We start from the raw sequence: 72,089 nt of genomic DNA, 5'->3' as shown, positions 1-72,089 counted from the left end.
GATATATTTTGCAAAACATTTTTCTGACCATAATAAATTATAATAATTGTGATTTTTGTAATCAGAAATGTGTCTTAGTATCACTGAAATAGACTCTATATTTATAAATGGTTTTAATGTCTTTATCCAATTGAATTAAGCATACTATTTAAGCATGTGGGAAAAAAAAACCCTATGATTCCATGATTTTCAGAGAAGTGCTTTTCTCCACTTTAATGAAATGAGCCAAACTAAAAATTATATGGGCAAAAAATAATCAAATCACATTTCCTTACAGAAACAAGACTAGGCAAAACAAAACATATTACACTGAGCTTTCACAGCCATAATAGCCAGAAGAGATATGTACTCCTTCTCCCTAAGAACTGGATCCTCCCCTGGAAAGTATAATGTTCACTGAATGGGAGCAAGCTCTGTCAGGTCCATCTAAAGCACAGTTGAGGGGAGAAGGTGGAAGGGAGAGAACGTAGCCTCAGTACAGGAGCAGCTACATGAGTGTTTTAACTTGGACAGGAATGCGCTTTTGCAGTGCCCTCCTCCTCCTCCCCACTACTGTGCCTTGGTTTGCAGTCCCAAGGGGTCTCAGGGTGAGCAAACTGCTCCTTTGGGTGAACCTAAAACGGAGGATGCACTGCAGGAGAACATGGAATGCACTTTAGCAGCTGACAAGTATTTAAGCTGCGCAGCCAGACTAGAACTAGCCCAAAGTAAAAGCCCCAAAATACTTTCAGTGCCGGTATAAGGTCCTCGGTTTTGTTTGGCTCCACAAACATACATCTCTTGGGTTTGGTCATGACACTTGCTCAGTGTAGGCATATTCTGTGCCTCTGGCAAATTCATGGGGAAATGTTATCACTGTGTAGCATAAAAATTATGCTGAGGAAGAAACTACAATCCACATGCAAATGTTTTTGAGATGGGAATCACACACAAAAAGATGAAAACCTGTGGGCAAGGTTAGAGGGAAAAGATGCAAGAAGATGGGAGACAGTTCAGACAACAGGAAATGACTGGGAGAAATTAAGAAAAAAAAAGTAAGAAGCACTAATTAAACAGGTGGGAAATACAATAGGTAAAAGGATTGCAAGTGGAAATATTAATAATGTATTTTCTTTTGCCTTGTTACAAAAAGGATGAGGAACATATTGCAACTTGTTCTATTTCTTGCTCTTCCATAAAAAAGCACTTTTTTTTTTTTTTTTCAAATGAGGCAGCTATTAGGAAAGCCTAGGCATCTTCATTCTCCCTTGCATAAAGTGGGATTTGAAAAGCCTGAACTGAATCTAGTGATATCTAGTTCTTCTTCCAGTCTCCCTGCACGTACACAGAGTCTTGCTCCTCTGGAGTAACATATCCTGTTCATAGAGCAGTTTTAGGGGAAAGGTTTTCCTTTCTCTATGCGCAAGTTCAGACAAGAGGATCAAAAAATTATCCACCTCCAAGTGAGTAGTCAGCTGCTGCAAGTGACAGTTGTGGACAGCATCAAAGAGCCACAGACATGAAGAAGCAAGATCTTGTATGCCATTAGCTTCTAAAATGGTAATTAGACACTTAATAAGAGAAGAATTCAATGCAAGTCAACTGGAAAACAGCAATAGAAAGATGTAGACCTGTATGCTTTAGGGGATGGTAGAAGACAGAAGGGGAGAAAGACATCAGTTATTTTTCACATCCTAGGCTTTCAGATAACGTCACAAATAACTGTCCAAATGTTTATAATTCCTCCCAGTAGGTATTTGAGCAAGTATGTATAAGAAGTTATGGCCCTTATCCCTGTTCCACCCCAATGAGAGGAATAGTGGCTTCAAGTTGGTGAAGACTACTGGTGTGACTACTGGTTCCAATAATAGGCCAATGAGATAACTATGAACAATTACTTTTTGCATTTCCATTCTCTTTTTGTAATAAACTCAAGGAAATTCTATGACAAAAAGCTGCTAACAGGGAGTTAATAACAGTTGGTAATTACTTTTAGAACATCTAGTTTAATAAAAGCTCAGTTTCTAAATCCAGGAGACAGATGGTTAAGACATTTCACCCTCTTGAAGTGAAATATAATGCCTCAGTACAGCCATAATATATATATTTTACTCTGTCTTTGATCTCCTGGGAGATGTGGAGATGTGTTCAGCTTCCCTCTAGTCAAAAGCTTTGCTTATTTCACAGAAGTTCAGTGTGCTCAGGAAGTTCAAGAAACGCCTTTATTAGGTATGCAATTAAGTTCACAAACTAGTCCTTAAACCCATAGGCATAAACATCTCCATCTTAGAGCTGCTGACAGCTGCCAGAGCAAGAATTCCCCAGTAATCTGCCAGAGAACCTACACAATGGCTGGGTGATGTGCTCCAAAGTGTTCAGGTGACTTGTGCCTCTCCTTTAACCATGTGGTACCTGCAGGTCACCCAGATTAAAGAAATCACCTCACTTCACCTCCCCTCCCCTGGCTCACCTCAGCTGGCTCATACCTGAGCCACAGCTCCCCTTCCATGCACAGAAGCCTTGAAGAGGGTGCAGCCAGTGCCCCTTGACAAGTCCCAGTAGCTCTTGACAGCTGAAGGAAGACAAAGAATTAAGAGAAATGTGGATGCTGTGAAGAAAGAGGACTAAAAGCTTTCCAGTAAGTGACATCCAAGCAACTCTGGTAACAATAAGATTCTAAAGTTGTTCACATCTCAGTTTGTTAGAAGTGTGAGTTTTACTATCAAGTAATTCCGGAAGAACAATTTGTACTATAAATGGTTTGTAACCGAGTTAGAATAAAGAAAAAAGAACCATAATTTGCTTTTCAGTCATCTTCTGAGTTGCTGAGAATTGCAAGCTACAGTACACTTCATAGGTTTTTAAAGTGAAATTAAATATTATTTCAAATTACTACATGAAAACATACTGAGGTATTGGCAGACAAGATCAATAGTTCCTCCTGTCTTTCTCATCTCCTTTATATTTTGTTATTTTCTATTTCTGAGAAAGGAAAAAATATATCTACTAGATACTAAATATTTTTGGTGAAATTAAAAGGGAATCAGCTCAGTGTCAATATTGTTATTCTGTAGAATAACTACATTCACATAAATGTTAAACAATTCAATAATGTGCCAGGCAGTGTTTACAAATGTGTACCAAAATAATAATCCAGATGAGAGCTGTTTGCATTACAAGATGATTATGCTTTTTTTACATACTTTATAATTAAATAGACCCTTTTCCTTTCAGTTTAATAGCCAGGAATAGTATCTCATTAGCTGTGCTTTCAATTTAACCCTTGTAACTTGGAAAATATTGTCCTATAATTAGCTCAGGGTATTTAAACCCTCCCAGCAAAACAGTAAATGCATATGGGTATCTAGATGTGAAATGAAATTAAAGTAATGCACAATGTGAGCCACTTATTGTACAGGGTTGGGTTTTTTCCTAGCTTTCTTTTTTTTTCTTTTTCCCTTAATCAACCAGGGTTATTATGAGAGAAATAAATAACTTTTATAACTTCCCTGCCTGTAGCAGCTATTATTTCATGCACTCTTTCTTGAGATAGATTATCCAGCTCATTTCCAGGGAGTATTGAGGGCAGTCAGTTGAACTTGAGGAGTAAAGATTGCTCTTATTTCTCCATGCAGTGCTACTATGTAGCACAGAAAAGTGCTTTTTGAAAATGAGCCAGGGGCTGCATTGATGTCATTATTTGGAAGAAGTTTAATTCTTCTCTCAATCTTAATCCCTCAACTCTTGTTAAAGTTAGTCAGAGGTATAGAATGACAAATGCTCACACAAAAAGCGTAGCAAAAAAAAATCTTATTTCACCTAAGATAATGCTTAAGAGTTGCATGCTGCCCATATTAATAGCCCATGTGAACCAAACAAGGCTTCAGTGCACAAGTGAGGCTAAAGGTTGTGGATAGGACATTCCTGATAAGAATGAAGCTGTGGGCTTTCAACTCTGCTGAGATCTTTTTCCTCTATTTGCAGGCTTGTAGAAGCTCCCACCATGGAGCTTTCAGCCCCACCATTCAGAGTGGCTCATATGCAGGAGAAAAGGCAAACACAACACTTACCGATCACCTGCTCTGTAGGGGAGCAGGAGGTGCAATTCAAAATGCTTCAGGCTGGGGAGGGAAATGTTTAAACCAGCAGGTTAGTTTGCAAAGAGCAGGATGAACTGATTGCAGGTTTTGAAAGAAAGTGAGCCAGTCATTTCTTTGGAAATGTATGAAGCTGTTACCTGGAATCTGGAAATAGCTTTTGGCACTGAATCCTTGTTTAACATAAGTACCTACCACAGAACTGCCAGCGGGCAAGGTGGGGAGATGAGATGAATAAACAGAACTTATTCCTCTCAGACATTTTATGTTTGCTAGCTGAAACTCTGAGCGCTAGACATGACGAATCCTATTTTTAGGCATCCAGATCTCCCTCTTGAATATCTTGGGAACTTAGATGCTTTATGCAGTAATTTCAACACCACTGGACAAGAGGTTTCCCAAGTTTTAGCAACACAGTGCTTCTTGTTACAATGACTAAGCCAAGCCTGACTCATTCATTAGTTATTGCACAGAGAGGTAGTTTTGTAAAGGTTACAGCATACATATCAGCACTCCTTCCCTGGGAATGTAGCCATACTGAAGTCAGCCTCACTCCACATTGCAGTGGCAATGATTTACAAGAACTGTGTGTTGTCTTTTTATTGGTGTCCTTCACACCAGCGTGCAAAGTCTGGTCTGGCTGCTGCTGTCACAGGTGGCTGATCCGTCCTCTGGGGAGCCAAAGCATACTCTACAGCTCACCGAAGAAACTGTCAGGTGTTATTCTGCCACAAGAAGATCAAGGCCAACAAAACTGCTTTCTGAGTGATTTGGGAGCTCTGATGTACAGTGTACATGTGCATGAATGGAAGTTGGGCTTCTGGGACACAGTGCCTGGTTTAGCCACATTGTAGTCAGGTCAAGATTGGACGACTCCTTGGCCAACATTTTGCAACTCCTCATTTACTGATATCTTTGCTCTTCTAAAATCCCCGTGGCATGAAAGGAAGAAGTTGTAAAATGAGGCTCTCTTCTATGTAAGCCTGGAACAAACAGCTCTTGCCTAATTTTCAGCAAAATCATGGAGCCCTTTTCAACACTGATTTAGTAAGAAGGAATGCCAAATACAGACTTCAGAAGCTGTCCTTAAAGTGAAGCCTCCTGAAATGGAGATTTTTCTAAAACCATGCTATGTACCTATTGCACTTCCTTTTTATTTTACTCCGTTTACTTTTCTCTGGCTACTACATATGTTTTGTGAAACTTCCAAGCTACAAATTAAATCCATCTGTACAAAGCAATAAATAATAATTTTCTAGACCAGCTCTATTTCATATTAACCTTGACACCGAATGCCAGCAGCACCAATTAGCCTTGCAATCCTGTCTACTGTATAAGGCCTAAAGATTTGAACACAGTCTTTCATCTGTTAGCATTCTAGAGACTGATAAAAATTTACTCCGCTTTTAAACAAGCTGTACGTGACTGAAATTTACCTCATACTGGGGTGTGCTATAAATAACGTCAATCTGAAGAGACTGTGAATTTTTCACAGCTTTGTTTCAGAGCTATTCAAAACCACAGTTATCAATGACTGCACCACAAAATTTCTGTCAGCTTAAGATTTCAGTCGCAGCCAGGGACTTTGATGGATGGTTGCCCACTCTTCCCTAGTGAAATATAATTATCAGGGCATAAAAATCATTTAATCGCAATGCTGGAATGTTTAAGCATAACAGTAATTAGTTCTTCAGTAATGCTTTCAATTCACAGATGTATTTTACAACAGAAATTATCACTTCCATTTTATAGTTGAAGTAAACTGAGGCATAGAAAGAACAGAACAGAGTATTTTTTACACTGTGGGTTAGAAAGAAAGTTTTGAAGAAAAAGCTACCCTTCTCACTGCCAATCCAGAGCTGCCCTTGCTCATGCTAGATAGAATAAGGTCAGTCAGAGAAAAAGAAAACACAGTTTGCCAAACTGCCCTTTCTGCTGGAATAACCTCCACTTTCTCCTGGAATAACCTCCATTAAATCTCTACTACTACTACTACTACTACTACTACTACTACTACTACTACTACTACTACTACTACTATTACTACAAAGGAAACTAACTGTAGAGCGCACTCATTGAGAAGTTTGATACAATTTTCTGAAGAAACTGAAGTGTTCAAAGCTGGCTGGCCAATGGGACACTCTGGCCAGAAATAACAGAATCAGACCCTGAGCCTTTTATAATTGTTTTTTGGAAGCAGGGCCATAACTAAGAGCAATGGCTGGGGGCATTTATATTGTGCCACTTGAATTTGAATTCTTGGACTGGTGCAAGGTGACCTAAAGCAAAAGTGTTTGCCAAGAATGCTTTCATTAGCTGAGAGCAAAAGCTTGAGGCTTGTGGCCAGGTCACTATTGGGTGACTTTACTCCCACCAGCCTCCATGTGGCTCACAGGACACCCAGGTCTTTGGGTTCTGGGAGGAAGTTGCTTATAAGGGCACTGCTGGGAGTGGAGTCTGAGGCTGTGTCTGATTCAAGATAGGAAAACTTGTCTGTTCAGACATGGACAGGATTGAATGAACATCAGCTTTTTCTTGATTTCTTAGCTGATGGAGCAACTAAGGCTAGTTTTCCTGTTATGTGTGATGTGTACGTTTAGCTCCCAATAGAGAGCATAAAGATGGCCACCTGGAGGAAAGGCAGTTTAGTAACACATTAGTGACCAGACACATGGGCTGAAGAGCAGCCATGGTACGGGATGGCTAACTCACAATTGCTTTGTCAAATATGCGATAAAAATTATCTTTCCTAGTAAAATCTTTCCTTTTGCCTTAGACAATTGATAAAATTCTTCTGCACCTAACTATTAAACAATATCTTGCTCCATTTTTCCCAACTTCATATTCAAACAGTGTACTGACTAATTTCTAATGAGTCAGTAGCACTTCACAAGAGTGGTCCTATCATTCTGGACAGGAAAAGAAATGAGAAGAAATCATGATAGTGTGAAATGTTATTCTCCCACACAGAACAGACTGAGAGACAGTACCAAGAGCTCTTTCTCATGATGGAAAAAAGGATAACATGTTAATAATTTTCTGGCACTGGTGAATTCAAAATTCCTTCATCTGTTGTAGCATGAAAGTCAAGTTTAGGAAAAGCATTTTTTTATTTGTTTTAAAATATCCATTAATATTGTTTTGCCAGGAAAAAAAACTAAAAGAGCTTCAGAGTCTTCTGCCACCACAGGATGTGATAGAGTTTTTTATTTATTCCCTTTGGGATCTGAGCCACAATTCCTTTATATTTCAAGTGATAACTGGGTAAAACTTAAAAAAATTAAATTAAAAAGCTCTTTCCAGTAAATAAAGCCCAAATGATTGGACAGCCAGACTACTACTTTCTCTGTAGGAAATTATAACTGAATGCTCATTTGAAGAATATGATGCTGCTGGTCTAAGAAGAAAAATGTCCATATTACTCCCATCACATATTGGCCTTCACTCATTCTCCTTTCCATGGGTAAAAGTTGGTGGTAACTGAATGAGTGCAGACTACAAGAATGACACTTGAAGAACATGTAAGAGATTTGGGTATACAGGGTGAGTAAATAACATTTGAGGAACATTAAAGCTGATGCCTTAAGTTTTAGCTTTTATATTTTTCAGATCCTGTTTTGCATTAGAGTACAACTCTGAACTCCATATAGACTGTTAGTAAGCTCTCTTCGCAATTTGGTCAGACAAAACCAGGTCCTTCCAGGCCTGAGAACCAAGGTCACCATCACAGCCTCAGGCCCCGAAAAGTATAAGCAAAAGTGAATTGAGGGAGCAAACTGGGGGAATATGAACTTCATTACCTGAAGCTGTAATTGGACAATTAACCCCTGATAGGCAAATAGACCAAACTTATACCTGTCTGAAAAACTCACGACCATTGTCCATCTTGGGTGTAGCCTCTGTGAGGCTCTTGCACTGCCCAGGGTGTATCTGTTAAAGGCCTTTAATAAATACCTACTTTATTCTCTAACTCTGTCTAGCCTCTGTTCTAGGTAGCCATTCCAGGCATCAAAGTCTAGAAGAGAGTTCATAATTTTCACAAAAAGGCCTTGGTTTCTCAACCAATACAGTGCCATATTTGGTCCCAGAATTGTATTAAAATAAGGTACAGAATGGAGGACCTTTGTTTTCAAAGGCAGCAACAAAAAAGAACAAGCAGAAATTTTGCTAAGCCTAAAATAAAACCAGAGCAATCTGCCCACTGGGGAATACAGACTTGGCCCTTTCTATCTGCTGGTGGTGTAATAAATTCTTCATCTCCAAACATTGTGAACAGTCAAAAGTTCACATTACATATTGGTTAGTGTGTTTCTTTAGTAAGTGGGCTGCATATCCGAGATAACAAAGTACCATGTGTTGCAGCAGATACTACAGTAGGGACTATTCTTACTGAACAGCATAGAAGATAATCACGTAGATCTTATGTAAATAAGCAGAACACACATTACAGCTACAGTAAATCTAAGCAGCTTTCAATTTGCTCTTTCCTTCACTGCCTGAATTTTCAAGTCAATTGCTTAAACATGTATTCTTTCCCTCTCCTGCTGGAATACTTTCTGCCTTCTTTGGTTTAACTCTGCAGTTCTCCATAGGAAACTGGTCTTATATAGACTTGATATATGCATCTTTATCTCATTTAGAAAATAGTATTTAATCTCATTTAGAAAATAGTTCTGTAGTACTGCACAAATTATGATCAAATTAATCAAGTCCTTAAGGCAAGCACAGTACGTGCTCATCTAAAAAGTCTCCCCATGGTGTATTTATTTTTATCTGCCACCAGTTGTATATGTGCATGCATATCTGTGTGAGAGAGGAAATGTTTTTATGTGCCTATGCCTGCACATTTGTGTGTGCTAAAATACATGGCTGCATCTCTTTTACATATATTCATCTTGGGATATGCAGAGCTAATCACATCTAGAAATGTCATTTGCTTAGAATTGCTCATGAATACTAGAAAACACACTGAAGAATTTGCATCTATGTATCCTAAATCAGATTGCATTCACTAATGTCGACCCAAATTACAACAACTGAAAACTGGCTGATGATTGCAAAAGACAATGTGATTGAGAAAAGAGACAGGAGGCCTGAGTCTCCTGCTTTGCTCATCTACTAACATCCTTGGGTTATTAGCAAATGGCCTCACAGTATCTCCACTTCCATAAAATACCCTCATTTACAAACTGAATTTAAACATGTGAATAGCAACACAAAAGCAGAATATTTGTTATAATTACCCAGGCAACCAAATATCCCATGTGGACATCCTGGTAGTCAGGCCATATCCGAAAACCTATAAGTCTCCAGATAATGATTAGCTTCCTGAAGCATCTATTGAATTCCGACCACACTCTGTGAGAGCTACATGGTACATCTCTATGTTGAGAATTAGATCCTGATTTTACCCAAGTCCAGAAGGTAAAAAAAAAGCTGTTGGTGGAAGAGAACAGTCACAGTTTGGCCACGTTCCTGCTTCACAACCACTGATCTCAGCTGACTCCAGCTGACCTCAGCATTGCCTTCTGTGCAATGCTCACAAAGGCAATATTTGTGATGTTGACATTCGCTCCTTGGGTGCCATCTTTTTCTTTTGGGAGCTAGATAAAGGCAAGAGATTTCCACAGAGCAGATCACTTTACAAACATTTCCAGCATTCAAATTTAAAGCTGTAATTTTGATTTGATTTGAAGCAATTATTTACCATAGTTACTATTACTTTTCAGTGTATTAAGGAGATGAGAATTAGACCTCTGGGGTCTGTAATCCTATTTATGACACTGGGCTCATTAAATCAGCAGTAAGGGTGATGTCAAAATCAGCAGATTAGAAGAAAAAACCCTCACTATTGCAAATCTGCACAGCTCCAGCAACTTTGAGGCAGATAGACACCCGCTGAGGTACTGGGTTGGGAACTTCAGAGGAAGTGTGCTTTACTGGAGCAAGAAAAAAAAGATATTTTTCATCCTGATGCTCACACAGAAAGCCTGTTTTTTAATACCCTTTCTCTCATATCTGTCTCAGGCAGAACACTCCTGTGACTTGGGGCGAGGATTTTTCCTGTATATGGAACACTAAACAGAGCCTTTTTTTAAACAGTGAAACTGAGGTAATATGTGAGATATGAGGAGTAATATCATTGAACGAGACATATTTCAGTGTTGCCTATGAGGCCTAAGTGGATCAATACAACCCTGAGATATTCTTGTTCTTTCTTGCTTCGGTGAGAGCTACATTTTTATTTGTATATGGAAAATACAATTTGTGTGACTACAGTGAAAATACATGATGCATTTATATGAAAAAAATTATAGAATATAGAAAAAAAATTCTGTGCCAATAAAGTTTCTGTCATAAATCCTAGAAATCAACAGATACATAAAAAACCAGCACAAACTAGGGTATCAACTTTAATATGACAAATACAAAGAACCATTCAAAATATGATAGTCATTTAAGCATTTGTCCAAGAAACTATTTTTCTCTCCTCACTTGGCTCTCCAGTCTTTTGCAGTTACTTAGTGATGGATATCTTGTTTCCCTGCATTTATGAGGGAGGATGAGTGAAATGAAATGCAGTGTTTCAGCACAGAAAGAGGAAAAAACAGTATTTAACTGCAGAGCTGAGAATGTCACCAAAGATGTGTGCATAGCACCACAAGGTTGGACAACTCTGTATTAAAATGTAGATGTTAGCAACAGGGAGGTGTATGCACTGGCAAAATATGCATATGAACACAGAAAAACAGTCCTGGTGTGGGTGTTTTGTCACCACTGACATCCACAGAATGTGTCTCTGCTAAGGCTGGGCTCAGAGTTTGTGCAAAACTACTTATTGCCACAGAAGTAGGGTCACTTTAGGAGATAGTCTTTGTACTGGCTGCTTCTGCACCTTCTGCTGGGAACAACCTGCCTGGTTTTCTTCCTTTCTTTCTCCATCCTAGAATCATACTCAAGCATTACCCTGGCCTGGAAGAGATGATCATATTCAGTTTTACCTTTACCACTTTAAACTGCTTCTGAGGAGACTGAATTCCACTCTTACTACATTTTTATCTCTTTGAGGCACAAAAGCAAAAATCACTTTCTTTGTGTGGATATTCTTCCAGGCACAAGTATAAGCTAGACCAAGCCTTTGAAGACTAACCAATCTGTAGTGGGGTAACTCTAAAGCAGCAGAATGAAGAAAAAGGGACACAAGCTTGTGTGCCTTCTGCAGGTTCCTTGGGTGATGCACACTGAAGGCTGCCACAGCCTCTTTTTCCAGGGTGCTTGGCATCCCACACCAGGATTTACTGGCTTTTAGCTCAGCCAGCAGGAAAAAGAGCAGTGGAAAGACTCCTTCTTTCCCTCTCACAGTCTCAGTATGCAGAGGCAACACTATCCTTAATGCTCCTTCTCTGCTGTTTCAGCACAGGGTTTGCAGTAGAAACAAAAATTTGGGAAGGCCGTGTAGAGGCTTGGGAATTCCCATCCAAATCTTCCTTTTCAGGAAAATTTGTGCTCTCCTACCTGAGCACAAGATGACCCAAACTAGCACCTGAGCTTTCACACATTGCCAAGAAACCTAACACAATGTATGTGCACAAATGTCTCTCTATAACCATTCTTGTGTGATAATACTGAAGAGGGAATCTTTAAAATATTGTCCCTTTAATTCAAATTAGCCTTTAGAATCTGATTATTCCAAATCAATCACAATACCATTTGGCCACACAAGGGGCACCCAAGGAGAGGTGACAAATACTACAACGAAGATAAAAGATAATTTAACAAGAAGCAAGTTGTAAGGGGTGACAAAGTGTTATTTCCATAATAAGCTTATCTGAGCCTGGGTAAGTTCCTGAACAGGGTGTGGATTTGGCAGTAGCAAAGAAACAGGCCACACAAAGAATGTCTGTTTAACTAATGAATGCCACTGAAGTGGTTGACTCTCATTTCTCTGGTTTGGATCCTTGCCACCTTTACTCTAATGTCAGACTTTGTTTAATTGGCAAATATACCTTCAAAGGATTGCAGAGCCCTCCATGCTGCTCCACAGGCTGTTAATATTTAATTGTGATTTGTTAAAGGCATACTAACAGTTGATAAAATTATGTGTCTGGGTCCTTTATTATAATGCAAACCAGCAGCAGGAATTTCTGTGTTCTTTTAGGACTTTCTGTGTTCTTTTTAGGGGAGAAGGAGAATATTGTCTTAGAGAGGGGAGAGAGAAAACATAAATTTATTAGACTTTTCCATAAAAAAAAAAAAAAAAGTATTGGAAAGAATCACAGGCTTTGTTGCAAATCTGTTTTGGAGATATGAAATTCATGAAGTGATTTTCTTATCTATCCTTACTTCACTACAAAGGAAAGCAATTAATTTGATGGGAAATTACTGGTATTTGAAACAAGACAGAATTAGCTTTTGCCTTTTGCACTTTCAAATGTGTTAACAAATTTTGAATTTGGAAGAAAAGTTATTTAAATTGAGCCTTTTTGATGATCACTTTGAGAATATAAAAGGAAGAATCTTCTTGGATTTGTCCATGTGTATTACATTTGATTGAAGTTTCATTTCCATTGAACTTGCAGAAAGTAAGAAATAGGATCTAGGATACAACTCAAATCAGTACATCTGAAGGACTGTGTTACATGAAGGATTTAAAATCACAAGCAAATGCCTAAACAATTCCTAAATATCACTATTGTGTTAACTGAACGGCAAAAATAAATCTGTGTGATAGTCTTTATTCAAACCAAAGTTACATTCAAGCACACAATAGAAATAGCAATGTGAAAATGAAAGGTAGAGAGAAAACTTGGTAAAAATTTTCAGTCTTGGCCCAAAAACAAATAAAAAACCAAAACAATCACCCATCCGCACCCATTTCTTTGCTATGAAAATCCTTAGTTCTTTTTAATTAAATAAGTACTCTTTTACAGTAGCTTTTTATCTTCCTACGAAATCTGAGTCAGCCAATAAAAAAAACCATCAAAGAGGTTACTTAGCACCTGTAAGCAATAATTTACACTGATGCCAGCCCTTTGAAAGTGAAGGGGCACATTACATACTTGACATATGTGAGTAATTTCCCTTGAGTTCATTTCTGTTACTGCCATGTAGAAAATAAAGTTTATTCTCAGAGAATAAATATGCAAAAGTTTTTTTGAACTTGTTTTAAAATGCATCTGGTCAAAATGTGGGACAACATTCCTTCAGCTACTTTAGCCTATTCCTTTCCACAACATCTGAAACATTGATAACCTTGGAAATGTTAAAAATTCCTTTGTGAATAAAGACCAAGCCATGATTTTAAGTTATAACACTGAAACCTCAGAGAAGTCACATGTTTTGATTTATTGAACTATTTTTTATCTTGCATATTTTTGGGGATGAGGGAAGCTAATCATCCCATATTATCTCCAGCGTACCTGATGTAAAGCCAGTCACTTTTGAAAAGTTTGGCAATTTCTCCCCAAGAAAAGGCAGAGAAGGATTTCTCTTCAGGAGCCATATGCAGCTGCACCAAGAGCCTTACCTGGACAGGCAGAGCTGCTGGGGCTGCCCAGCACAAACAGCCAGTCAGCAGAGCCAGGAGATACCAGCCCTACTTGCAAGGACATAACAAAACCAGGATCCAGAGCCCGAGGCTCAGGCAATTGGCTTATCCTAAAGCATGAAAACCAATTTGGTTCTATTTTTCCTTTTTTTTTTTTTTTTTTACACTTGGGGTAAAATGAGGCATTTATGAGTTTATTATTAATTTTCATCATGGTGCTTATTGGGGGAACTTTGAAGCAGAATTGTCATACCAGATCTGAAGCAAAGTTCATCTAAAACAGAGCTACATTTTGAAAGCTCTCTAGTCAGCAGTAGTCTGCTCTTTCTTAAATTCTTAGACTAATATTTTTTCCAAATCTTGGGACATTAAATGAAATAGTTTTTTCAAAACTGCTATGTATCACCATTGATATTAAGTTTGTCTCCCTATTACTTATCTGTGAGTCAGATAGCCCACAACAACCTTGGTCATTGTGAACTATGGCAGCAGTTTCCACAGAATCATCTCACATTTTACAGAAGGCTTGTCTTCTGCATCAGATGCACATTTGACACTTCCTCTCACTGAATTTACCTTTCCTTTGGCTCTTGGACAGGGAATGACATAGGAGTGAGACAACATTTAGGAGACATTTAAATCAGAAGTAAACACAATATACCACATGAAATATAAACATGTCACACAATAATGCAAAGATCAAAAGCAAATATTCCTAAATATCAAGAAACATTTGTTTTACATAGTGGCTTTGTTTCCTAGTCTGCTTTCCCTTTAAACACTCTCACAGCCACACTTCTCTGGGCAATTGCAGAAGTTACTTACTCATGATTTTTTGCATTACAGTTTGCTCAAGGCTTTTGAAAAACTTGCCAAGGTCCCCATCTCCCTGAAGTCCGCAAGACCATTCGCAGTACAGTGCAACCCACTGAATTGTGAGAGGAGGAAGAGAAACAGGCAGATGACATAAATGAGAAAAAAAAGAAACAAAATGGAGAGCCAATTCAAGGTATAAAATACTGTTTTACCTGCTTTCCCTCTGGAAGGGTCTGCTGGATATGCTGAAAGCAGTAACCTCTTCCAGTTGGGTCTGGTAAGTTTTTTTTGACATGGTGTTGCATGATATTCTCCTCAGCCAAAGAAGGAAATACTATCTTGAACAAATGAATCTATGATAAATGCACAAGTGATTGAAAAAAAAATACTCAAAGAGAGGTTGTCAACATTTCCCTCACAAATTGGCAACACATTTCTGCAGCACCTTCTTCTATTCCTTACTTTCATTAAATACATGAATGACAGTACAGAGACTTGTGCCATTTGTAAGTCACACAGAGCTTGGAAGCACATGGGAGGCTGTGGTTGCTGCTCAAGCTGATCCTGACAAATTGGAGAAATGATCCAAAAGCAACACGATGAAATGGAAATTAAAAAAAAAAAAAGGCAACAGTTGAGAGAGGAAATTGAACACACAAACAGAAAATCAGGAATAACTAGCTAGGCAACATGCTAGAAAAAAGAAAAGGTTGAGGCAGGGAGATTAGAGTGGATCACAAACTAAGTCCAGGTGAAAAATGTGATGCTGTTAACAAGCAACAGGCTGTGGAGTAACACAGAGGAGGTAGTTATTTTTTTATACTGCACACATAAGGCCTCAGCTTGAGTCCAGTTTTGACTACACTGCTATAAAAACAAGGTACCCAACTGGATAGAGTCAAAACCAGCTGAAGACAGATAAAAAGATACTTAGATTGAAATGGTATTGGGGAAAATATACCAAATATATTCAGCCTAGAAAGGAGGAAACTGGGGAAAGATAAACCTTACTGTAGTCTCCTCATCCCAGATCTTGCAGGAACCATCTATCAAAGTGCTTGCATTCTGTGTCTGAGTAAGAATACATGACCAAGACTGCTTTATAAGTCTACATCCAACTGTTGGTGAAGTTATAAAGAATCTCTGTAAACAGAAGGCAGGCAAAAAACTGACTCAATAAGGTGCCACCTATAGACTTCATACCTGGGTCATTTAAAGCCCGCTATCCAAAAGAGATGTGGTTGCCCCTCATGTTTAGGTTCAGTTCACAACCATCTCATTCTTGATACTAGAGAGGCACTTCTATCCCCTTCCATTTCAAGAGACTGCATCTCTTTTTCTGATTCTTTTATCTGTTTCACGTATTTCTTCAGATTCAGCAGGACAGTCACCACTTCACCTCAGAAGTTTTACTCAAAGCTGCCTGAATTAACAGGAAACACATCAAAAAACATTAACACGACAGGGATTGTTTTTTAAATTTAAAATTCAGTCTATGTTTGAGAAACAAAGCACGCTCAAACATTTTGCAGGAGTTATAACAAAGGCACAGCCCTCTCTGGACTGATTGAATGTTGTTTCTAGCCATCATTATATATTGCTTAAGTTTTAGAAGGACAAGATTATACATTGCATATCTCACTCTGAACTTCCTGTAACTAAATACAGACAGGCAATCTCTAGCCCCAAAATACCCTGCAACCAGTGAGGTAACACTATGCCGAAATTAAGAATGTTTTAACTGCACGCTAATTAATTTTCCAATAATTTTGGCAGTGTTTGATTTCTCAATGTCACTAATGCCATGTCTAGAGAGGATCTCTACTAACTAAGCTGAGACTGAGCCTGGTCTGTCTGCTCTGAAAAGGAATGATTCTTTCTAAGCTGGGCTCATCTCCCAGCTCATGTCTTTTGTATCACTAACATTCATACTTTTGTTTTGGTTTTGTGTCAAGGTTAACCATCCTGTGCATGATGCTTTCCACAGGAAAAATCCACCTTCACTCCTTTGTCCTACAACCACAAAACGAAAATTTCTAAATATTTCTCAGTCCATAATACCAGTTGCAAAAGGTGTCAGTTGTGAAAGTCCAGTGAAGTACAGAAAGGTGATAAGAAGATTATTAGTGATTTTGCATTCTCATTGCAAAATGGAGAGATGCCAACATAAACTGAAGCACTTTGGCTTTTACCCATGCCCATTAGCCATGAAAACAAATATGAATTCCACAGAGCATGGGGAGATTGTGTGGGAAACAAGGAAGTTGGGGTTAAAACAGGTGTAGCATTGGTATGATGGCATGGTCCTAAAACTGTGCAGTCACTGTCTCTGAGCTGCTGGCAGCTTTGATCATGTCTTTGTTCAGTCTTGGGCTTAAATAGATTTTTTTGCAGTGCTCAGTCTTTCAATCTTCTTTGCTGGAAATAGGAACTCTCTCTTCCATTCCTCCCCATGTCAGGATATGTACCCTGCAGTAATTCTTCCTGTCTCCACATGAGATTGGTATTTCTGGCAAACCCTACATAATTCCTATATGTTGCTGTAACTGTCTGCTTTGTACTTAATTCCTGTTTACTTCTTCTCTGCTTCTGTTGCTCTCAGATTTAATTTAAAGGCATTGGCCTGAATTAACCCAGTAATTTCCCTGAAAACTGGGAGTGTAGAAGAGATTGTAGTGAATGTGCTATTTAAGACTGACAAGGTAATTATACTTTAAGTAGCAAAAAGAGATTAATTTTTTTAAATACTGCTTTTCTGGTATATGTTTTATCTGAGACTGCATAATACATAAAATGAATTTACATTAGAAAAGTTTAACAAGCATCTGAAAAAAAGATGGTGCAAGTCCATTTCAATCTCATAATTGATTTCATCATTTATTTCATCAGGTCCAGACCATGGTCTCTGATAATGTGGCCTATTCACAGCTGATTCACAGAATAATATAATGTTCAGATTGCAAGAATGAGGACAGAGCAAAAAAAAAAAAAAAGCACGATAGACCATAGTACATTTGAAAGGTTAACTTTTCTACTAGTTCATAAAAATTAGAGGAGCAAATAAAAAAAAATTCCTCAATTTTTTCGCTACCTGACCTTATATTGTTATCTTGCCTTTAAAAGGTTTTAACACAGTTCATTATCCAAGTTTAACATTGTCCTCAGATAAACATGAAAACATGCTCACACTGTGCAATAAGGATGATTTTGTAAAAGATAGTTTTTTATTTTGACTTCAATTTTTTCTTTGCTTGCTTATTTTATGATCAGGAAGGATGAGGCTTATATAACTTTTTTCATTCAAGTATAGCATGTTAAGGGCCTCTGCTTTTCAAACAATGTAGGAAGTGTACAAATACTCTTTGTGTGGTACAGCTATTCCAGATTTCTGTAACCTGAAACCCTGGAGTCTGTTCTCTCAGTGTCTCTGGAAGGAGTTGGTCCACCAAAAAAACCAAAAAAAAGGCTGCCCAAGTGATTCTGTCAGCATTAAACATTAGACAATGAAAAATGTCATAGGTTTTTTTTCTACAGGAACCCAAATCTGCCTAGCACTTCAGCAAAAACACACATGACACAATTTGAATATGTATTTAGTATAATATAAATGTGAAGAGAATCAAACCAATCAAAAATAGAACATAAATGTACCAAATTATTTTTTGCTGTGAGAATTTAGATGCAATTTTTTGTTCCCATAGAATCATTGTATCATGAAGGTCAGAAAACTACACTGAGACCATTGTATCCAACCCTTGACCTAACACTTCCAGGTCCACCAAGTAATAGCTCTTGGTGGGAAGGGAAAGATATATTCCCTTACTCAGTTTTGAGCTGTCAGTAAACATTTCACTGCCTTGGAAAGTGAAGGGAAAGAAGAGGATAAAAGCTCCAGAGAAAGGAGGAAGGCTCAGTGGTGGAGATCAGCATGGCCATGCAAAATGGCTAATGGTTTTTGTTACCTGCAGGTCACACGAAGCCAACTGCTACTCAGGTCTGGGGCAGCTGACAAGCCCAGGAACATCAGGTGATTCAGCACCCTGCTTAGGAAAGCAAAAAAAGCCTCAGGGATTTGGTAGGAACTGTGTCCCTGGAAAACTTTCTATTCCTTATTGCAGAGGGGTTGTTGCCCTGTTTCCATTTGTGGTCAGCCTGGTGACTCACGTGCTCTGAGCAGTGAGCAAGGGCACAGGAACCAGCTGGCTTAGCTGAGAACTCTGCTGGTCGGCAGCACATCTTGCTGGAGGTCTCTTGGTGGACTTGGGCCTCTCAAAATGGGGAATATCCAGTCTGCTTGGAGACGTGCATCAGAGGAAAGACTAAAAGTCATAGGATCACATAATTATAGAATCATTTAGGTTGCAAAAGACCTCTAAAACCATTAAGTCCTGCCATTAACCCAGCACTGCCATGTCCACCACTAAACCACGTCTATAAGTGCCACATCTAGAGGTCTTTTAAATACCTCTAGGGATGGTGACTCAACCACTTCCTTGGGCAGCCTGTTTTGATACTTGACAACCCTTTTGGTGAAGAAATTTTTCTTAATTTCCAATCTAAACCTTTCTGGCACAACTGAAGGCTAGCAGGAGCTTCCCCATCAGAGTATGGAGAAGTTGTCAGCCACAATGACAATCCTCAAGAGAGCACCAGTGACAGACAGAGTGCACAGCTTGGGACTGGCCTCATGGATTTTACCATGGGCACAGTAAAAGGACAGAACAAATCACAGACTCAACGTCTCATCCCTGCTGCCACCTCTCACAAGCCTGGGAATGCTTGAATGTCACTTAGGGTGTGTGAAAGAGGGGAATCCTTCAAATAAATGAAGTCACAGCACTGTAAAAATCCATACAGCAGCAAAATTACTTTGACAGTCCCTTACACTGCTTCAGTGCAACTCATTAAGCTTGTGTTTCAATGTAGTGTTTGCTTAACTATAATTATTCTCAGATGCAGACCTTCTTATACTTAAGCTCTAAGAACACAGGCACTTACTATTTGGGAGGTTATTGAACTAATTCTCCAACAGTCAAAACAAGGAACAACTGTGACTTGCAGCTAAGGGACTCAAAAACCTCTTCTTTCTGCAAAATCAGCAGCCTGTCAGCTGCAAAGAATTACAAGCATTTTCAAGGATTTCTCCAGAAAAGAAAACATTAATAAAACGATTAACAGATTTTTCCCCTGCTCTTAATATGTTTAACACTCAACACCTTTGCTTACCTTTCAGCTTAATGTCACTAGTTCATTTATTTTTATAAAGACTGCTACAGGATATCTTGGTATAAAAATAGTTTACAGGGAGGCCTGTTTGGGAAGATCTCAATAGACTGAGTAGCTGACTGATATGGAAGTTAACTACAAGCAAAACATTGTTCTTTACCTGGTGGAGAAGAGGCCAAGCTTTTAGCCCACCGCAGGCTGTGTTGGGAGTTCATCAGAAACCGAAGGCACATATTTAATTTTCACCCAGCTGAACAGCTTGTATCTCCCTTGCAGCAGTGGGGATGGGATGCTCTCTTCTTGGCAGCTCTCCCCCATCGTGGCCCAAGGGGCCAGGGCTGCTGCTGAGCCCAGAATTTCATATTCTGGTCAGGTGCCCATTGAGATCAAAACAGAGCATCAAACACTTCAGTGGCAAGATTTCCTTCTTCACAATTTCCAACTTCAGGCTGCACTTTGCTATTACCAAGCCCTCCTCTCACAGCTGAGATAAGTCTCTGATCCAGGTAAAGCATTTACAGTTTAAATTACTCTCAGTCCATGAAATCCTATAAACTGTATATGAAGTTACAAAACAATTGAAAAATTTAGATACACGCGTAACTTCTTAGGGCTACCTATGCATTTAAGGATTAGAAATTATGTAGATGACTGATGAATTTGCTGAAGTGTCTGACTGTAACACAGTTTAAAAGACCTTACTGCTATGGTGACATATTGCTATTTGGTCTCATCATTTTTTACATGAAACATAGGAAAAAAAATTAGCACATCTCTAATTATATTTTGAACCCTAAGGGATGGAAACAGCATTAGTGTTCAATTAATGCAGTAGTCAAAACAATGAATTATATTTTATTGGATTTTAATGCTATTATGAAGCACAGGAAAGAATATGAATCTTAGTAATTTACCAGCATCTGCTATAAAAATGCCAAAATCCTAAAAATTTAAGAGAGCTTTCTGAAAACATTCATCCCACTGTACAGAGAAATCACTGCAGTGATGTAGCAGAGTTACTGCAAGAAAAACACATGTGGCACATTAGCAAAGCATTGGAATGTACCTTTGCTATGTGAATAACCCACTGACTTCAATAAGACTATTTATCTGCTTAAAATTAGGATTCTGTTAAAGTACATTGCTGGTTTGAACCCACAGAAATCAACTCAGGCTTAGAGGCATGACATCAGCACTTAAATGTCACATGTTAAAGCAATTCAGAGTAGAATTAACCTAAATAAATGTAAACATTTACACTGCGAGCATTGACATCTCAGCTAATTGTTTAGAGTATCAAAATTACATATTTCCTCTTTTATGATAAAAGGAGTTCAAGGAGGTTATTACCTTAGAAGTAGACATCTCCCACTACAGATAACCAAATTTACATGAGATTAATGTCTTCTTGTCTCTTTTCTTTGTTATCCTGATTTCTTTATGATCTGATATAAACTAAGCATTTGTCTCTTTTGAGCTAAAAAGACACATGGATGTGCCTCCCTGTCTGAAGTTAGATCAAAATCTATTCCCAAAGAGCAAGATCCTCAATATTTTGCTAACAAGAATCCACAGAAACCCATGTGTTTGTTTTCAAAGTGTTAATGATCTTCAATTGTCAGGAAGCACCTGATTTCCCATGAGCTGGATGATATAAACCAGTATGGAAAGACCTGTAGAACCAAGACTGATACATCAAGAGCTGATATTTTACTGTATCATCTTGGTTTCTGTGGTCTTTATTTGTTATGAACTTATGCTCTACCCCTTACTTAGGTATTCAACTTTTCATTTTAGTGATTATACCTAGGTCCAACTTGAAACTTGATTCAGTGCTATGACCCAGCTTTAGTGGAATTGAAAGCAAGCTTCTGTGCTTTGGCTGTTGAGTGTTTCCATAGAGAAATCCAGTGCTTACCGTAATGCCTGAAAGAATTTGGAAAATCATGATTTCCTAGCAAAGAGCTCAATCTGTATGATGAAAGTCTTTTGATATCTCAGGACAATTTCTCATTTTCTGTATAAGTAAATCCTGCCATCATCTGCCTATAGGCACTGAAGAAAATGCCCCCAGTGCTGAAAGAACTATTTAAATCCACCAGATTTAAACCTGTGCATGCCAGAATGCAACATTCTTCAGCTAATACATCCAACATCATCTGTGAAACTAGAGCTATGCATCCAAATGAGCTCACAGACAGTCAGTAAAGGACTATGGAGAAAAACCTCTTCAAAGTAATTACTCTTTCTTCAACCTCTTAAAACATCTGCAAAAGATGGCTTTGGCATTAGTTTTTGTGCTGTCTCTAAAAAGCATGGACTGAAAAAGAGTTGTTATTTTCATGGCATATACAAACATTTTTATGTTCCCTGATTATAGTTCTGCAGGAGCTAACTTTCATGTCACCATCTGTAACTCGTAGAGCTGACAGCCTTTATCACTTTCCTTCTGCTAATATTCCACTCCTATAATAACTGCCCTTTTCTCTTCAACTGGCTAATTGATTATCACAGTCAAGCCTAGAATAGAGTTATTATTCTCAGCATGTGTTTAACTTGCTTTAACTTAAGCTCTAAAAAAGGCTTGCTCAACACCCTAATTTTTCCTCTCTCTATCAAGAGTTCAATTTCCTCTGCAAATATTTTTTCTCTTACACCCCAATATGGATGTATATTGGGTGTAGATGTAAAAACACAACTTTTGCCCTTGATCCATTTAGTGTACAGGACTGTCTAAGACTTAATCTGTTTGCCAATCAAGAACGTTCAGAGGAAATTATCTTAGAAGTGTGCTGTATTTTTTGAGGCTGAGTAATCAAGTTGCAAGTGCCTGACCCCTTTGTTTCTCATCCATATGGACTTGCATGTCCTCTAATCCTTAGCAATAGCAATAAATTAACTCAACATAGTCAATGAAAACAAAATTTGGTCCAACCTTTACCTGACTTTAAGTAAAATGCTAGTAATATTTCTAAATTTTTCCAGAATTTTGTAACAGTTCAAGGAACAACACTGAGATGGAGTTAGTTGGAATTAAGGGATGAACTAATAAATGATTATAATGAATCACCAAAACTTAATGATGGGATTTGTTTTTTCATGTCTTGCCAGTCCTTCCTTGTGTGGAAGCTATGGGCACTGACAGAGCTGACAAAGCCTCTCTTCCTGAATAGCTGTTTCTGATTCAAATTATGATTATGAAGTTCAAATGTAACTGAAATAACACTATATTTGAATACTGTTAAAATGCAAAATTAGATTAACTTTATTCATGGTCTATAATGTTTCAAATATTTCCAGGACTTCTGATAGCATTGCTATAATATTGATTCAAATCTAAAACACCCTAATTTGTAGGCTTTAGATTCATCATTGAGGGCTTTATAATTCATTACTCCAGGAGTTCCCACAAAGTTTGGTTCCAGATCTAGATGCAAGTAAAACATAAGTTTTCAGGACATAATCCTTCGGATCATGGTTTTGTATTCAGTAAACATCTTTCCCTCAGACTTCTATGTCCACCTTTCTTAAATTTAAAGTTTCTCAGAAAAAAAAAATCTCAAAAAATTCTCAGAAATACAAAGTGTCAGGAATGGTGAAAGACCTGTTTATTGTAAGAAGATATAAGCTAATGAACTAAGGGAATTTAGAGACATCTTGAACACAGTAATGACTTCACTTATGCTATTAGTAATTGGTAATAATGATGACTATTTGATTAATTAGGGTACCTCCCTGTCTTTATGAAGCAGGGGAGAGAAAGTTACTGTTCTGGCCTTCTTGGAGCTGGGAAATGCTTCTCAGCCTCTTGTATTTCTGGTGAATGTCACACCATCAGACTATTTAGCACCAGCTGTGTAATTGAGCTTGTAATAATAACAAAATTGTTTCAAAAAGAAAAAAAAAACAACATTAAATATGTACCCTTTCATTAAGACATTTACCTCGAATACAGCAAATCTGTGCTCATGTTTCATGTCATACATGTTTTACATTGGAAGCCTGTTATACTGTGCCTCAGGGCAATGAGACATTGGCCAGACTCTTGATCTCTGCAGTTTTTGTCTAATTATAACAAACTCTGAAATCCATTTCTGACATCATGAAGCTTTCCAAAAGTAATTCCATTGAAACTTATTGAAACTTTTGAATTTCTATAAAAGGTTAAGTTTTGAACATTTAACTTTTCCTACGAAAAAGCATGCAGTCAAAAATTTCTGATCAGTTCTGCTGCAGTTAATTTTCCCCTCTTCAATTCTCATAAAAAGCTCTTCCTGGAGAATTATAAAATACAACTAGCCAGTTTTGAATCTAATCTGGCTTGGCTTTCACTATCTAAATTGTACAAAGTTTGCCATTGTGTGTTTCTGAAAGAATTATGAACTGTGGTTTTCCTTAACTAAGTGAAAGGATGTCTTCCTTAATTTAGATTTCCCTGGCATGTCCAGCAAACAATGATTCATGAAAACCTTATTTTAAATTCTCCTTTACAGAAAGCTTTTTTTTGCTTATACGTGGTGAGAGAATTGACCACAAGCTTGTCTTCTGCAGAAGTGGTTTCCTCATCATATCACTCTTCCAGCAGAGGACAATGCCTTTTTCATCCTAGTAAGAAGTAGGTTAACCAAAGAGGAAAATGTGTCCAAAACTGATTAAAAAATAAAAAATTAAAATTAAAAAAGAAAGCTTTTGTAATGATCAGGAAGCAACCTTGCACGTAAAGCATTTAGTAATTTGATGAGAACGGTTATAGATTTTGCATATTCTTAATTTGGGCCAGCTTCTTGTCTACCACAAACTAGGTATCAGGATGGCTATCAGAAGAGTTACTTAACAATCTTAATGCTTGATAATCTTGCCCATCTTTTTAAAAGTAAACTCTCTTTACAGAAAAAAAAAAAAGTGGGGAGAAGGGTCTAAATAATAAAAAATAATAACAATTCATTGTAGGTCCCACCATTCATGCCAATAAACATAATTTTAAAATCTGAGGCAGGTAGACTGCATCAACATAGTCATTATTTTAACAGGAGGAAAAAAAAAAAAGCAGCTTTTCAGAACTAAACAAATATTTCAATGTTTTATTCAAACAGATATAGTTCATGTGACCCAAAACTAAATATTTCATTTTCTTTTGGCGTTGTTTATCTCAGTTGTTTAATATGAGTTTTTGTTAATATAGGTCACTTTTTCTAAGGAGTAACCCTTAATATTATTTTTTAACCTCTTTTGTTTCCATGATTATTCTCTGAATTTCACTCTGATTCTTAAGTAGGTTTGGTACTCCTTATCAGTTTTGGGGTGAAATTGGTGTTTTCCTGAAGCTGGACTGATCCTGTGAGTAGTTTCCCTGAGAAAGTCTAACAGCCTGTTATCTTTCACTAGTGCCAGCTTTCACTAAAGAAACAGCAGGGCCTCTCAATTACATACATAAAGTGTCCAATTTTCTTCTTGTTTACAAGAGCTTTTTATTAAATTTTGTGGAATTCTGCATTCCACACAGAAAAATCATGTTGTTTATTGTCACAGGTACTGAGCATGGATACTAATTTTCCTACTAATTTTGGTATTGCTGTCATACAGATTCAGATTTAGTTCTAGAAAACACATTATAACATATTCACTATTTGCAATTTTAAAAAAAATGAACCCCAGTCCCATTTCTAAGCAGCTTAAGAAATACTAGTAATCTTTACACCCAATCACCCATGATCTACAGACAGCAGCTCTTATCTCTGGAAGAAAAATCTCTTTCTCCTCAAGGATGAGGATAAATCCGAGTCATCTGGTCTAGTTGGAGCCAAAGTTAAGAAGAGATATTGAAAAGATTATCAGCCTATAATTAGGGATTTATAATTACCTAATTAAAAGCCAAATCTTCTCAGGCCCAGCCCAAGAATTTCCATTCAAACAAGTAACAGATCTGAGTAACGCACACTAATTGGAGGGTGCAGCTGATGAGGGCTCTAATCTGGGGGGTGGTCTGGTTTCTTCCAGTCATTTTTAATCTGGTTCTACCCAGAAGGAGGCTGCTGTGACCATTGCTTCATTGTCGTGGCAGCTTTAAGGGTGACACAATTCTCCTTGCCTTACCCTACTCTGCTTGGAAGTCTCCATCACCTGACACTGTACCTGATAATTTGAAGAGGTTATATTTAAGATGGAGTACAAGAGAGATCCACAGATCACCTTACGTTTGCAGGGTGTGAATTCCAGCAGTGTTGAGTGGATTACAGCAATCAAATCTAGGTTTAGGACTGTTGAGAAAGCCATCTGTTGTTTGTATTTTGAAACTGAATGCATAAAATATAGGGGGAATCAATCATCAGCCAAAACCACTGGCATTCTAGCTAAGAGTGAACAGCTTCCTCAGCAAAAATTAGGCTTTTTGTTGGAAGGAAAATCCAGCTATTGATTTATGTGGCAAAATGTCAACTGATTAATCCTATCAGAGAACTTTAATTAGATACATGTTCATTTGCTATCCTTGTCCCTGGAATACTACTGTGTGCAGTATTGGCCAGCATTTGGACTTGCTGGTGTCAGCACTGCACAGTCAGTTTGCAACATGCAATGTCACCATTTGCAGAAATACTGCAATTGAGCCAAAAATCTATTTAATCTGAAATAAATTGATTTCTACTAAAGTTTTAAATTTAAAAAAATTAAAAATAAGTAATTATGGTTGTACTTTGTGGTCCTTAAAAATGTTTTATTACACAAACCCATAAATAAAGGCCAGATGGTGCAACACAGATATTTCAAGGCCTGAATTAGAAAATCCAATCATGGGTCTCAATGGAAGCTCTCTGCATGAAATTTAGATTTGATGGAGTGATAGGTAAGGTGCTAAAATTTATCCATACAGTTTGAGCTATAAATTTGTACACCTCTCTGCCTTCAAAATGCAACTGCCTCAGCACCAAAAACCAAATAATTGTCAAATGATAGAGATTATGTCAGACAAGATCTATACAAGAAGAAAAGGAGTTTCTCTCAAAAAGATGTCTTTTCCATCTCTACTTGCCAGAATGGTTTAACAGATTGTATACAGGAATTTGATTAGATTTTCAAATGTTTCTGAAGAAATTTGAATATTGTCAACCCTGTCTGATGACCTCATTGCCTCACTCTGCTTTTAAATGTCCCAACTACTTGTTCTCTTCTTTCACTTTTACAAATAAATTTAAGTATTGTCTTTCTCTGCTCATTCAAACAATGAAAAGGAATGAGTTTGCAATTCTCATCAACACATCAGATGTAGCTTAAAGGATATTATTTGCTGAAATCCTGATCACAGAAGTGTTTATTTCCACCAAAGTTTTGATCAAGAGGTTAATACACACATCAGTTGCTATTATGGCTTATATTCTGACAGACTTGTCTGAGGATGTCCAAGGGGGGCTGAGCAGTGAGCACACCCCTGGTGTGGGTTTGCCCTACTTTATATCAGAGGTAGGAAAGCATCTCCTTCTCAGTGGATGGCAAGCCTTTTCTGATCCTCTGGAGCTTGCCAGAAAAAGCAATCTAAAATACTGAATGACCATATTATCAATAAATTGAGAGGTGAAGCCTGAACCATAAACGTGAACAAGTCACTTCAAAGGAGGGGGAAAAAATTAGACTTTGTATTTAAAAGCAAAGAAAATGGAAAGCTTTTGCCTTGAAAGGTGAGCACTGAAAATCCAGGGTAATATTTTATTCTTGGAGGTGATGTGAAACTATTTAGTAGAAAGACAAATAGTCTTGCTTCGGACTGACCCATACATGTGTCCATAGTGTTTGGGCATATTCAAACAATGGGACTTCATAGACAAAGTGAAAGGGCAGCAGCAGTTTAGGCCATAAAGAAGGTAAATAAATTAGAAGGGGAGTAATAAAATTACTTGAAAATGAAGACTTGCAGAACTTTATTGTTGTTTCAGATTGCCCGTCTTTTCTCCAGTAAGTGATTTCCGCTTCCTGGTTCAGTCATTACAGATTCTGTTCCAGTTCTCTCAATACCCTGACTCTCTCAATGTCCTCCTTGTCCCCTGCCATGTATACAGCTTCTTCACATCCTGGCTTTAGGATGCACCTGCATTTATCAAACAGTTATCTTCCAGATATGGTAACTGCTCCCAGGTCTGGTCCTCAATTTATTTATATTGGATATATGCCAGGTAATGTCTCCAGTCTTTTGCTGAAATGAGTCAATCAGCTTTTTCCCAGATGAAAGACAGCTAGGAATGATAAAACTGTGCACAGCAAAGCATGTTCCAGCCAGATAATATGAATATTAATTATGCCAGGTTTAGTATCCTCTGATTAGCAAAATCCTCCTGGGTAGGTCTTGTCCTCTCAAAGCACCTCACAGTGCTTTCTTACCATAAGCCCCACACATGCTCAGAAATGCTACAACAAAATAATTCTGGCAAGATCTCATATTATTTCATACTCTCACTCAAAATTAGTCCCCTGGAATCCAGAGAAAATCCATAGGACCATAGAATGGCTTGGGTTGGAAAGGACTTTAAAAATCGCCGTGGACAAGGTTGCTCAAGTTTGGCCTTGAACACTTGCAAGGATGGGGCATCCAGAACTTCTCCAGGCAACCTGTTCCAGGGCCTCATCACCCTCACGGCCAAGAATTTCTTCCTTAACTCTGATCTAACCTATCCTCTTTTGGTTTAAAACCATCAAGAGAGCTAACATGAGACTTCCCATACCAAATCCCATACCAAATGATAGAGCAAAGCAGAGTCTAAAAGACAATGCTGTCTAAAAGACAACTTTATCAATTAAGTTGTTAACTGGAGTCCTACTGTATATTAAAAATGGCTTGAGGAAGTAGGACTGAAGAACATTTTTCTCAGGGCATTTTTCTATCTGAAAGCAAGCAGAAAGTAGAATGCATTTTATAAAATTGAGCATAACACTCAAATATGGGAATTATTTAGATATAATGTGGTGGGTTCACCTTGGTGTTGCCAGATCCCCACTGAGATGCTCCCTCTCTCCCTTCTACAATAAGACAAAAGGAGAAAATACAATGGAAAAGCTCATGGGTCAAGAGAAGGACAAGCAGATAATTTACCAATTACCATCACAGGCAAACCAGACTCAAATTAGAGAAACTAATTCATTTTCACCTAAATACAGAGTAGGATAGTGAGAAGCAGAAACAAAGCTGAAACCACCTTCTTCCCACTCCTCCCTTCTTCTTGGGCCTAATTTCCCTCCTACTCTTCTGTCTTCTTCCCCAGAGTGGCACAGGAGGATGGGGAATGGGAGATGTGGTCAGTCCATATAGCTTCATCTCTGCCACTTCTGCATCTTGATCACCTTCTCTGTCCAGCATGGGTCCTTTCCACAGGGCGCAGTCCCTCAGGAACAGGCTGCTCCAGTGTGAGTCCCCCATGGCCCACAGGTCCTGCCAGCAAACCTGCTCTGGTGTGAGCTCCTCTCCATGGGCTGCACAAGCTTCTGCAAGGAGTGCTCTGTGGGCTGCACTCTGCTCTGGCAGAGACCCCCTTGGGCTGCAGAGGCACAGCCTGCTTCACCATGGTCTTCTTCAAGGGATGAAGGGGAATCTCTGCTTCAGCCCATCCTCCCCTTCCTTCTGTTCCTTCTTGGTTCCTGCAGGCTTGTCTCTTTCCCATTTTCCAGCTCCTTTCATAACTGATGTTCAGGTTCTCTATCACTTTCTTAGATGTGTTAGCACGTGGGTGCTGCCAAAATCACTGATGGGTGCATCTTTCACCAGTGACTGGTCCTTCTTGGAACTGGCTCTGTATGACATGGGGGAATTTGGATTCTCTGTGGTCTGGGGAAGACACAGAGACAGCCACCTCCTCACTACCAAAACTTTAGTACATTAATCCAGGACAAAGAGTATAGGTTGATATGCATGAAAAGCAAAATTAATCCAGCTGGTTAACCAGCGTCAGATGTTCACAAAAAGCCTGATAAATTTAAAGAAGTTTTACTATTTTCACAGCTTATTTCAAAATTTCCAGTTTTCAGTAGGAAAAGATTTTGTTGTTGCTATTTTGTAAATGTTTCTAATATACATAAATTCTTTTAAACACCATTAGCATAAAATTGACTGGTCTACAAATGAATGATGAGGATTTTTTTCTTCAGAATTTTCTTCTTGATTCTTAGGAGTGGTTATCAGTTAACAGAGATTAGAATTCAGATAGAGATTATTTCTCTTCACACTAAATTATTATATTTAACTATATATAAATTATTCCATTCTTCATAATTTAAACATTTTGCTTTGTTTTTCTATTATGTACTGCTTGTTAAGTTTTAGTTAATTTCCTTTTAGCTTAATAATAATTCATTTTTAGTGATCTCTCATTTCTGTTTGACTTTCTGGTTCAGATAATTCTAGTAACTGACTATGGTGAGATGCATGCAGTATATCAATACTAAGTAATTCCAAAATCTCTAATTTAGTTGTAGAAATACTCAAAAAAATATTCCATTTTGCAAGCATCCAAGTAGAAAAATATTAGGATAAATCAGTATGAAAATACAGATTTCACTTGAATTACTGTTTGATCTTACTAGATTTGTAATGTAACATTAATAAAAGCATGGTGTATCGAAAAACAGATCTCTTGAACTAACCTTCTATGAAAACTTCAGAACATTACATCACAGAAATTCTGACAATGAGGAAAAGGGCAGAACCTCCGTGCATACAAGTGTCTGTTGTCATGTTCATAGTAGTGACTGATAATTAAATTGGGTTTGCAACAGATGGGAGGAATGTAAGTCAGTTTGTGGCAGAAGGCAGACACACTAGCTAATGAGAAATCACAAAATTGTACTGCAAACACATGCAAACTGAGGTGGGTAAGGGAGCTGCGTCTGTTGCCCAAACTGTGTTTCATTTAAAGCTATGAATATTTGAACAGCAGGATTAGCAGTACCCTGCAGTCATTCAGGCATAATAGTAAGTATAACTGTTATGCACCTTTCCAACATATCTCAAAGAGACTAAAGGAATCTGCACATGAAAAGTGAGCAAAAAAATTCAAATTATACTCTCCCCAAGTAGGAGCTACTAATGGAGTGTGATAATGGGTCTGCAAGACTTGATTGAAAAATAACTATAGCTAAATAAACTTTATAATATTTTTGCCAGAATGTGAACTGGTGATTTATTTCATCACTCATATTTGAACTCTAAAAAGCAATGGCTATTGTGTGGAAACAGTGAGCCTATTTCTTGAAATGATAATTAAACTATCTTTATTTGAACAATGGAAGATCATTCACAAATGACCTTCTAATGTAAATAAGAAAGAAGAGTGGATTTATTTCTGTATCTACACAGAGATGATATTGGAGCAATTCAAGAGAATGTCATCCAGAAAAACTCCTTGACAATGAGATGTATTTGATCATTCCCTGATTATCTGGCAAATGCCCTATTTCATTTGTGGAATGGTACAGGAAAGAGGTCCGCGAATAAAAGTTAAAGCACTTGGAAGTCAGAGCCATCTCCAGCTCAAGGCAGGGACACATCAGCCTTCAGTTTGATTTATTGTGGGGACCAATGGTACATTTGGCTCTTACCACTCCTGCCAGAAGAAATATATTTGCTCAAGAAGAATACTTGAGGCACCACACAAAATAAGGGTTCTGGTCAGACTGTTTGACATTCAGAAACGCCAGAGGTGGTCATCAGACATCTTCTGGTTGTGGTTGCCAGGCCTACTGAAAGCCCAGAACACAGTCACCCTGAGGTCACTGCCCTGCTGCATTTCAGGGCTCAGGCTTGGTGGAATCAAATGCACAACAGATGTTGCAAGTGCCCAACAAAGTGAGCTCATCATATCTGTGCCAGATGTTCTGTGTACACTCTATCTGAAGCTCTCTCCAGATGAGGTTCCTCATCACCTTACAAGTTAACAGCTCTTTTCACATCCAATTTTTAATTAGTTTGCATTGGATCTACAATTCAGCAGTAAAAAAAGAGATTTAGAAGGTCTACTAGAGCTGTGTCTTTTTAACAGTGTGAAGCCCCCTGATTGACTTTTATATTTTATTGGAAGACCTGAATAAAAAGAAAATATCTACATAGAGAATGATGATAGGATCACTCTTAGCTCTGATCTGGAGTCTGGCATGGATTTAATAGACATTCCTTTATTTTTTGCTGTTTTCTATATGTGGTAACAGGGTGTTCATTGAAGTGTCTTATACACACTCTTTTGAATTTCTACAATGACACAATTTCCACAATCATACGGTCCTGCATGATTCTAACAAAATAAAAGAAGTGTTGGGAAAGTCAGTTTTCCCAAGTGGAAAGCACTGTGATTGTGATAATTTCTATACATTTTAAGTTGGAAAGTTCAAAAGAGAACAAAGAGCAAGACAGTTGCATTTTGGCATCTAGGTTGTTCAGAGGTCAATAATATAGAACAAATGACAGTAGAAAATAGCAGGTGATTCTCCACCTCCTATTTCCTAAAGAGATTTGCTACTAAAACTGCCTAAACTTTAGTATTACTCATAGAGTAAAAACATTTATATTTTAAAGATAACATATTATTCAGTTGCTTTATCAGACATATTCATCAACTATATGGATTTGAAATGTCTTTTTCCATACAAGTTTTTCTCTTGGCAAAGAGCTATCTATGAATTTGCCAATGTAAATTTAACTTCAGGGTTCTAAGAAAATTAGTAATAACTAGGGAAATTCTAAATTATTTAGGTTAACAAAGGTCTCCTATACCTAGATCTAATGCAACATGAAGTAACAGTTGACTTTATATTTATGAGACAGACCTTAGACAAAGGGACCATTGCTTACCAATACCATGAAGAAAATTATAGAAGCATTTGATTATAAACTTCAATGAGATGTTTAAAATATGAGTTGAGTGGAGGCAGAAGCCTACATGAATCATCTGGTGTTCCTGACTTCCCCCACTCCATTATATCTAAGCAGCTTTACTGTGCCTTTGAGATGGGAAATACCAGGAATGTATATAAATTCCAGACTTAGACTCATGTCTCTCAAAATCTCTGGAACTATTGACTCATTATCCAAGCCATTATCTTTCAGGCTTGTTTTCATGGAGGTTATTTTTAATACATAACTGGTTTAACAATACAAGATTTAAAGGCAGCATTGTTAAAGCAGCTGACCAAAGTTCTACTGATCAGCTTTACAGCTTTCCACATTGCTGGGGGGCTCTTGTCTGATCTGTGTGGGGAAGGTGGCCAGCAGCACTTGTGTATGGCACAGAGACTCCCATCACACTGCCTGAGTCCAGCCCTGGGAATGTCTGCCCCTCCCAAAGTGCAAGAGAGTTTATTTTATAAGAGGCAATGAAGAATGTGAAACAGAGTCAGCATCTGAAAGTCCTTCATTTACTAAAGCCTTATAAATAAGAACACATAGCATTACACTCAGACATCCTTCAAATGAATTTAAAACATTTTTTTTTCAGACACGTATTTTTCCAATTAGTCTTTTTTGAATGTTTTTTTATGTTAGCATTTAAATCATATAAGAAACAGGAGATGTTGCATTTGTTAAAATAACAGACTCAGAAGAGAACAGCAGAAGATTTCTTTTAATATTTTACCCGAAGAGTATTAATATATACAACATTTTGAATGTTTTATAAAGACCAAATGGTTAGTTTTAAAGAATCTTTTAAAAATAACCAAAGAGCTAAGGAATCTGTCTAGACTTTGTCTGGTCCCCATCTCAAGTGTGTGCCTTGGCCTTGCTGAAAGTCAATTGTTCTTCCCTCCCATCCTTGGTTTCTTGGTTCCATACAAAGAAAGCACAGGTGTGCTGCTCCAGGAAGTGCCATCATGACCCAAGCATCATATGGATGAACAGGAGACCAGGATGAAGGAGTAAGGGTGCAACACAAATTCTGGCTGCAAAGACACATGGCTTGCCTTTCTTTGTAAGGAGAACTTTACTTGGTTGGGAGGTTGATTTTTTTTTTTTTTTTTTTTTTTTTTTTTTTTTTTTTTTTTTTTTGTGAAAAGACTTGTAGTTATTACATTCCCTCAGAAATGTCTCTTTGCCCTTCTTGTGCTGAGTTGTTTCTCTGCTTTCTTTACTTACAACTTTCTTTAGCTGTGAACTGTTGCAAAGAGGCCTTCATAAAGAATTGGGGTTTATGCCTTTCTGTAATAATAGGACTTCAATAAAGCAGATGAGAGCAAGCCCTCTATGTCGCAGAGCATGTTCTTCATTCCAGGTAAATAAGTGAAGAAAGGAGCTACACCAGTTTTTCTGGGGATGTTCTGGGAAATCAGTTCCTAGCATACTTACCAACTTTGACCCTGCAAGGAGTATGGACAACTGGAGGGCATTAAAACCCAGGGAGTGTGTTGCCTTTCAGGTCAGGGAAGTTTTGGGGGAAGAAGGTCAGCATCAAGTTTCCCAATACAATTATAGCCCTCAAGACACTTGTGTACGTTCAATTAATCCAATAGGCCTCCACTTGAGATGAAAGCTATCTCTTGAAGACCAGGCACTGGTAAGATTCTAGGTCTAGTTATAATTATGTTATTTTGCATGCCAGCCCACATTTTTTCCAAGAGATACAAATGAAACATATGTCTTCATGCTCCCAGGTGGCTCTATCAGGAAAAGAGTTCTCAGATTTACTCAGGCAGGATAATTTTGACTACTCTGTCAGAAAAAGTGGGTTTTTTTAGGTCAGCTCTGTATTTCTTTATGAAGAATAAAAGGCTTGACAAAAAACATATGAGAAAGAAATGGGGACATATCTCTTTTGAAGTATAAAAGCAGTGTGTTTTGAAAGTCATGTTTGAGGCTGTTATTGTGGCTGCTTGTGCATCTCCACAAATGAAGCCAGAATGCAGAGGAGTCAGCATTAAAAATTGTCTTCAGAGCCCATTGTACTGATGTGTTCCATTGTAGATGAAAACGAAAGGAATCTGCTGTACTTAAAGCAACAATATGTAATTTTTTTTTTTAATTGCAGAATCAGATAACAAGTTTTTAAAACACTGCAACAATTCAATCCGATTTGAAGGCAATGTGTTGCCATAAAAAATAAGCATGTTCACAGCTATGCAAATGCTATTTTAAAATTAAGAACCTGGGACCAGTCTGCTGGCAAATAATATTCTGTGTAGCAGGTAACTGTGCTTTAACCATTTGTTATCTGCCTCCAAGTCTTGACTGCAACACTTTTCAACACCACTTTGTAGTAACAATACATGCAGTGAGCAAAGTCAGCATGTTAACAATTCAGGCTTCTTTTTTGTTCAAATTCTGTACCTTGTAATCTTATTTTAATTTTTATGAGCTTTTATCAAAACTACTATATTTTTCAAATGTGGAATTTTCTTGTATTTTTAAGTACCATTTTTTTCAATGTGTTTCCTCAATTATGATTAATTTCTCCTATATACTTAGTTTTCTGCATTGTTTGCTTTCCTTCTCCATTTTTTCCCACTGTGAAATATTTTTACATTTCTCTGCATTTCATTCCTTTGGATGGTTAGCTTGAACAACTGTAGTTCAAGTTGTGTAGTTCAAAAGCACCAAGTGGAGCTTTTTGAAGACATCCTCCCGACTGACGAGGTAGAAAGCAGCAGTGCTTTGGAGGGGCTGCTTTCAGTATGGTGCAGCATTAAAGAAAGACATTTCCCCTTGAAGGATATAAGTTTACTTTAAAAGTGGGAAGTGAAAAGTTAAGGAAGACCTCTTTCTTTTTTTGTGAAGGAGGGAAAAGTAAAGGCAAAGTGAGCCCACTAGTAGCATCCTGAGCGGAAAGCACACATAAAGCTGGCACATCAAATTTTTACCAGCTGAAGGAATCAGCTGCTTTGGTAAAACATTTGTAAGAGTGTCAGTGCATGAGAAAGAGTTCCCTCAGTGCTGAACCAAAGTAGGAAATAAATTCCCACGGGAACAGAGTTACAACAAACCTCACCACCTCCTGCTGGAAAAGCAATCTGCACATCTCTGACCTTACCTTGAGAGCCATAAGCACATAGGTGTGTTCTAAGTTGTTGCACATGATTACTGCCTGGGAAGGAGAGGAATAAGCAAATATATAATAGATGTCAGTCATGCCTTAGTGCACCCTGGCCTTAGATGCAGCAATGGTGAGGCTGAATGCTGAATGTATAGCACAGAAGGGGCTGTGGGTGCTTCACTTTTACAGTTTAATCACAATAAATGTTTCCCATACAGTAAGAAATGGCCTGGTCGAATTCTTTATTAGCTTATACCACTTTGACATTAAGGTAGTTTCTTTGATGTCAGGAGAATTTTTATGATTTTGACCAAAATGAGTCAGTCTCTGGTTCTTGCAAATACAAAAATAGAATAATGATGCTATTTATTCATTTATTTTTAGTAAATGCCATTATCCTGAGGGTTAAATTGAATTAATTCCATAAAGAAAGAACTGCCATAAGGAGTCATTAAATGCCTTTGTTAAAGTGGTAGCCAAAAAAGCAGCTGTTGGAATGGCTAGGATGTACAGTTTGGGTTTTAACAAAGGTTGGAATCAAAGTTTTCTTTGTTGTTGGTATATGTGTATGGATGTGCCCTCATGAAGGAGAAGGGAGGTAGAAATCTGAGCAGCAAAACAATGCAGCAGGACATCGAGAAAATGGAAGTCAAAGTTTCAGCCAGGCCTTGCAGCATGATACCAAAAGAAAAAAAAAAAAAAAAAGCTTTGACGGTTTGTGGGAGATTTGGAAGTGTGAACAGAGAAAACTCCTAACTCTATCCTCCATCTCTCTCTCAAATCTTCCCTGCAATAACATAAATATTAGCTAACTACCCTAAACAAAAATCAACTGCAATGGTATAAGTGTGGTCTATGTGATGGTTATTGCATTGACCTTACCAAAATCAGACAGGAGAATAAGAATCTGTTTAAAACTCATTGCTGAACACTAGGTTATTCACATTCTTGTTCTGCCTGGAAACATTTGCAAGAGAATATTTCAGACAGGAACAGCCCGATTCTATTAATAAAATTGCTGGCAAGATATGAAAAAGCCCAAAGATTACGTGACTGCTCTGGTTAGGTGAGCTAAACAAACACTAGTTTAAGTAATTGCTTTGTATATAGAAAAACTCTCCTGAAAGAACAAGGATTAGCCCATTAAAAAATTAAATAAGCTATACCTAAATGAATGCTTGTAAGGTCTATAGCATTGCAAATAAAGACACACTGTATGGGTCCATAGCGCCTACAGAGATGCATGTTAAATACACATTACCCTAAAACTCACAGATCATTCAAACACAGTTAAACTCAGGAAATTGAGGCTGTAGATTTTGAAGTTAATCTTTTGGTGAACACATCCAATAGGTGCACAGTTCCCCATATGACTGAAATTCTTACAAGCTCTCTGCTGGCACTGCTGGTGGTGTTAAAGTTCCTGCATGGTTTCCATTATAGACTTGTTTTCATCCAAGCACTATTTTCAATTTGACCATCCAAATTCACTCCAGAGCTGCAATCAGACAGGAACTACTTATTCATTCTGTATGTCTGTGTTCCTGAAACCATCCTTTATTTTTAGAAAAAAAAATAGAGTAGCTTTCTGAACTGGTTGTTTTCACCCAACAGTAATAGTGAAACCTACCCCCAAACTAAAGGTATGCACCTCAGTCTCACTTTAGCCCCACTTGGAACAAATCCTACAAACTATTATTCAAGACAGAGATTTCCAAATGTAAGTACTGTCAATGAAGTGGATAGGTTTACTGATGCAGAAAAATTTATGTTTTCAGGGTCAGACCATAGGCTCAAGACATTTGGATTGTCCTGCCTTTTAACAAAAAAAGAAGAAAAGCTCTCCTCACTTATCTGAGGACAAAAATTCCTGAAAATCAAACAGTAAAAAATTTCCAGTTTTAATTTTTTTAACCTTTCCATTGCCATCTAAATACCTTTTACATTTTGTTTGGTTGGTTGTTTTTATTTGTTTTTTTTTGGGGTGTTGGTTGGTTGGTTGGTTGGTTTGGAGGGTGCAGGGATTGGAGGGATTGGTTTGGGGATGTGGTTTGGTTTTGTGGAGGACGAGGGTTGGGGTTTTTGTTTCTTGGTTGTTTTTTTGTTCTTTTTCTACCCAAGGGAAAAATTTTCTCAGATATTGTGTCAAAAGAAGAGCAGAGGATGTATTGGAGGGAGACCAGAGGCCTGAATCAATTTTAGAGGAGATTTTGTTTTTCTGTTTTATTAAGAAGATGTAATTAAACAAAGCCACTGCTCATTCTGATCCTGCCTTTGACAGAAAAATACATGCAGTCAGTGAATAATCATTTGTTTTCATCACCGCACTCACACAAGGTTCAAGCAATTCTGGACCACTGAAAAGCACCAACAGGAGCAAGACAAAGCCTTCTGCATTTCAGGGCTTTTCCCTCCTGTCCAGTCTAGGAAGGACACAATTGAATTTTGGAAGGAAAATATTCTTTAGGCAGTATGCAAATGAAAATGTATTGATGACTTAGGTGTTGTCCCAGGTTTGTATCAGATTATTTTTTCACATCTCATCACAATAACTAATATTTCTAACCTTGTTTAATTGGCTACCTTGTTTGCCAGCTGAGCAGGGCATGCTGTTGGGGGGATGTACAGAGGCACTCAGTTATGGCTTTAGGCTCCATATGCTTCCTCTACAGTCACAAGAGAGCAATAAACACCTCAGCAAGGCAATTCAAAGCATCAAAGCAGACCCTTTAGTCGGCTGGGTCTCTCTGTAGACCTACAGGCTTCCTGGGATGAGTCTTTGCTGACTACAGGAAGGGTTTAAACACTTAGCTCATGTACAGGCACACAGATTTACATCCATAAGCACAAGTGTCTTGGTGAATCTCGCGCTGAATGAGTGAGGTGAAGCAGCATAACTCTCTTAGACTCCCCCTCCAAATTTGCAGTGTATTGACAAAAGGAAAGATTTTTCTCAGTTTAAGGAAAAAAAAAACCAAAATCCTACATTCTGTCAATTCTGTAATCTCCTGTTTTATTGTAATCCTTTGTTTCATATAGGTTGTGAATTTAAGGCTCAAAGAAATCTTGCAAAGCAAAAAAACATTAAAAAGTGAGGAGAGATCAGTGCACAAGCTCATTTTCTCTTTATTACAAACCTGACTCAGGGCAAAGATGCCCTTGATCGTCAATAGAGAGTGTAAAGGAGTGAAAAGTTTCATGTGACGCATGAAGGAAGAGCTTTTTTCTGAGGAGATGAACCTTTCTTCTCCTTTACTTCTCATTTAATACATCACTGGACACTTCTTCAGAAAGCAATTTTTCCAGGTATTACTCAAAATCTGCCTGTTAACATTTCTTAGGCATAATTCCTTCAGCTTTTTTGTTGAAGACGGTGATCCAAGTCATCATCAGACACTTGGTGTTCAAACAACAGAGCTAGAGCTGGGAACTGATTGCAAGTCCCCAGGGCTTCTATAGAGATCCACGGAGTGAAGCCTTTCTGCCATGTATTTAAGCACAGGTAGCCTCCATCCCAGATGCCACATAACCAATATTGGGACAACCTGGGGTTTGAAATACTGAGGCTTGCTGAGAACTACAGTATGTTAGAATGAGCACAGCGTGGTGCAGACAAGGCTATATGATTTCTACAGGGGATATTAACTCAAAAGGAGCATTCCATTAATGCAGCTACTTGGCTTCCCAACAGGAACTTGCCCTCAGATTAATAAATAGGTATAAATCTGTATGTGTCACTGGTTTCACAGTGAAAACCAGTCTGCCTGTGCAAACTACAAGATAAACTCTGCCACGGATGAAGAAAATTTAACAAGTGTTATTAAATGTGCTCAAAAGGTTTTTTCTACCTATAATTATTTGAAACGTAAAATTACCACATGCTTCATGTACAAAGAACATTAAAGAGAATTTTTAATATTCTTCAGGAGCTTTCCAAACTTGTCCACAATCCTTCAGGTCTGAGATAAAAGACAGTCTGTACCTGCTGGCTCCACTAATAAATGATCTTCCATGTTGTAAACTCAGAATGTTTTGAGGCATTCTACCTTTGCACAGAAAACATTAAACTTCATACGTAATGATATTGGCCTCTTTTTCAGTGTCAGATCCCCAGCTAGTATCAGCTGATGCTGGATTCATTAGCTTCTTTGAATGGCTTAAATTTACACCAGCTGAGGATCTGGCTCCTATTCTTGAAAACCCAAGCCAACACAAAAGGACTTTCCTTCCTGCTTCTTATAGGTCTTTCCAGTATTACAGCTACTAATCCCAGATGTAGCTTGTGCTGCTGACAGATGTCCTCAATAATTATATTGTTGGGTCTTCTGCTTACTATGTTTAGCATGATACTGACATATGGCAGGGCTGCGACGATAGTGGGGCACTGAGCCAATGTTGTCATTTCCTATTTACAAAGTAATATGTTTGGGAACCAACACGAATTCAAATAGGAAGGAGCTTTCTGATGAGGACCCCACAGTCAGTGCTGGTTAGTGGGAGGCAGAATATGTAAATGGAGAGATTAAGTGCTTTATTTTAATTAATCAATTAGTTAATTAAAGGGGCAGGGCTGACAGCTGCATAATCACAGTTGGATCTTTGGAGGTTAAAACATTTTCTTTCTCTTTTCAGGCTTTCAACCTTCATGTCACCTTTCATTTCTTCCAGCCCTTTTCCCACCCTAACGTCCTGCTGCTCCTTTTTCCACAGTACCAACAAAATCAGTCTCGTCCTCAACATCCCTGCTGCCCAGACATATTGCCTGTTTGGCATAATTTGTCTTCTAGACTACATGACCTCCCTTCTTCCCTTATTTTCCACATAATTTCATATACAGCTGTAGTTGTTTTCTGCTTGTCTTGCCAGTGTCGTGGTGGCTTCCCTGCCCTTTCATTTCTCTATTCTGCAGTGCCATGATTTTCCACAGGGATAGTTTAGCTATACCCTTTTCTGTTTGATGCTCAAGGATTTTGTGTCTCTTCTGAATTCCATTCCAAAAGGGACTCCCTACAGTTCCTCCTTTGATATTCCTGGTTAGAAAACAATCGTGCCTTGAAGCTAGTTTCAGTTTACAGGAGGTGTGAGTGCTCAGCTCAGGTGTCTTGCCAATCTCTTTTATTTACAGATTATATAAATTTCTGTTCAACTTCATTTATGATGAAGCAAACAAGAGGAGATTTTTTCCTGTTAGAAGAGTTTCCTGCCTTTTTTAACCAGCACTTTACCCCCCAGAAAAATCATTCTTGATAAGTTCTCTTTTATTTGTTTTGAGAACCAGGCTCTCAACACTTGTTTAGAGAGTGACCAGTGTTTCTCTCCTAAATCTTGTTTTTTCACCTCAGTGTCCTGGACTTTAATACATCTCTCCTAAGCCAGTATTCCCCCAAATCCTTTGTCAGCCTGCACATCACAAGGGCACTGATTTTGATGCATGTACTTTACAGGAGGTTTTCTACAGTTTTGGCCACCTGTTTGCAAGGTGTTTAATTTCATTTCAAAGATTTTATAGGCTTCTGGTTGTGAGGCTCAGCTCAGACCATAATTCTGAAACAAAATGTCCAAAGGCAAAGATTCAAGTCAGCAGGTCTGAGAGAAGGATCCCTTGCAATCAGGTATTGTTCCCCATTGTTTGTGACTCACAAGTACTGACACTGTAGATGCTTTTGTGGAACAGAATATTCTTACCTGGCATCACCTAGGTTGTTTTATCTCCAGCTCAGGTTTAAAGGCAGACACAACACAGAAGGCTTTTGTCTTGAGAGAACAACACAGAACTTCACACCAGCCCTATATAAAGATGGTAATGCTCAAATGGAGACAAGGGCATGGTTTGAGTCAGAGGTTCTGAAGCCCACAAGCCACTTCCAACCTGTGTTTCATATGTAAAGAGACAGATTAATTCAACCACTTTTGACAGAATAAACCAACCATAAAATCTGTACCAATACTTCTTCAGTTGTGCTGGGCCCAGCATGAATAACTGGGCACTCAGGACCTGAAGTTGGTAGCCAATTAGAAGATGGAGCACCCTGTCTTGCTGAGTTATTAACTAAGCTCCCTGGCTTTAGTCCAGAAAATCCTACATACCAGACTCCAGCTGGTTCTCTTGTCTCATTCCAACAGCAAACCTGCTGCAAGAGCACCATACCTAGATCAAAGAGTCTGAGTTTCACCCATTTACTTTTCAGGTCAATCAACCACACCAGCTGAAACTAGACCATTAGAACTCTGACAGTCCACCCTGGAGAGCACAGGTAGCATAGATCCTTCAGTGACAACCACAGAGCAGGAGACTATTGCCCTTGTGCTATCCAGATTTGTGTCCAGATAGATTAGACAAGGCTAGGTGTATTACTGGGGCTGTGGCTGGTTGGTGCTTTTGTGGTTAGAGAGGGAGAGAACACCTAAATCAAGAGACAAACTTAGGGACCAGAAAATGTGAAAAGAGATGCTTTCTGTTACATCCACAGAGTCAAAAAGCAATGAGTAAAGGACTTGGGACAAGGAGAGATGGGGGGGGAATGAAAAAGACCACATGGGTTGGGCTGCCACAAGCAGCTGTACCAGACTGAACGGGCAAATCTGAGGGTCAAGTGTTGCTCACAAAACTGGGGGTGTGTAGAGTGCAAATCAACAGGTGTTAATGAAATACGGCTCATTTCAGCAGAGATTCACCACTGTCAGTCTGCTGAGTTGCCAGTCCTCCCAGTTATTAACTCGCCTGGAGTTCATACACTTGTGAGGAATCATACCCCTGGAGTACCATGTGCCTCTGTGTGTATGTGTGTTCAGGCTGAGAACCCAGCTGAAGAATTGCACTCTGACTCCATTGTTCACAATGAATCAACTTTGGAATCAAAACAGTCTCCAAAGTTTGGTAGTGACAGTCAGGTGTATCCTTCCCACTCAAACATGAATTTAGCAATGATGGTGATCTTTACCTTGAAATTTTGTACTGTGTCAGGTATTTCCAGCTCCCTCTGTTGAACACTCAATAGTGATGTCAATGTACAATACCTCCATTGCCACAGCTACTACTCTTTTACCCCAAAGTCCTACCAGCCATGGTCCATGGATTAAAGGTTGGTTGAAGATTTACATGAATCAAAAACTATAATTGAATGAAACATTGATGTTTTAGGCAGAAAATCAAGAATATCTCAATGACTACTTTGATGTCAGCTCACTTGTTAAATTCATGAACATGGAGAACCCACACGCTATGAATAAGAATTTTTTTTTAGCTTACTATTCATGAAGATGCATTACAAACTGAACTGTGAAGAAATTTTTTGTTTAGGACCTTCTTTTCTCTTGCTTAAGAGAGCAGCACATAAGCTGAGGGAGAGTTGTCTGAGAGGAGACAATTGATGTTTGGTTGGGCATTGGTCAGTGGATGGTGTCATGCATCACATGCTTTCCTTGGATTTTTTCTCTTCATCTCCTTTTTAATAGTTATATTAGTGTATTTTACTTTGTATCAATTATTACACTGTTCTTATCTCAACCCATGAATTTTACTTTTTTGTTCCTGATTCTCCTCCTCATCCCACTGGGGAAGGGGGGAGGAGTGAGAGAGTGCCTGCGCAGTACTTAGCTGCTGGCTGGGGTTAACCCATGATACCCTATCTAGTGATCCTTAGCAAGGCACTTCCACCAGTTTAATGGCTCCTTTCAGCTTCTTGAAACATATCTCCAGTGGTTCCACATCACTAGGAGTGCCAAAGTAACTATAGCCTTTGAAACTATCAGGTTAACATGAAGTGTGCAGAGAAAAATCATGCAAATGTGTCTGTCTTTTTATCTCTGAAATATGAGAGGGATCGCAAAAATTGAGAGGCTTTTCTTCATCCTCCCATGCCCTTTATTCTTATGCCCTCTTACTCTGTGGATCTAAAGTTCACAGTGTCTTTAAAGTAAAGTTCCTTTCTGACAGAACAGGCATGGTGAGACCTGCCCTCTCTGATGGAGGCAAACTTCCCTCTGCAGGCTGCACAAGGACAAACTGCTTGGGAAGAACTGGAATGCCCTTTGCCAATGATGTAACCCCCTTGACTTCAGTGACAGTAAAGATTTTGGCTACAGCATCATTTTTTATGCTGTAGTGGTTAAAACCCCTGTTATTATCGTATGAAGAAATCAATTTAAAGCACTCTGTTTCTTTGGCAAAGTCCTGAGCCCTCTGGATCTGATATTTCTAGGGCTTAGTATGTGGGCTGGTTACCATGCAACTGGAGCTTTTGTTTGTTTTGGAAAGACAAGATTTCTTTTTTTCAGCACACAGATTGGATGAAACTGCCAAGTGCAATAAAGGAAATCTGACACAATAATCAAAAAATTATCCCAGTACATATTTTCCTTTTATGAACCTGAAATAAAGGTATAAAGTGGGACATGTCTAAGGACACTACTGCCCTAGGATAATCTCCCTACTTTCATGTCCTTTTCAGAGATCACAAATTAATAGATTAAATGTGCTATTAATGTAACCTCTAAAGTATTTTTTCTTTCAAAACCTGTTATTTTCAGAAAAATTCTGGTTTTACTGTCTAGCAACACATTGATAGTGAGTGAACTGTTATTTCTTCCTCTAGTACACAGAGGAAGGCATTAAGGCAATCACTGAAATTTTAACATAGCATATGCATGAAATACATTGGTAGATAACACATCCTGATGACCCCATTCCCAGAAAGTCCTATGATACAACAGTCTAAAATCTAGACAATCTGGAGAAGGGGTGGAAAACACACATGGGAGAGGAAGGTGCTGACAGCAGCTGGCTGATTCTTCCAGATGGAAATAGAGATGTATCTGAAAAATGTTCATCTCTCTTTGTCTCGAATTTTGCCATCCAATGTTTTCATCTAATTGATGTTTGCTTCTCAGTTAAGCCAGAATGCAGATCTTTGCTATCCTGTTTGTTTGTGAGCAGCTACAAAATCAGGTGTTTTGCTACCAATAACCAGAATAGAAGAAAACCCTTCTTAGCTTAAGGGAACTAAATTCATATCTCTAAGAGGATAAACACAAGCTTATAGGTACATTCACCGATCTTCAAGCAGTTCACATGGTAACCACAGTGTGGGACCAAAAATACAGCAAGTGAGACAAGGTGTAATATCATTTTCTATTCTGCTGCTGAGGCTTGCTTCTGCATTTCCATTGAAAAAGACAAACACATAAAATGAAATTATGTACAGAGCAGAACCAGTTCTATTCTCTTCCAACAGTGCTTAAATCACCAGAGTCTAAAATCATGCTTTCTCTTGCCTGTTCTTTCTTTGGTCTCATGCCTCTTACATCCTTCGCTGCAGAGTTGCCCATTTCCAACTGTTTATCAGCAAAGGAAAAAAAAAGAGAGATGCAGTTTGAAGTATGATATTTTAAATTAAATACACAAAGCAATTAATGCTCTGGAACCTCTTTTTGTTGTGTTTCAAGGTGAAATTCATCGTTACCTTTATTTTTTTTTGCACTTGGTGCTCTCACAATGTGTTAAATCTGACTTAAGGGGTAGAACATACCTTTTAAGAAACATATACATAAGAAATCCCATACATTAAGAAACTTCCAGTGTCTAAACAGATTCAGGGCTTTAGATTAGACTGATGTCTTGAATTTAGAGGTCTATACTCTATTTCATAAATGTAAGTGGTATTTTGGGATTTTCACAATAAACTCATTTTCAAAGTGTGGCAAGTATGAAATGTTATTTCATACATATTACGTGTTATTTATGGCCTTAAATATGATATCTTGGTTTTGACACAGCTGAGGATCTTCTCCTGGGTGTCATTAGAATTTCCTGTCACATTGCATGTCAGAAGAATAATTTTTTTTCATTTAGTTCTTAAATGAAAATTTAGGATTTTTAATACTTGGAATACAAAATGGACATTTTGTCCTCAAAGCCCTTAGCTCCCAAATGCTCAGGAAGTGTCAGTGATGTTTTACACCCACTGACATTCTGACTCCAGATAGCCAGCTCACTGCTTTCAGAGCTTAAAATGACCATTTAGGCATTTAACCTTAGACATGCAACTTCAGGTCTTAACTGCTCAGTACTCATCTCCATAAGAGAAACACCTCCCTCAGGAAGATTTCACATGTTATCAGGTCTGGTTTTCATTTAATCAACAAGTAGCATAGCAACTGCCTTGTCTCTTATTAGCTGTGAGAGCCTAAGCAGATACTTCAAAGCCCCTCTTGAAATTATAATGAAAAACAATTTCTGGCTGAGAACAGTAGAATCATTTGCTTTATGTTCCCACGGCACCAGAGAAGACAGAAGAGCACAATGGAGCTGAAGAGTAATGTGTTGACAGAGAGAGAGGCTGAAGGCTATAAAGACATGTAAAACAATAAACAGTATATGTCATGCCAACAAAATATTTCAGAAAGAAAAGCAGTTCAGGAAAACAATCTGCTTTGCAGCCTTACAGTTTGCTTTTTTCAGATTCTGTTTATTACAGTAAAACTATACTGGATGTCCCTTAAGTTTCCATTGTAGGAAATGGCCACCAATCAAACTATATTGTAACTCAAAAGGCTACCAAATATTGAAATATATTTTGCAGAAGAGCAGAAGAGCCTTTATTACTGCATGTGTTTAAGTGCTTTTTTTTTTTTTTTTTGTTTTTTGTTTACACATTAATATTTTATGCATTCTGCAAGAATTGCTTTGTTTTGAACAAAGAATTGTTTTGTGCTCAGAATTTTTGTGTTTTCTTCTCATTAGTCCTGTTGTCCTGTTTATGTTTATTGTGATATTGCAGAAAGCCAGAGGGAAATGATAGCCTAGAGCCAATCTAGAGAGTTCATCTCTCCAAAGCTGAATCTCTCCTGAGAATGTAGGGAGGAGAGGAGAATCAGGTCCCAAACATGAAATTCAACTTCTTGCTTCGCTGCACCAGACATGCGGCTGGTCCTGTGATGCCATTGCTCACAGATAATGCAGGTTAATGCTCCATCCTCTCACCAGGACTCACCAGGTACCAAAACTCAAAACGGGCCTTTGCAGAACTGACTGCAGCACCTGAGGAAGCAAATGCTGTGATAACTTCAGGAGAATTGGGGTGACACAAAAGAAGACCTGGAGACCTGGAGACACAAGGAAGGCTGAGGAAACATCATCCAGAAAACATTTACTGAAGTACATCAGTCCTGCATCTTACTACTGAATGAACCACTGAGGTTTTGCAATGGCCAGCCCACATCCATGAGACATCACTGCAGCACCTCCACTCACTACAAAACGGGTGTTTAGTCCTTCCTGTGCCCACAGAATTGGAATATTTTGCCTTTCTTATATTCCTGTCATATTCAGCCTTTCAGCATTATTCATTACTGAGTCTACACTTCACTTTTCTCCCATATTATTCACTTCTCCAAATAGCTGAGAAACATTCTGCATTATTGTAATTTTCAACAGTTCATTTTTCAGTGACTCAAGTAATAGAGGAAAAAGGAGCTTCTATAGATTTTTACATAGCTAATAAAGATGTACATACTGTGTGTAGAAATAAGCAAATCTATGCCTTTTCTCTCAGTCTTTGAGCACACAGTGCACAAACTGATGGTCCACCTTTATCCAATGGCTAATTACTCCTCCCATAATGAACTCATTTGCTTACTTATGTCATGAACAGATGTATTAACACAGTTGCAGACTGAGGCTACCCCTCTGCATGGGCTGCATGTTTCCCTGGTGGATATGTGACTTTATTCAGATTTAGAATGAGATTCCATTTCCACAATAAACAGATCTAAACAGGTAATTAGGAAGTATGTTTAATAGTTACTAACACTCTTTTTAGTATCCTTGGTAATGTATGTCTGTAAAGTTTGTTCATTTATGTGGGCCTCATTCTTTACTTATCTAATATCTTCTACTTTCTAAATTCTTAAATTTGTCCCTTTCCAAACCCAGAAAAAAATTTGTTCCTTTTCCCCTCCCAAGCGCTACCCATTGTGATGTGATATTTCATTATTTGTATATTTCACTCAAAAAATTCTATATAAAATCTCATTAGCATTTTCCTTTCATTCTCACATTTCTATTTGACATGCTCAGTTGCTGAAGCATTTGTTGCTGGGCTGATAACCGGTCAAGCTGTTCCCAGGTCTGGAGCCAATCTGTAGGTCAGCCAGCTGGAGCAATGACAGAAACACTGAACTGTGTTTCATCCTTCAGAGACCAGCCGCTGTCCTCTCAAAATGTGTTAATTCTTTTCTCATGTTCTGCTGGACAATGGCCCTTTACTTGACATCCACTCCTTCACCTTCTAAGCTGGTAGCTCTTTTTTGGTTCTGCAGTAGCTACATGTGAGTAGCAAAGCCCATAATAGGAATGTTCTATGACAAAATATTATTACAGTGTTTAAATAAATATTAAATTTATCAACCGCATCACGTTGGGTAAAGTTTATGCATCCAGGACTGCTGAAGTCTGCACATGTATGAAAAATCACAGCTGAAGCCTCGACTCTTTGTACTTGTGCATTGCACCAAAGAGAACTTGTAAGTTCAAAGAGTTCTGCAAAGCTGAGTGCAATGAGGCAGTTGGGGGTACAGAGGAAAAGCTGTCATTCTGCAGCTACACCACCTTTGGCGTTTAATGGTTCAAGTTAAAAATTCAGGGTCAATTCCTGCCCCAGGCGAGAAAGACAACAGTACAGCACACAGTGCTTTATTGAGCACAGTGAGCTACAGTTCCAGGCAATGAAGAAGTGCTGCATGGAGGTGTTCAGATGAGGGTAGCCAGAGAAGACAGAATATGCTGCTATTGTTCACTCCTGTCAATGAATCTGTATGTGAGTTTTTGCCAGAGTAACTCTTTAGAAGGTTACAGCAATATAGGCTTGTGCTTATAGGAAAACATGAGTAGTGTTCTAACAGTAGTGTTCCAATTATTAAGGACTCTATTTTAGATAACCTCTGAGACAAGAAGCAGAGCAGTTAATCCAATCCATACTGCAGAAACTACGAAACACATTTGCCAAACACATCCTGAGGCAGCTTAAAGATTTTTCTTTAAGGTCTGTCATAATGAGCCAACACATACTCTTTCTTAAAGCAAAGAGAAATTTAGTGTCCGCATAAGTAACACAGTGTAGCAAGGGTTACTAGAACCTAAGTCTATCAGAATGCTTCGATCTTTTACATGAAATCTTTTGCATATTCCTCTCCTCTGATACATGAGGTTCTAGGGTTTGGTTTACTTGAGAAAAGTAATATCTGACCTTCTTTAGAGAGACTATATAAATTCCTCTAATTTGTCTTTATCAATTTCATGTCATAAATTTACAGACTCATAGAATCATGGACTCATAGAATTATAGAATGGTTTGGTCTGGAAGAGACTTTAAAGATCATCCAGCTCCAACCTCTCCACCACGAGCAGGGACAATTTCCACTAGATGAGATTGATCAAGACCCCATCCAGCCTGGCCTTAAACACTTCCAGGGATGGAATAACTCAGGATGGAATAACTCCACCTGTGTTTACTAACCTGAGGAAGACAGTCTGGTAAGCCCACAAAGAAGCAGAAGGAATCCCCCACTTATGGGAGAGGCTATTTTGGCTGCTCTCCATCCTCCTGATCAGCAAGCCTTGGAATTTGGATAGTAAACATATAACCCCCTTGGTATTTCAAATCAAGCAGTGCCTCCAGCCTGTGACCACAGAGCTGATATTGAGTGTATTGGCTGGGATTGGCACTGCAAAGCAAACATCGCAAAGGAGATTGCTTGTGATGACCCTTAGAGGAAGGAGCACTAGGACACACAAGCTGCTGCTGTACTGACTTTGGTGTTGGGAGAAACTGGCAATGTCATCTGTGCGATCTGAGTTTGAGCAGTGCCACATGTTGACTGTTAAAGCTACATTCCCACCTTGTGTATAAATAGCTGCTAATGGAAGGACTGATCTGGTGTTCCAGTGGTAATTCCCACACATCTCCCTCTGCTGCATCTGTTGGTTTCTGCCAACTTTCACTTTGGACTCTTTTCAGATCTTTTAAACCTGAGTCAGGCACAATCTTTTCATTGTGTGTGCATCACGCCCAGCATAAGAGAGTCTGTGAAGCACTGTGATGTCTGTACCATTGAGTACAGTACTTGAGCAGTGTGAGATCAAGCCAGGGCCTGAGCCAGCCCTGCTGCACAGATGTGTGGCCAGAGCTCCTATGTAAAACAGGACCCCTGCCTGGAGACCTCCTCCTCTTGCCTTTGACAAGAGCTGATCCATCAGGGACTTGGGGATCCAGGCTAACTTGACAAAAGAGACTTCAAGTGTGGTTTCACAGCTGCCTTGAGCTCACCTCCCCTTCTGCTGACAGACTAATCCTGCTCTCTCCTTACCCCAATTTCTTCTCAATTAATACAGGTTCTCATAGAGGTGCAAGTGCTTCATGACAGAATCTACACTCCTTTTCTCAAAATTTGTTCTCCCTTAAAACAAATAAAGAATGTAAAAATTAATTTCAATTTCTTAGTCTTTGTAAACTCAAAACCATAGATTTCTGTGCTGACTGGCGAAAGGATCCAGGGGAATGGCCTGAAATTGTTTCAGGAGAGGTTTAGTTTGGATATTAGAAAAAGGTTCTTCATTCAGAGGGTGGCTGGGTACTGGAACAAGCTCCCCAGTCACGGCACCAGCCTGACAGAGTTCAAGGAGCATTTGGACAGTGCTCTCAGGCACATGGTGTGACTCTTGGGGTGTCCTGAGCAGGGCTAGGAGTTGGACTCAATGATCCTTGTGGGTTTCTTCCAACTCGGCATATTCTGTGATTTTGTAAAAGACATTATTCTTGACAGACACCACTGTGATAGTGAGTGGAAGCAGAAACAGCCTGTAGTATTCATAGGATCATAGAACAGTTTCAGCTGGAAGGTACTTAAAAGACCATTCAGTTCCAGCCCCGCTGCCGTGACTAGGGATGCCTCACACAGACCATGTTGCTCAAAGCCTCATCCAAACTGTTCTCAAAACTTCCTGGGATGGGGATTTACAACTACGCTGGACAACCTGTTCCATGTCACACACCTCTCACAGGAAAGAAATTTTGCTTAATACCTTGTCTAAACATGCCCCCTTTCAGTTTAAAGCCATTCCCCCTACTGCAACGCACGCTTGTCAAAAGTCCCTCTGCAGCTCTCTTGCAGCCCCTTTGGGTGCTGGAAGGTGCAATAGGACCTTCCCAGAGCCTTCTCTTCTCCAGGCCAAACAGCCCCAGCCCTCTCCATCTGTCTTCATAGGAGAGGTGCTACAGTCTTCCGAGCATCTTTGTGGTCTCCTCTGGACTATTTTTAGGTCAAGCCTTGCTTATTAAAATTTATGCAGGGCTGTGAATTCTGCATTTCTTTATTTCTTTGTCTGGGATTTGTAAGACATAATTCGAGTAGATTGTGTCAATCATTGTCTTACACAAGTAACAGTTCAGATGTTCCAAAGCAGCTGTATCAGTGCTGTTTTATTTCTTACAGTATTTTGTCTAGAAGGAAGGAGGATACCTTGTCGGAACCCGGAATGTCCCTCAGACATTCTTGGATGTTCCAGACCCAGGTCAGAAGCATCTGAGACCCTGGAATGCAGAAGTCACAAAAGTTTAGGTATTGTAGTAGAAGTAGTCACAAAGTGAAGGGTAGGATTTTTGAGTGCTGTACAGGGGGGTTTTAAGCCTTGTACGCAGGGGTCTGAGTTTTGTACATGGGGGTCAGAGGTTCTAAAATGGAGGGATTTGGGTGTGCCCTGTCCTCCTTCTTTCTCCTTCCTAACCTCCATGTTCTTGGTGATGTTGGCACTCACAGATTGGTTTAGAGTAGAAAGTCACCATTCAATATAGATAATAGGCATTGGGGAAAAAGTATAAACATGTAACACGTAATGTATGATACAAAAGATGGCACCAGCCCCCTGGGAGGGCAGTGTGCCTTTGTCTGACCTGCTGAACTGGCCACAGCAGTTCAGGAAGAAAATCTTTTAGATAACTTACAATAAACTACCTTGAGACCGGACGACTGAGGACTACTGAGTCTTTCTTTGAAGGCACGGGTTGGAGGAGAGACTTTTCTATCTTTTGGGGTCACCCCAATCCGGGTGTGAGTCCTGACAATAGCTCTCCCAATATTGTGGTGAATATTTAAATATTTGTATTCAAATCGTTAATGGGAGAGCATCTACATCCCCAAATAATTCATGGTGGAAAATGAACACTGGCAGCAGCATGCTCCCCCAGTCAGCCCATCTTACAGCAACATTTCCTAAATGAAATTGTTGTAAAGATGTACAACTATACACTATCTAAAAAATACAGAATAAGCTGTGATTTTTAAGGTCATTTTACTAAGAAAATATTTCAATATCACTCTTTCACTGCAAACTACTGTGATTTTCCAAATCAATAATCTTTAATTTAAAGATCCCTAACAATATTTTTGTCAGTCAGGATAAGTGATTCTACAGGAACTGAAGTCCAGAAGGGTTAGGTTCAGCAGTGGGGAGAAGAAGAGTTACAAGAGAAGCAAGTTAGGGTATTGACTGCAGAATCTTTCTATAAAACTGAATTTAAAAGAGGGAGTCTTCTATTTTGAGAAGTTTGGTCACTTGGAACAGTAGTTGATCTCACTGTTCTCATTCTGCTGTTGAAATACAACCTTCCACACTACCTGGACTTACTCAGGGTCAAGACACTCTTTAATCCTTGACTCAAACTGTGTACAATACACAGATTTGTAGATTGGAGTCTCTGAGAGAGCAACACATTTGGGGAATTTTAAGGGTTCTTCTGGAAGGGTCCAAACATTCACAGGTTGTATGAGAAGCTGTTTTTATTTCCCTGCAATGCCTGGCATACGGGGGACCTCAGCTGGATTTGAAGTCACTTATGTTGTTACTGGAAGGACACTTTTATACCTGTGAGTTTAACATTACTGGCATTTCATTTTTCTCTTAATCAGCTTTCAGTAGAGTTGATCTTGACTTAAGATAGGAGATGACCTCTCAAGGTCACACCCTGTCTGTCATCTGAAAGGCATTAAGCATGGGCAATCCAAGACTTTTTTCAATTGGCAGGCTTGTTGCCTGAGAGCAGAGATTCAGATTTAACTTTTAGTGTGCTATATTATGAACTTTCTTTTTCTTTACAGATTCTTCTGTGCATATTAGGTACTATGCCTGTAAATATAAGATTTCAACCCTTTCCCCTCCAAAATCAGTGTCAGCAAGCTAACTGTTCTGAGCAATAAACAGAACTTGCAACCAGGTCTCTGTTCTTAAAAACAATAATGAAAAAGTTATACAGTGCTTTTTTCACCTAGGTCTCATGGAAATTGCCAACCCCTTTCACAAAATTACATCCTTCCAAAGGCACAGGCTTGACTAAAGCTGGACATTCCCCTGATAATTTCTTCCAGTGATGTGTATATAGGAACAATAATATATTTTAACTCAAATGAGCATGTCTTCAACTCCCAGACATTGCTTCTTGTTACTTCCTTCCTCTTAGATTGAAGGGTTATTTAATACCCATTACATTCTCCCTGTGAAAGTAGTGTGATTGTGATCAAGGGCAAAATTACATCATGCTGGCAGAGGCATCCAAAGCATCTGACCTGTCTCAGTTCATACAAACCAGCACAAGAGGAAGGGCAGAGAAGTGCAGCACAGACACCCCAGCGCTGATTGCACACTGAAGAGCCAGGACCCAGAGAACAGCAGAGCTGCATTTGCAGGTAGACTGCAATTACAGCTAATTATCAGCACTTTTACCATGCTGAGACCTCACGTTAGGTCACTCCTTCATTTTGATCCTTCAGGGTCCTGTTTATTAAAAGATCATCTTGCCTCATTGTCTTATCCTTATGTACTATTTTACCAACTTGCTTTTCTTTTTTTCAGTTTTAATTACAAATGTTATCATAAGTGATTAATTATTTACTTTCAAAAATAATCAGTGAAGTTCTTGAATGGTATCAGGTCTGCTACTGATCCCCATGAAACTCCATTATAAGTATGTTCAGCTGTTGATAATTTCCTGGAGACAATCTCTTTCTAAGATCTATCACTTAACCAGTTCTTAATTCATAAAACATTTGCTTTATTAATAGTATATGATGCCAATGTTTAAATCAGAACATGCTGTGCTGCCAAATTCAAATATTCTACAAAAATCAGATTACTCAAACAAGCTTGCAATTTCATCAAAGAATAAAGTGAGATTTCTTTGACATGATCTGCTTTTCATAAAACCATGTTGTCTGGAAATAATTTTATTTCTATCCTTTAATTATTTCTCAGCTGATTCTCTTCCCAGCTTTTCTGTTATATTTTCTGGAACAGATGTCAGACTAATTGACCTACACTGAACTGCAGTCATCTTGTCAGATTTTTTTTAAGTATTGGCTCACTCCAAACTCAATTTCAGTCTTCTGGAATTTTCCTGGTGTTCCAGAATTTGTTAAAAATGAGAATTAAAGATTAAAGATTTCCTAGAGCAATATGTGTGCAAAACATCTGTTTCCAGTGAATTAGAAGTGTTTAATTCCACTTAAAGTCGCTTTGTATTTTCCTTAGACCATGACAAGCCACAAAGAAATTTGTTGTTCTTGTATGGTAGAAGTACAGCATCTGTATTTTATTTCTAGGAATCCAGCTATTTTTATGAATTTTAACTATTCTGTGTCTTCTAAAAAGAATTTGATTATTTGTTTCCAACATCACGACACTGATCTTTTCCAACATCACTCTTTCTTTTATCTATAGTTTTATACCAGCATACATTACAAACCTACATTTTATCATGCTAACATTTTCCTCCATATTTTTAGTTTCTCACATTATTTTTTTCAGTATTTTTTAGCATGCAAGTTATATATTGTATATTGTGTTAGGGTTTTTTTTTCCTAACTGCTTACTTCTTAATGTAATCAAGTTTTATTTACAAACAATTGAGAGACTTCGATGTGCATTATTAGAAGGTTTAGATATGTAGCAAATATGCATTAAAGCAAAATGCATTATCAGCCTAAATTTCCAATCCCTCCTCACCATCAAGCTGGTTCTGCCTTTCTAAACAGAACCCTTCTGAAGACACTGTGAAGAAAATACTAAATAATATTTGAGATATATATTCTTCACCTTAAATATTGCAGTCACTGGTTTTTAAGCAGCATGTTTCCAGTCCAACACCATTCTTACCTTTATTCATCACTTTACACGTCCTGCTACACCACTATGAAAGCCTGGAAATGAAGATAGAAGCTTTACTTGTTTCTGAAGAAATTTATCAGCAAAACTGTCTTTTATGATTACATCTGTTTCTGTCCTGAAGACTAAAATGAAGTTGTTCCCACTTCAGTGAAGTGCTCCTCCTCATTTCTTTACTAATTGTTCTAAACATTAACTCTTTTTGCAGACGTGTTTGCCATGATCATACAGCTAAAAAAAAAGGGCAAATTTGGAAAACATATAGCAACTTCACAGGTAAAGGGCCATTGAAAAGTGTAACAGAGAAAGAACATCAAAAACATCAGCCTGCCTGCGAAGGCTTCAGGTTTCAGCCAAAGCCAATGAGTAGAGTAATTTGCAAAATATTACAGTCGTTTGTAAGATAATTAAATGAACTCATTATCTGAGCATGTCCTAAGCTTTGCAACACTCCCGCAGGACAGGACTGTTTCCATATCTAAGCGCCAGTTTTAGCTGATAGGAAACTTCAAGTGAATTATTCAATATCAAAAAATGAGCAGAAGAGGAGGGATTTGAACCCTCTTCTCCAAAAACTTATGAGATGTTAAGTCATGGACTGAGCTTCCTTTCTGAAAAAAAATACCGCTGTTCTTCGCCTGAATGTATTTCCTATGCAGCCAATTCACCCCCCAACATCTCTCAGATTTACTTTCTTCCAGTTCTGTTATGCTTTTTTTTGCTCCTAAACCCAAACAGCAGATAGAGAATTGGGCAGATCTGGAAAGAACTTTGTGATGAAATGAATAATATAAATGTCAGCTAGCTAACTAAACTTTCATCAGTCTACAATGACAACAAGCTCACCATAATCTATATTCCCATCTTCATCTTTCATTGTTCTAGTTAGGTTGTTTGTTTAAGCCTCTTAACCTAATTACTGAAATTCATTGTTCTCATTAGTGCCATTTGTTGCCAAACAAGAAAAAAAGAGTTTTCTGACAGAGCTGGAAAACTCCCAAAGTATGTGGCTGGCTCCAGCACTTCTCTCATTCTCTCAAACTTAGGCCAGCACAGAACATCTTTGTTTTGCAGTTGTCAAGGCTCTAGCCAGTTGTTGGGGTCTTTGCACACTTGTCATCATTTAAGGACAATGTAAAATATATTGACAGCAACATGGGTATAATTCCCATAAGGAATTACTAAAGGTAATTTTTCAGGAAATGGAAATACCGTGAACTGCTGCTAGTGTAAAGATTTACAAGAAGAGAACACAAACAAAGACTTCACTGTGTCAAATATCATTCTTGTATTGTGATAAACCTAACTAGATGTTGCCAAAGGACTTTGCAAGAATTACAGCTTGCATTCCTGTCCATCTCATTCCAGTTCATTGGCCAGACTTACTTTCCCACAGTACATCTATACTCATGACTGTCTTTTTGTACAAAAGTAAGTTCATCTAAGAAGCTCATCCTCTGCTTAATTGAAAACATGGGGAAAGTGAGGGTCTGTGTAAACATTTCCTCAGTCCCATCCTCAGGCTCTTGTGTTTCACTTTTCAGTTGCAAGCCAGCTTTTAGTACAGAATGTGGACATGGTCAGATAAAATTTCAGTTGGCAGTGAAATTTTTATTCGTGTAACAGGTGCACTGGAAATATGTGGTGTAAACCCTTGGCAATGATATTGGAATGAGTGTCATTTCTTTGCACATGACACAACTGAAAAAATGCATACTTGTTCTTGTATACACTTTGAGAACTCCCTCGTAAAAAAATCTGACTTTTCAGGATGACATCACAATTTTCTAAACTTGTTGGATTTCAAGAGCTCTAGGACATGTTCATTTAGGCATCCACACCATATGTGAAAACTTGTTTCTAAAATACAAAATTGCTATGTTCTCTGTGTTTGAACACAGAAATGTATTACATGTCTATTTAGCAAGTCTGTGTTCTTTAAGTTCTTTTTCTGAAGCTACACTTTTGGACTCTTAATTTTGACTCTATATTAATAAACACATTGCATCTTATTCACAAGCAGAAATAACTGATCAAAAATTATCTGACACAAAATCATATCCTCATTTATTCAAAGCTATTTGAATGATGTTTAAGGAAACAGTTTAGCTAGGAAGTAATGTTTTAAGTAAAAGCTTTATCTTGAGTCACTAGAGAGGGAAGGGAAGGGAAGGGAAGGGAAGGGAAGGGAAGGGAAGGGAAGGGAAGGGAAGGGAAGGGAAGGGAAGGGAAGGGAAGGGAAGGGGGAAGAAAAAGAGAGAGGGGAGTTTGTTGCAATTTCTCTTTTGTTTTACACTTCTGCCTGTTATCACTGAGCGACCAGGGCATGGGTTTAAGAGTTAGAAAATCAGGTTTAACCTCCAGTCCTGCCAGCTACCTGTTGTCTATCCATGGGCAAGTTACTTCAACTTCAGATGTTTCTTCCCTGGATATTTGTCCATCTAAATTATGGATACTGCTCTCTCCAGCAGTTCTTGGCACAGAAATAGTGCCAAGTCCCATCAATAGAATCATGTCATCCAGTGGGCCATGTGCATTCTATTTAATGTAAAATTACACCTCGGTCCTGCCTGAAAATGGAAAGGTGCTTGTGCCAGTTATTCCACACTGGTAGAATGTACCTAAAACACCATTGTTCATGAGATGTCTAGCATCAAAGCATCTTGCAATGTAAATATGGACTAAGAATACGCAGTAGATTACATTTTTTACTTCTCCTTCTCTTTCTCCCTTCCCTTTACCTCCTCCTTGAGCTTAGTAGTAGACACAGTCTCTTCCTTTCTACCTTTCAAAGCTTCTATTCTTCACATCTCAGGTCACAACCACACATTTCTTTCCTGATTTTTTTTCTTCTTCTGTAGTGAATAACTTGATCAGTTCTAACAGAAACATTCCTTCCTGACACCATAATGAATCACAAATCCTTTAGATACAAAGGAGACTGAGTCAATTTCAGGGAGAGAATCCAGAGACTCTAACACTTCATCTTGTAAACAAGACTGGCCCTTCTAGTGTTTAAACCAAGTGTATTAGAAAAAACAAATTAGGAACCAGTTTAAATTGAGTATACCTATAGAATGTTCTTTTATTTCCTTTGTAGGTAAAAGAAGCATTGACTACACTGAATCAGGTTCCTGAACTATTGTTATTTCAAAGTGTTAAAGCTAAGAGATATGGAGATAGAATTCTTCAATATGATGAACTGAAGAAGAAATGAACTTAAATCCTAACTTCAGCGGATCAAGGGGATGATTCAATGGCTGAGATTTCACCTTCTGTAGCAAACTCAGCAATTCTCTTTGCTTGCAAAGTGCTTGGATCAGGCCCCTAGGACATTGCAAAGACCAAAGCATTTTCGTCTTCAGAAGCTTTTCAGAAAGCCCTAGAAATAAAAGCTACCTTTTGATTTGGATGGATCTGTAGGGTGGACTCCACTGGGGCAGGAAGGTCACCCCTTCTTCCTTCCTGCAGCTCAGGGGAATGGGAATGAGAGGATCCTTAGAGCACATGTAAGTCTCCTTCGGTAATGAACCACATGCTTGTTACTATGCAAGCATAGTAATTATATTATATCCATCTGCAGCTTTTCATATTTGAATTAACTGACTTCTATTAGCACATTATTTGATTAATTTTGCAGTATATATAAAAAAACCTCATTTTTTGGAGGCTAGATTTCCCAAGTTTTAGTATTTTATTTTGAACAGTTATTTATTGCAGCATAGAAACAATGTTTGCAACAGTAAATTAAATTTGAGCCAAATCATTCTCTGCCACTGAGGTCAAAGGACAAAGTAAAACCTGAGTTGAGAACATTGCACCCAGCATGAATACACAAATGGAAGCCACTCACCCAAAGGGCCTCCTGGAATTGGTATTTGCCCTGTGATGGCTTCTGAGGCATTTGGGATAGGGAGGATGGCTCTGGCTAAAGTTGTGCCAGGGATCTTCCTAGGAGTTTTACATCACAGGCAATGAAGTTCCAGTCTCCAGAACATCCAGAGGAGCTTTTCAATGCACATTAATACAAGACACAACCAAACAGCAGCAGGACTGAGCAGATCCATCTGAGACCACCCAGCAACATCCTCTGCCTCTTTTCTCTGCCCTCTCCTGCAGGATTTGAAGGTGCTAGCAAGTGTGGAGGAGGATGATGGCAGAGGACATAAGATAGATGCTCCACTAGAGCCAGCCAAATTACTAATTTAAGTGGTTCTGTGATTAAACACGGAGTTGACAGTTGATCTCTGACTGCAGGATGAGATGAGGTGTATTTAGCACTCAGAGCTAATTTCACCAAGTAGGTGCAAATCCTCTGCAGTTTTCTCTTCTCAGCTAATTCCCTGACCCTTGATTAATAAGACTTGGTGGAAATTAGACAAGCTTAGAACAACACAAACTGAAAATGCATTCTAGCCTCAAATCAATTGAATCAGCATCTTATCTACATTTCCTGCCTTTTACAAGTGCCAGTATTTAGCTCACCACAGTGACTTCAGAGTGTCAGTATATTTCACAATTCAATTAGTCATTCCCAAGTGAAGTATTGTAATTGATTCTTTTTTGGTCTCCACGGGTGATAAAGGTAATGGATGTTTTTTGTGAAGCAAATGGACTTCCTCTAAATATCTGCTTCTCCATGTCATTGCTCTGAAGTAAATGGTGAGGTATATTTCTATAAATAGGCAAGTAGCTGGCAAAGGAGGGAAAAAAAAAGAAAAGGGGAAAAAAGAGTAGAGAACCATATATTTCCTGACATTGCACTTTCAGGACGGTTTAATTACCACAAACGTACATTCTTGAACCACTCTTATCTTAGGGAGCATTGCAGGAAGCAGAGAATAATTTGAATGCTAACAGTTATTGCTTAAAAAACAAAAAGAAAATTAATCAAATGTCCCTGTACAGTGTCCAAGGTTTCATTTTGGAGGAACTCATGCTCCCAGAAAAGGCTGAAGTAGCACCTCAGACCAAGAGCTGTGCCTTACAGAAAGAATTGATGTAACATCTTCCAGCAGCTGGTCTGCACTTGAAAAACAGAGCAAGCAATGCCTGAGAAAAGCAATCAATCAGCTGCATTTGTCACAGCTCTCTGAAGTCCCCAGCTATGGATATCATTAACTGAACAGAGTTTCCCTGCATGCAGTGAGGGGCAGCACGCCAAGAGCAGGGCTAGGGTTACCTCCAGAAACACCCTGACTGCCAGGATTTAGGGCCTTCCTCCTCACAGCCCTTCCTTTCACCACACACAAAATACTTACAGACCTAAGAAACATCCTGGATCACATCAAAACCCCATCACATAGAAACTCACTGGGAAGAATTTTTTCCTCATGGCAACCAAAACTGCTGATTCCTTGGCTTGGTGCCAGTGCTGCAATGTAACCAAACAGGAACACCTGGAATCTTGCCAGGAATATGCATATATGTCAGTAGTGGCCATTTCTTTTCTGATATTCACGTGAAGGTGTTAAAGTAAGAAATTCTGGTATTCCATGGTTTCAAAAAATTCAAAGGTTATAGGAGTACTGTGGTCCCATCTTTCCATTTAGCTGATTTTATGAAAGAATATCATGCATCACACATAATGGAACATGCTTCACTCTAGTCACCAAACCTGTCAGATCAAACATAAATCAAGGACTTGTAGAACTGTACCTAGAGATGAAATATTTCAGAAAATTCTGATGATGTTCTCTTTAAATTCTGTTAAAGCCCTCTGTGCTGTTGCCCCTGCATGACACAAAAATGTGATGGAGGCTTTTGCACATTGCAGTGCCTATTTTCCAGGGCAAAAAGATATTAAACTGCAGATTTGGAGAGAAAAGGCAGTTTTCTCACTTTTTTTCTCAGCTATCTCAGTAAGTTACAGCTGTTCTCCTCTAGCCTGTCTTAAAATCTGGAGTGGTACTGTCTTGTACTTCCAATATACTGTAGAATTTTACATGAAAAATGGATAAAGAGATTAATATTTTTTATAATTATAAGGAAGGTAATCTGAATCAAAAAAACCTTATATGCTAATATAAAATAGGATTTCTTATAATTAAAGATGTAAAGAATTGATTAGATCCCATAAGGGTAAGATATAATTTTGAAAAATCATTAACTGTTGCTTTTCCTTGTAACCTGTATAAAGGGCCTCAGCATTTAGAGGACTTTGAGAATCTGGTAGTTAAAGTAGCTCATCTGATTTGAACCTAAGGATGACAGCTTAAGGGTTTTCCTCCTTCCATAGGTAAAGAACACTACAAATCAAACATGAGGTAGCCCCTCATACTAACATCTCTATGAGTCCATTGTCATCATGGGAAATTGCATCTTGTTGTCCACTCTGGGGTGGAAATAGACCGACTTCACTGGCCTCTTGTCCATTTGAGTTGACACTTTCTTTTTTGTCAGCATTTCTTCCCTACTGATAGAGATGAGCATTGAGAAAGTATGACTTTGTTCGGCTCTTTTTAAGGCTGCAGCTGCCTCTCCAGGATTTTCTACCTAGTGAAAATAAAATACTGTTAAGTCCACATCCTGAGCTGCTGTTTTATTATATGATCTTATTGATTTTGATGGCTACTGATGCCAGTTTATTTCAAACGAGGATTGGGCTGTCACCAAAAAAATCACTTAATTTCCAATTGAGAAAGGAGGTTTGAAAATTATGTTCTGCTTTATGTCATGCATGTGACAGGTTATAGTCCATATATTTTGAGTAATATTTTGTAACATTTTCAACCCTGTTCAAGTTTAGATACCAAATCAAAGCTATTCATCAAGAAACACCCTTCCTGCCCATTAGTAATATACACAGGCACTGTAAAGAAGTGCCTTCAATATGTCCTAAAAACAGCTGGCCTGAATATCTGCCTGCAGAGGTGCCTGCCTTTCTCTGTGGATAGCAATCCTTTAAGCAATTCACACAGAGAGGAAAATCTGCAGTTTATAGAGACAGGAAAAAACACTTTATTGATAAAAGGAGGTCATACCAAGCTTGCTCAGACAACTGGATTTAGTTTAGGGATGAAATACATATGCTCCAAAACCATCTCACTGTCTCTGTTAGCAAACACTGGGATACTGGAGGTGGTCTTTTTGGGAAAAAAAAAAGACAAATAATGGAACTGCAGACATTTTTTCCCCTGTAAATATAAGAGGACTCTCTGTTAAACCTTCATTGATCCACAGCTGCCCTGTGATATAGCTCAAAGTGCTCAGAGATCAGAAAGGGAGCAGATGTGGCAGAATCATTCAGCATTGAAATGGCACAAGCCAGGTTTGCCAAGCAGCAGTCAGGGACCACATACATCTGCTCCTCAGAGCTCAGCAGGCCAGCTGTGATGGAGAGAGATTAGCTCAAATGAAATGGAACATGAAAAGTCTGATGAAATTGCCACAAATAAAGTAAAGGGTGGTTCCTGGAGAGACAAGCAGCTCCATCTGCAACAGATCTAATGAAGCTTGGGGTTTTTTAATGGATTTGTGCCTTGTGGTTGGATTCTTTGGTGTGAGTACCAATTAAAACTCTTCCCGTGGTTGGGGTAGTCATAATAGTTGTCTTCTGTGTGAATTCTGCAGTGGGTGGAGAGCACACTGCAACCTCACGATCAGGGAAGGTCTGACTTGATTAGACCACTAATGACACCTCTTTTTCCTGCTCAGCCACCTGTTCCTACAAAACTGGATACAGCTACTGCTATCCTGGGTTGAAACTAGTTAAGTGATTCAGAGTTTTTGGGATGTAGATGAGCAGTATGGCAGACCCACATGCACAGATTCCTGTATATGCACAAGTGCAGAGTAATCTCACACTGCTTTACTGCAGGGACCATCACATGGGCCTAGGATATTATCTCCTGGCTAATGCTGGCTTGTGATTTAAGTAACAAAAGCTGAAACATGCCTGTGTCAAGGTGATGATGTCTGCTGAGATGACAGTGAGTACAGATATGTTCTTGAAGACACACACTTTTCAGCTCGAGTCAGTCCAGGCTTGTGGGTAGAGCACTGCGTGGGACAAAGGAAACATGAAACCTAACTTTGTGCTTTGTTTGGAAAAGCAGCTTCAGCTACAGCTCCTGTTTGTAAAAGAAAACATTAGATCCTTCCATCCACATTGTTAGCCTCTTAATTACTTTCACATCACATTTTCACTGTCCCTGTAAGCTGAGGAGTTCTCACCTTATATGATGATGATGATGATGATGGCCACAACTGTTGATTGCTGGTTATCCCACTTATGTGACTGTGGAGCAGATATTTCAGGTGACAGTGCTTTCATTTTTGGGAAGCAGAAGTCCCCTTTAAGAGAAAATCCACAGCTCTAATGTAAAGGTCTGCAAAATTAAAATCAATTTTCTTCATGCTCAGTTCTTCTTGGCAATGGGACAAGTGGATCAGTTTTTTGAGCTACTTACTTAACTCTTATTTTTAGTAGTCATTAAATAGTGACAAGAAAATAGAAAAGATGGTGTTATATTTGGCACTACCCTGACTTAATTTCCTGACTTGGTCACAGTCTTTCTTTGTGACTTGAAATCTTGTGCCATTTTTCACCCTAACAGGTCCTTGCAAACTACAACTCCTTCCTCTTTTTAGGTGTAATGGTATAAAAGCATAAAAGTCTATATACACCCATGTAAACCTTAAGTCAAGATTAATATAATTCCAGAGCTATTTAGTCACTCATGGAGATAGGATAAACAACAGAGTTCAGATAAAAGGCTAACTTTTTATAGACCACAGGAAACTATTTGCAGAATTCTTATTTTGTTCCATTATTTAAAACCAACAACACAAATAAAAAGCCTCTCCTCAGCTAGAGATTTAAACATTAAACAGAACATTTTTGTCAGAGCAATTATTTCACATTGTTTCCAATGATTATGTTAATTATAATGCATTGCTCCAGAACTATGGCTGTGGATTTTGTTATAATAGGTCTCTCAGAACAAGACCATTTCTTAAATCCAGTCAAAGTGGTGATCTGGTTGCCGTCAGAGCTGGAACATAGACTGGAACCAACTCTTCTCAGGTGGCAGCAGAGAATTGTCATATATTAGTGGATTGTACTAGAGAAATATTATGCCAAGAACACCCCCACTTGGTCAAGGGAAGAAATGGAGTCAGAGAAAGATTACCACACCTGAAATATATTGCACAAAACCCCCTACTATTCTGTGCTTATTTTTTGAAAGCCGTTGCCCATGAATGTCAGCATGAATGAAATTCTACAGGTCAATGAGGGAAAAAATACAGTGATAAATGACAATTTTTAGTGGTTTTGTATTGTTCATTGAAAATTTCTCATACAAACTATGTATCTCAGACTGTAGTGTAAATACTCAAGCCAACTTGCCTGGCATCAGCACCCAGGCTTCTACAACATCATCTTAGGTATAAACTAGTTTCTTTTGTTGTTATCAGAGAACACATTTTCTAAAATAATAATCTCAATTCTACAGGAATTCTTGTGTCTGCAGGAACTATATCCTACTGTACACAGCCCAGACACAGTCATCGAAAGAATGCTGTGAATGGTAGCAGCTTTAAAAAATTTTATTGTCATTTCTTTCTTTCTTTTAGCATGAAGTTTTCTGTTGTGTTGAAGAGCCCCAAGGAGAAGCTGCCTACATTCAGTCACACATGAAGGACAACACCAACACAAACATTTTTTTCTGCAGCCACTCTCAGCTTTCCCAGAAGAGCAGAAAAGAAAATCAAGAACGCCTATTTTATTTTCTGTAGACAATCAACTTTGAATCATCCCTAATTAGCTTCCAACAAGATGTCTGGTTCCAATCCAGAAGTTCTTAATTAGTCTCTATAGCCACTGATTTCAAGGGGAGTTTTACCTGAGTGAGGATTTTGAATGAGGTCACGAGGTGTGAGTGAGCCCTGAGGAAGAAAATGGAGCCTCACCCTTGTGCAGGTGTGCAGGTGAAATTTCAAGGAGCTTCATCACTCCTAATACTTTTAGTCTCCTATAGGGAAAAGGCTGCAGTTTTAGCATGGCACTACAGGAATTTAGAAGCACCCAGAGAGGGTTAAATGTGCCTCAGAAAAGGAAAAGATCCCAGGAAAACTGAGGGAAAAAAAATGTAGGGAAAAGAAATCCACAATAAAGTTCACAAACAGCAAAGTTTTAGGAATATGAAATGAGGGTTTGAACTTGACACTGTGTTTCTGTGAAAAAACCCAAACAACAAAACAACAACAAAATAATAGTAGTAGTAGTAGTAGTAATAATAATAATAAATAATAATAATAATAATAATAATAATAATAATAATAATAATAATAATAATAATAATAATAGTAAAGCAGCTTGTGGCAGGAGACTGGGAGGAAATTGTGAATAGGATGTGAGGAGCTGAGGCTGGGCAGAGAAACAGAGGTCAAACCAGCTTCCTGGGCTGGGCCTTTGGGAGGTCTCTGCCCAAGCTCCCACTCACGCACAAAAAAAGCCTTGGCCTGAGAACATGTGGGTCTGTAAAATTACAGACAATGAAACGAGAAAAGGAATGACTTTACAGGAAGAATGTGTTGACATGTGCTGCTGCTGCAGGAAGATGAAGACCAAGATGTTGTAAAATGCACAGTCTCCCCCTTTTCCATATTTAAAATCTCATGGCATGTGGGTAACTCAATTACTTAAAGTAAATCACCTCTCAGTAACAGCTATAAAAACATATACTTTTCTTAAAACTGATGGATTAGTTTTCAGAAAGAGCTGAAGAATTTTCAATAAAAACTTCTGTGCATATGCACTGAATCCCATACAAGACAGACTCTTAGATTAAAAAAAAATAGCCAAGAAAATAGGAAAACTTCTAAACAATTGAAATTGGTTTCCTGTACGCAGAAATTCCTCTAGCCTTAATACCTAATAACCTTAACAATATCCTTAATATTGGTTCTCCTCTAAGACTAAAAGATGAACGATCTGGAAGACTTTGCATGTAAGAGTAGATAGATGATGAAGGTCAGTAAACACAATTGCAGCAATCAATAGATATGTATTGGCTTTGTAATTATCTTCCTATTAGTGCTAAATTAGCCAAGGTATATTTCAGACATCTGTTATAATTTAAAGGATTGCCAATAATTCTTATCTTATTGAAAAACAGATTACTCCTTATTGGAAGGACCATAAAGCAAACCTGAAAATCTTTATCTATGGAGTTTGTATCATAGTGTGTGGTGTCATCAATAAAACATCTCATGGTTCGCTCACTGCTGCTGTGCAGACTGAGGACCATTAAAAGTAGGAGGTGTTGATAATTTTCTGTCCTGACATACCCTAACACATGTTTAATAGTGGTATTGCTCTTGCATCCTATCTCATTCCTTTAGGACATGTCAGTTCATCACTCAGCCGACCTATCCAGCATTCCTGGCATACCTTCAGTCAAGTGCCATGAGTTGATATCCATAAAAATCCACTTTAGTTGACAGAAGGCATATAATATCCTGAGTTTATTAGTCTGTTTTAAAAAATCTACTTTGTAAAACTTATTTTGACTGCCCCTCCACCTTACCCCCAGCTCAGGGGTTTTTTACACTTCAAGGGGCTGCTTGCGTCTTCCCCTCTAGCCCTAACCAGTCAATCTGAGGGAGGAGAAGGCTTTGGCTAAATATCTCACAACCCAAATGTTAACTCTCACAAATCACCTGTGGGGGGAAGAGTCTGCCTTTCCACAGACTCTTACATATTCTGTGCATGATGCAGTTTCTCTCCTCTGCAGCCCTGGCAGTTTTCTCAGGATTATGTGATTTACATTCTGCACAGGCCTATGTGGATCCATACAGCTCAGCAGGAGTGATTTTTACAGATTTACTGCAGCAACCACAGGCCAGGGTAGGATTTGAATTTTTTTTCTTACTCAGATGTAATTCACAGCAAAATCTCAAGAGCAGAACACCCTCCAGCTGCTGCAGGCTCAAACTCCTGGGAAAATCATACCTGTCTAAGGTGGAAGGTCCTTCTCAAGGTACAATCCCTGCCTAAGACTTTTTAAAGGAGCTAAAGAAAATAGAGGGCTCTGACACACGATCAAGTTATTGAATATTAATGAGTTACCTTGCATCAGCTGAACCACAGCAGCTCCTGTGTGCTTAATCGCAGCCCATTGCTGCCACCAAGGATAACACACAAGTATTGCCTCTTTCACTGAGGTCTGGTGAGACTCCTTTTACCCACATTTGCTACAAACTAAATGCACACACAAAATGTGAGCTACTGACACTCAGCTGGCAGGCACTAAGCCATGAAACTCTGGTCACAGGGGATACATGGAAATCAGGAGTCAGGTTCATCAAAGTTGCTCATGCACTTCTGAAATGCAATGGCGATCATCAGTTTCATAGAAAAAGCACTAGCAAATATCTCCTGAGTTAAAAAAGACATCCTTCAGCTGTCAAGAGAACAGCCTCAGTAAATGCTGAGCACTACTTTCAGTAGTTCTGTTTCTAAGCTCTGCCTCCCCACAAGGAGCTTGTATATCACACCAAAAGACCACGTTTCTCACCAGAACATCTGTTCTCCTCCTATTCAATATGTAGCACAACAAAGTTTTTAAACAATATCAAGTTTATGCACACAAAGAAGCCTTGAAAAGTGGTTTTTTTTTGGTTTTTTCTGGGTTTGGGGTTTGGTTTTGGGTTTTTTTCTGGGACTTGGATTTGTTGGGGTGTTATTTTTTGGGATTTTTTGTTGTTGTTGTTGTTTTAGTTTGTTTTTTTTTTTGTTGTTGTTGTTGTTGTTGTTGTTTTGCTACTGCAGCAAATGGTACATGGAGTCTATCCACAATAAATATTTTGATTTTAGATAACACCAGTCAGCTGGGAGCAGGGAGTGGGAATACTACTAGGTAATTGGCATTTTGTGTGACCTCAGGGGGCAGAAGCCACTGAACACTCTTAAAATGGTATTGCTAAGGAGGAAAAATATACTATGCTACAGTGATCATCAAAAGTTTATGAACACAAATGCTAGGAGAGGAGAAGTTTCTATGGGCCACCAGGTGTAAGAAATACTGGATCCTTCCCTGAAATACGTTTCATGAGTGGCACAGCTGTTCATATTTGTTCTTATTTTGGTATTTTGCAGCTGCAATTCTGCCTCACTGTTGTAAGGAACTGAGTCTTCTTATGGGCCAAGAGAAGCAAAGTCTCACCTTGAGCTAAATTCAAGCTAGCAGCATAGAAACACAAGAGTACAGTGCATGTGTTTGTGACACCTGTGCATCCAGACCTCCTGTGCACTAATGACAAAAATTACCTCTGGTTGGGTTAGTTGCACTGCGAAAACCTACAGTGTAGAAATCTGTTTGCAAGTCCATTCTTCCCTAGTTCTTGTAAAAATGGATTGAAAATGCATCATATTTCCTTTTATATATGCATTACTTGCATTCTGTCAACCTTATTGATTGTTTCCCACTAAAATCGGATTTTTCCAACAGCTTCTAAATGAAAACTCTACAGTGGCATTTCAAAAAGCATGTCATTAAGTGAATATTGCACAAACCAAAGTCACTGGAAAAACTCCAGAAAGAGGAATGTCAAAGGTAGCATGTTTCCAGAGGAAAAAAAAACCCAAACAATCCAAAGAATCACTAACCAAGAATTCCTTTGCCCATTACTGCAAAATTACTTAAAGTGAGACAGAACCCCCCTGTTTTGACTGGTGAGAAAATAATAGTAAGAGGCTAATGTTCATGTTAAAAAGACATTTCTTGCTTTTCACAGCATTTCAATTCCAGTTTGGTTACCATATCATACTGGTGATATGCAGGTGTAACATTGATTGAAACCATGATTGTATTTTATTTCCAGAACTCTTAGCCTTCTCCTAGAAATTTATGCTTTTCCATACGAGATGGTTCAAGACCTTGTAAGAAGGCATGAATTTTGCAAATAGCTTTTGCTTTGCTTTTTGTACATTGTTAAATCAATGGACCTTTTGTAGCCTCACTTCCTCCTCTTCATGTGAGCTCCTTGGAGATTTGAATCCTGGGAACACCAAAGAGACAAAGTCCTGTCCTTGGGCTCTCAGGTCAACCAGCATGAGCTGACTGTATCCACAGTAATAAGCTCTTAGCACCATTGAATAATTTGGGTTGGAAGGCATCTTTAAAGGTGATCTAGTCCAATCCCCCTGCAAATAGGCATCTTCCACTACATCAGGTAGCTCAGAGCCCTGTCCAACAGGACCTTAAATGTTTCCAGGGATGAGGCATCTAGAATCTCTCTGGGTGACCTGTTTCATTGTTCCACCACCCTCATCCTTCCAGCCCGACTCTACACTCTATTTTAAAGTTTAAAATCATTACTCATTCTGTTGCTCGTGTACTCTTGTGCTGTGAGGTTGTAATTGCCATCAGATGTGATTACTGCACAAATGTTATGGACTGTACTCCTCAAGGCTCAGGGAAGGGTGACACTTGGAGAGGAACAGGAGAACAAGAGATGGATTGCTCCTGCTCCATCCTTCACTGGACAGTAGAATCCAGTCTTTCACAAGTCCTAACTCAAGAAGAATTTAGCCTGTGAACATACATGGTTCTTGTCCAAAAAGACAGAAACTATCTAACCTCATTGGCAGGAAAAGACTTTTTGGTCCAGTTCATATCCACACCTCTACAGCAGCTTGTTTAGCTCTCCAGTGACAGAAACATTTAACTCTGTGATTCAATCACTTCCCTCAAAACTGTTGAAGATCACAGAATCACAGAATAGTTAAGGCTGAAAGGGACCATTAGAGGTCATGTCCTCCAATCTCTCTGCTCGAGCAGGGTTCCCTGGAGCACGTCATTCAGAGTTGTGCTCAGGTAGCTTTGAATACCTCCAGTGATGGAGACTTCACAGCCTCTCTGGACAATCTGTTCCAGTGTGTGGTCACCTGCACAGTAAAGAATTTTTCCTCATGTTCAGGCAAAACTTCCTGTACATCAGTTTCTGCCCGTTGTCTCTCATTACTCAGCACCACCAAGGAAAGCCTGGTCCATTCTCTTGACATCCTCCCCTCAGATAATTACACACATTGATGAGGTCTCCTGTCAGCTGCTCCTTCTAAGAGAGAAGCTCCCCTCCCCTGCTCATCTTTGTAGCCCTATTGATGTTCTGAAGTATCTAAAGTTCTCTTAGATATGTACTTAAAACTCATACTTGCTAAGAAAAAAAAAAACAACCTGAAGCTTTAAAAATTCTGTTAGCACAGCAGTAGTGCCACTTTTAAGATAAAAAAGATCTCTGATTAGAAAGCAGGAGCTACCCTGCAGTTTAACCTGGATTTTTTCACTCACTTGCTATTATATTTCAGATAATGAGACAAGAAGGGTCATGAATGATTAAGTACAAATATTATAAAAGAGATAATGTAATTAATTAGCCTTGGAAGTGGATAAGGGCAGAATGGAAAAGAAGTGATCTTTAAAAATAGTTGAGTTTAATGGAGAGTTATGTGTACAAAATTGAGAATATTGCTAACTGTTGTCATTAAAACAAGTCTAGAAATACCAATGCACCAGCACAAGGGTGTGTGCTTTCTCTGCAAACAGAGTTACTGAGCACAGCTGATTTGGCAGGAGGGGGACTGTGCTTTAGGGAGAGGACTAAATGCTCATCTTTGATGTGCACATAGGGTGGAGTAGTTGCACCTGTAGATGTTGATTCAGAGACATACAAAGAAGCTTGGGGAAGCAACAAGAAATGGTCTGAGCTTGCTCCTGATAGACCTTGCCCAATGTACCCAGTATTGCCCAAGTAGCAGTCAATACCCAAAAATACTTCAGTGAAACCCAGCAAAACTGACTGACAGAGGCCTCTTAGTCTGCAGTGTCACACAGCTCACAGCTTACACATCCAAACTCCAGGTGAGCAACAAGGAATGCAGGCTGCTACACTGGTAATAACACTGAAACACCGAGTGAGAAAGCTCCAGTGAACAACAGCTACGTGGACTGGAAAAGTAACAAGATTGGAAGTTGAGGTGAACTGCTCCAGCTTCCAAAGGAAACCTGGTATCACCTTTTAGCTCCTAAGTCTGGCAATTTCCTCACCTCACAAAACACACAGACCTGCTCTTGCTAATTTCATTAAGCACTTCATATTGCTGATGGTCAGATTTTATTTAGATTTTGTCAGCATATAAACAGGCCATTTAAAAGCAGCGCAGTAAAGTCATTTCAGGCAGTGATACTTTAATTTTTTAAAAAAACTGAATTAATTATAGTATTAGAGAGACTTTCAAAAAATTCAAGTTCTGATTGGCATTGTATACCAAATGCTACCCTTCTTGTTGAATAAATCAGCTGCAAGCTGTATGGATTTATATTAAAAAAATAAAACACCTAATTCCTTTATTTCTATAACTTGCAATAGATTATTTTAGACTGCTTGTTCTCAAACCATTGCTGGCATTTCCATGCTGGTCAATGAATTTGATGCAAACACTCTCCTGTGCTCAGTTTAAGGCATGAACTGGTGATATCTATGAATAATTGTCTGTGATACTTTGCAGAAAGTGAGAGTGGTTCTAATTAATTAATAAGTGGTTTAAACAATTTGTATTTTACCATGATTAGTTAATAGAGATAGTTTTGGGACACTGGTGAAGTTCCTTAACTGCTGCCTTACAGGTTCCTCCTGCACCACCCTTTAACATGCTCACTTTCTGGTGCTGGATTTCGGCATTCCTGAGATCAGCTTTAAAGAGGCTGTTGGGGTGCTGGAGTGCAACTGTTTGCAAGTACATCAGATCTTTGAAATCACAGGTGATCTTGACATTTCCAGCAGGCAGAACTTGCACTGGTGTAAAGCTGCTGGATCCAGTCCAAAGGATTTGACTTGGATGAGTGAATAGAGCTGAACAGAAACCCTGGGAATACCTCTCCTCACTATGACTCAGAGAAGCAGTGTTGAGCATAGCCAAAATATTAAATTACAATTAAAAACCCGCTTGCTTTGTCATTCATGTGCTCCTCATGGTTCTAATTAAACTATTCACATGGCAGAATTGTGCAACATTTATCCCATTTTCTGAGGAACACTACCATATGGTATAACATCATGCCATTAATGTTTGGCTACCTGCATTGATAAAAGTTACTTATTTTTAATAGCCTTGATAATATGCTCCCATAAATTATAGTACCTGATCCTTCTGTGTACAGTCCCTGCCCATGTGCTAAAACTCCAACTTGGTCCTTACGCTTCTTACTGATGAAAAA

Source organism: Motacilla alba, chromosome 3, assembly GCF_015832195.1.
Source record: "Motacilla alba alba isolate MOTALB_02 chromosome 3, Motacilla_alba_V1.0_pri, whole genome shotgun sequence".
Lineage (NCBI taxonomy): Eukaryota > Metazoa > Chordata > Aves > Passeriformes > Motacillidae > Motacilla > Motacilla alba.
This window is presented reverse-complemented; position numbering follows the sequence as displayed.